The 72,089-nt window shown below is 40.6% G+C and overlaps 1 protein-coding gene and 1 long non-coding RNA gene across 2 annotated transcripts; both read left to right on the top strand.

Moving 5' to 3' along the window:
* The first annotated feature begins 2,254 nt into the window (after nt 1–2,254).
* Nucleotides 2,255–31,777, top strand: SLC25A36 (solute carrier family 25 member 36). The gene is made up of 7 exons (XM_009089233.4): nt 2,255–2,436; nt 11,492–11,662; nt 15,404–15,481; nt 18,093–18,193; nt 25,535–25,601; nt 26,739–27,028; nt 27,761–31,777. Exons 1-7 carry the CDS (start codon nt 2,396–2,398, stop codon nt 27,952–27,954), a joined length of 942 nt encoding a protein of 313 aa, XP_009087481.1. The 5' UTR covers nt 2,255–2,395; the 3' UTR covers nt 27,955–31,777.
* Nucleotides 31,778–60,834: 29,057 nt separating this feature from the next.
* LOC127059909 (uncharacterized) lies at nt 60,835–64,360 on the top strand. Its single transcript, XR_007778260.1, has 3 exons — nt 60,835–60,861; nt 63,372–63,456; nt 64,221–64,360. It is a non-coding gene; the product is annotated as an uncharacterized LOC127059909 (long non-coding RNA).
* The last annotated feature ends 7,729 nt before the right edge of the window (nt 64,361–72,089 follow it).

Below are 72,089 nucleotides of genomic sequence, written 5' to 3' on the forward strand. Positions count from 1 at the left end.
ACACAAAACATTACCTTGTGAAATTTAAAGAAAATATGGCATAGTCTCTGACAAATTCTCAGATTATGAGTGTTGAGTTCTTAGAAATAAAAAAACATGTAAAGGGAAGAACACGAAGTTAGTGGTCACAGTTTTATGAACAGTCTACACTCACTCTTCTAGAAGCTCTTCAAGTATTAGAAAAACTAAAGAAAATTAACATGAACATCTTATTCATACAAGTCTTCATAATGTTGTATTTTTATTTAAAGTACCATTCACAGGCTTCCCCCCCCGTCCAATCAATAAAGAGGTTACCATTGTTTGCAATATTTTAATAAATCGCTTTTCTTTAGGTTACTTCCTGAAATGGCTCCTAGCTCCCTCCAATGGGCCAAAACACACTCTAAAGGGCTCTTCTTGACTATTTCCTTACTGCTGGAATTACTCATTTCAATGTAACCTCAATTGTACATGACTGCACTTTATAGCAAGAACACAAATCTTACTTTCATCAGCTCTCAGCCCCCATGCACAGTGGAGTGGATATCAGAGGTGGGACAGACTTTCATCTTTTCTTTTACAATTAAAACACTCACTATGTACCCAAGGGTCCCACAACCATGGGACACTGAACCAACATGGTGTTCCACACATGAAACAAGGAATTGGGGTCTTATAACTGTAAGGAATGAAACAGGGTGTTAGAGCAGGGTGGGACATGGATTAAAACTGTTAGCAAAACAAAGTGCAAAAATTTCTGGCAAATACTCAAAGAGTAACAGCTGTAAAGGCACCAACACAGAGAAAACTTTTGGCAGACACACAGCAGGCAGTAACAGTTGTTAGCACACACACAGAAAAGCAACACTAATTTTATACAAAATACACAAAACAACACATACAACAATCAAACTGAAAATTCCAAGGCCAAAACCAATAGGAAAAGTCATCAGACTTCTTTCAGGGACTCCAACTCCTTTTTTGGGGGACTTTAACCCCTCTGTATATCTTTAGGGGAGTCCTATGTCACTATAGCATCATAACATACACACCAGAACCAATTTATGTGGTATGATCTGATGGTTATTAGGCAGTTCTTCTGTGCTACGCTTGTGTCTTCCCAATTCAGGGATTGTTGGGGGTCTTTGATGAAGGCTTCCAGGGTCTTCTTCATATCTGAATTTTTCAACTTTGTCCTTGGAGCATGTGCAGTTACGGTGTTCCATGGTCTTTCTGGTCTTCACCAGCCTACATTCTTTGTTTTGTGGCTAACTGGCTTTGCACTTGTCAAATTTTCATTAGTACCATAGTTCTCTATCTCTAAACCTATCCACTCGGCAAATTTTATCTTTTTTTTTGTCTATTCAGCATTAAGCAACTTGTTCACCATGTATTAGCCATTACATTGTATAAAGAGCTATGATTTAGGTTATGTAGATCTGTAAAAAGTCAGGATTTAGGCTATATTGATGTCTTGTAACTCAAGCTATATAAGCACCTTGTAACTTTGATCTAAGTTACACAGGCATCACTTATCCCTCCGTTTTTGAGGAAAACCGAGAATAAAGCCACTCCGTGAGCCAGGAGACTCCCTTCAGAAACACCCAAGGAGCAGTGTTTGGGTGGATCTTCGGGGAGATGGGATGGCTTCCGTAGCTGAGGCGACGACCCAAAATTCAAGAGTAAGACGGAACAAAAAACTAAGGCCACCGCACACCTTCCTAATGCTGCTGGTTTGGGGTGCTGAGGGCACTGGGGCTGTTTTTCATACCCTTTTCCCCACAATTTCTCCATTTGCTCGTTGTCACCTTCGCAGCCCCAGCAGCTGTAACAGGAGGCAGGTTGGAAAGGACCACAGTGGGCATCTGGTCCCACGTCCCTGCTCAGGGAGGGTCATCCCAGAGCTCAGGGAGCAGCACTGTGACACCAGGGACAGTGCCCGCCACAGACTCGCCACACAAGAGGCGCCGCGGCCTCAAAGAGATTCCCCCCCCCCCCGCCGCTCGCCCGATCTTATGAGGCACCGCGCGCGTGACGTCAGACGCCGCAGCCAACGGCGGCCTCTGTTTAATCGGGGGCGAGGATGTTCGTTGCATATTCACGAGGCGAGTCCGGTGCCTGCGCTGATGTTACGCTGCCACAGCCAATAGCAGCCTCTTTTTGCGGGATTCGTGCATATTCATTTATGCATATTCATAGCCACGCAGTTTCGGGGCTGCACCGGCCGCGGCGAGGGGCGGGTCCAGCCCGGCCCCGCTTCTCTCACGGCCCGTGTGCTGCGGAGCCGCGCCGGCAGCGGGAGGCGGAGCCGGCCCGCCCGTATTTATGCTGAGCCCTGCCGGGAGCGGCGCCGTGAGTGTGGGGCGGAAGCGCCCGGCACCTCGTTCCTCTCGTCCGGGTGCAGGTGACGAGGATGAGCCAAAGAGACACCCTGGTGCATCTCTTTGCCGGCGGGTAGGTGAAGCCTCGGGAGCTGCTCCTGCGCTTTCCTGTTCTCCTCCCTAGACTACGGGTCTGGCCCCGCTCCTGTGCCCGCCGCTGGTTGGCCTGGCCTGGAGGTGGCGGCGGCGGTGGCCTGGAACGGCTGCCTGGGCACATCTCGGTAGGGCTGTGGGGGCTGCCCGGCTCCTCCGTGCCCGAGGGGCCGCGGGGAGGAGAGAGCGGGCCGCGCTCTGCTTCCCTCCCCGTGCCCTGAGGCCTTTCCGGGCCCGCTGCTCGCGGTCGGGCCTGGCCGCGGGTGTTGCGTTGTGTCACGGGTGGAACGCGGGCCCTTGGGGAGGCGGGGGTGGAGGCTTCCCGTAAAACCAGCCCCTCTCTCTGATCGCCGTTGCTGGGTTTGTCCCTGGTCTGGCGTTTTCGTGGAGAAGCGCGCAGGGCCCGCCGTGCGTGAGCTCCCCGCTGTAGGGAGCGGCTGCTGGGGCTGGCCTGGCGGCCTCGCGTGCTGGCAGTGCCCCGCTGGGCACGCTCGGCTCAGGGGCCGCTGCATCCGTGCCATGCGTTTTGTCGCTCCAGTGCGTGCTGCGCTTCCCTATGGGGCTTTGGCCCACGCAGCTCTCCAGCCACAAAGGCAGAAGAAGTGGGAGGGGAAAATGTACTCCGAAATAAAGATGTAGCCTTGGTTAGGTTTGAGGTAACTTTTGTACCTTCACAGCTATTAAAGACGTTTCAAAATGTACGGGCTGGATTTCTGAAGCCTATGGTCCTTCCAGGGGCAGGGTGGGAAGAGCACCCAGCCTAAAAGGGAAAGCCGGGGGTCCTTGTGGGTAGTGAGCATGACTGTACAGAAGTGATAGAGGACACACCTTGCATCCCATGAGAGAGCTTGAAGTTGTGATTTCCCTTTGTGCTCCTCACAGACAAAAATGAGTTTACTGCTTCTCAGTAAACTCCTTCTCAGCAAGTCTGAGTGACTTGGATACGTGTCAGTATTTTCTCTGCTTCTGGCACACTTTGAAGTATTGAACACTGGATCCAGTGCCTGTGTGGGGGCTTTTTCATCCCCTTGATTTGTTGTACTTTGTTAAAGAGCAGAGTGGTTATGCAGCAGGAGGCCCAAAATGTAGTAGTGGGTACTATTTTCTGCGGATTTTGCATCCTTCTAAGCATTCAGAAAAGCAATAGCAGACCTCAAGAAAGATCAGGAGCTGCTGCAGAAGGTTCAATAGAGGGTTACAAATACAGTGAGGGGTCTGAAGTACTTGTGTTATGATAGCAGACTGGGGGAGCTGGGTCTGTTTTCTGGTCAAGTCTGGAGAAGAGACTGAGAGAGTATCTCATTAATGCATATGAATATCTCAAAGAAGTTCCAAGAGAATGGTGCCAGACTTTTTTCAGTGGTGCCCAGCGACAAGACAATGAGCAGAGGCCAGAAACGAAAACACAAAAGGAAGAACTTATTTGTACTGAGGGTGGCAGAGCACTGAACAGGCTACCTGGGAAGGCTGTGGGGTTTCCTTCTCTGGAGACACTGCAAACCCACCTGGACATGATCCTGTGTTACCTGCTCTGGGTGACCCTACCTTGGCAGGGACGTTAGACAATATGACCTGCAGAGGTCCCTTCCAGCCCTAAGGATTCTGTGAGTGGTGCTGATTGCAGCCCTTCAGCTTGACAGCTCTGCACAGGGGAGATTACTGAGCAGAATTGTGCATTATGTCAGAAGCAGGTTTGTAAACCTGAAACTTGAGAGCAGATTAGGATTGCTCAGCTCAGTTTGCTCATTCCTATTTATTGCAGAGCAGTCTGGTCGATGGCTAGGTGCTGGCCAGCTGGGTCAGGGGTTATACTGTGAGGAAAAGGCTGAGTGTGAGCCACATGTTTCCTGTAGCCTTAGTTCAGCCGATCTAACACTGTGTATTTGGTCACATTTGACAGTTGAAGCGTTTTTTGGGATCATCTCGTGACTTTGCAAGCATGGTGCCCTGCAGATCACCTGAGTGATCTTTAATCTTCAGTGAAACCTAGAGAAAGGAAGCTTTGTAGCTTTGTTTGCCTTTAAGTTGCACCAGAGCCTGTATGGAAACAGCATGATTATCTCTATCTGCTGGTGCTTTTTTTTTGTCTTCCCCCCTCCCCTGATGTTCAAGTTTATTCTTCACTTCCTGCTTTCTGTAATGAAACTTTGACAGATGACATTGCTGGATTAGTAGCATAAGTGGGACTATCCTGGGATATCCTAGCAAGCTGCCTAGGCTGTAAGGCCTTGTGTATCTTCTCTTTTTCTCCCATTAAGTCAAACAGCAGCTGTTATCACGGTAGGCATTATGTTGGTAGTATGAACTCAGGTGCTCTTATTCTAAACCAAGGATGCAGTTGAACATTCTTCATTATTAAATTAGAAAGTCATGTGATTGAAATGTGGGGTGTAGATGAACATTTTTAGTTTAAGTAATAAGTTATGGCTGTTTATTAGTTGTTAAACTCATTTTAAAAAGTAGTAGAAAACCTTAATATTTTGCTTTATAGAAAAGATATGTTTTGAATGTATTGCCTTGCAACCATACAGTGAAAATTCAGGTGTTGGCTATAAAAATAGTGTTCAGGTTTTCATTATTTATTCTTCATTTCCAGAAAGCTTATGACAGTAATTGTGTATCATACAAACTTCCATCAGAGCAGTGAACTTGTGTGAGTGTTGTTTCCTCAGCAAAAGGAGGGGTTTGGGTTAGGAGGTGGATAGCTGCTTTTCTGACTTCACATTTAGATAGTCTCAGGTTTGCTTCTTTTCTTCACTCTTGGTGTTTCCTGCAGAAATTTGGCTGTTTTCTAATTTAGTGTGTGAGGAAGTATAGGGAGGAGCTTCTTTATTTATCTTGATTCTAGAACTGTCTCAAATTGGTCTGTAATTGTAATCATACTCTGTCTGACAGAGGTTCTCAGCAAATCCCTTCAGAAGCTAAAATGGTTAAGGTACAGAAAATGTATTTAACATAAGGGTTTGAATTCTCAGCAAGATCAGACACTGCTGAAATGTATGAAGGAAAGGTAAGAGACCCTTGGGCTTTTTTTATTTCAGAAGGTTGTTAATAATGTGTAGCAGGTTTTGTGATGATGGGGGCTTTTTTACACCGTTTCAGGAAAGAGTCACTTGAGCCATAACTGAGTTGCCAAGCAACTTCCTCTCTGCCCTAAAACACATTAGTGCCATAACCCTGGATGTATTTCAGAGCAAGTGAGAAGGGGGTTAGTGCCTTTCTGCCCAAACTTGAGGTTATCTTTATATTCATTATAAATATAATGAATATAAAGATACATTTTTGTGTGAAATAAGACAGTGTTTGTTTAAAGCTTGGGATTTGCTCCACGGGGTTACTAAATTGCATCAAAATTGCTGTCAGTACTTGAGAAACTGTGCCACTGGTATTTTTCTCACATTTCTTTCTAAATGCTTTGAGCTGTTTTTACTGAATATAAATGTTATTGTAAATATTGATTTACCCAGTCTCTTAATAAAAGCTACACTGTTCATGTTGATGTTTGTTTTGGATAATGGAACCCAGTGATGCTTGATCCCCTGGTGGTGTTTTTCCTGTTTTCACTTGTAAGTTTCTATGTGGCAGCACATTAGGGGATTTTATTTTTACACTGTTCATTATACACCACAAGTTTGTTTAGTATTTGTAGTGTATTAATGTGAGCTTAACTTATATTTTCTAAGTATCAGCAACGAAACATAATCGGTGAGTAGTGTGATTAAAGGTTTGTGGCTGCTGGTATTCCAGTTGAACAGTATTACACCAGGAAAACCCTGAAAATTCAGGATTGTGTTTCTGAAAGCTGTACTTGCTAAAGCCCTTCTATAGACTCTGAAGGCTGATAATATAAATGTAATATATATTATCAGCTGCAGCTTTGATGTGAAAGTTACTCTGGTTGTTAGACATGTGCATGAAACTTCTGGTAGACTTGGGACCTGAATTTGCAGTAACTGATGAAGAGAGAAAAAGTTCTGTTCTGTTTGTAAGTGGCTTGGATGTTTTTTTTTGGACAGAATTTTGAGCTCAGTTTACGTGCTGTTTCATTTCACAGCCAGTGTTTGCATAGAACTTCCATTTCGTACAGGAAAGATAAGTAGTTGGTAAAATACATGAATTAATGTAGACCCAAGATAACAGGGTCAAGGTTTATCTTTAAGTCTTTGAGGCTGTAGTTACAAATATACTGTGAAAGGTGAATCTGAAACTAGCACTAGACAGCCATGGCTTTTGTTTTCATAAAATGCATCATTATCCCAAGGAATTAAAAAAATGTGCACTGACAGTGTTAGTTCCAAGTCAAGCTACACTGGCATTTGGGATATCAGTCTGCTTTAGAGCACTTTTACTCAGTCCAGTGGCTGAATTTGAGACCCTCATCCGTGCTGCAGCTGTCTCTGTTGGTACTTGCAGGGCTGAAAGGTACCAATAGAAGACACTTAGCTGCTCTGGACAAGGGCAGTGACTCCTTAGCAGAAACCTTAACCTTGAAATAGTAAGAGAAAACTTTCTTGGGTAGCCGTGTCTGGAAGGAGAACCTGGGATATGAGTGCCAAACAGATTTATGTTTTTGAAGCATGTGTGTATTTTTTTCCTTGGACTGTCACACAAATAATGCAGGTGTGTCTGAGGAAAATGGTTGTCAAAGCTATACTTGTTGAACAGTTAGCAGAATTTAAAGCCCAATAGTTCCAGATTTGTTTCTGTTAAACCAGTGAGATGATGGTCTTCTAAATCTCCAGTTGGGATAAAATTAAATGTGTTGTGGATAGTTGGGGTTTCTTTTAGGACATTACCATCTTCCTAGATTCTTTAGTCCAAGAGACGTCAAGTCTTAGTTTTATTGTTTTTGGTTTAGGTTTGTTGTGATCCTGCAGATTTAACTACATCTTGTGATGTCCATGTGTCTTGTTCCACTGAACGTGATGTCTCTTAAATTGTACAAGAAGGCTCAAGTTGAAATTTTAATTCTCTAGCTTGAGTGTATTAATAGTGGGATTTTAGTCTTCCTTTTTTAACTAATGTGTTTATTTTTGTGGATTTATCTACTGATCTCTGAAAGGCTTTTCTGCCTTGCAGATTCCTTGGGGCCTACAGGTGGATTCTAATGGTCAAGGTATTTTTGCTGAAAGTCAGCTTTGCAAGATTTTTTATACTCATGTGGTAAAGTTGAAGAAGGCTTGTAGTAAACATTGATTAGAGGCAAATATCACATTTAGGATAGGTAAGATGAGCAAGTGGTCTTTTGAATAGCATTCACTGGAAACTGCAGTAAGTATTCAGACATAGGAGTGTCTCAGGTCTTGCCATTCTTCCCTTCCCATTTATACTGTGTCAGCAGGAGTGTGTTTGTTCACCTACTTACTCAGGCAGGTGAAATTCATCTAATCCTGGAGAAAAAGTTACACATTAGTAAATGTTCCTATAAGTCATACTTGTTGGGGCCTGGTGCATGCATGACTGGAGAAACTCAAGCCCAGAGTGGTTTTAGGTAGTAGAAATTTATGAAGTAATTTACAAAATCCCACCTGCATAATTGAGACGAACTCTCATATTTTTCAAACTGCTAAAAAAATATTTTTCTGAACTGTTCTAGTTCCTAATTTGTTTTAAACCACAAACTAAAAGTATTCCCCTTAATTTGAACCAGTGAGGAGGAGAGCAGGAAAGGTGGCAGCAATCTGCTGGCAATTTACAGAGCACTTGTTGTAGGCTGGAGCTGGTGGCTGGCTGTTAATGACCTGCCAGGACTAGAGCACAAAAATGTAGCTTTGGTGGTATTCCCAGTAGTGTTTTAAATAAGCAAGGCTGAAAATACGTTTCTAAGTAAAATACACTGTCCTTGATGCTGTAACAGAACAGCTGCTATGCTTCTTAGAAGTTGCTTATTTGTACAGAGTGCATATTTTTAATTGTTTCTCTTCTTTGTTTACCCACAAGCTATGTTTATTGACAGTTTTTCATAAACAGATTTTTGTCAAGCCTTGAGGTGTTTATCTTAAAGGTCAAGTGAAATAGACAAGTCAGGGTAGTTACTGGATTATGCCTTTGTAATTCAAACTTAGAGGATCTTGTGACCATTGAGAAAGTTCTGGTTCCGCAACATATCAAAACATTTCTTTCACTCCTTCAGTTTCCGATGTTGTCTCTGTTATGTGGGGCTTTTTGAGGGCTGGGAATGTGATGTGTTACTTTGACAGAAGTAGAATTTGGGGATTTTGCCAAGACTCTCACATTACAGAGCCACACAGCACTGTGAAACTTCTTAGCTTTCTTCAGCTGTAAGAAGAAATTTGAGATCTTGAAGATTGGGGACAGAGAAGTTTAATTTAAACTGTCAATAGTTAGTGGAAAACGTCGAAAATATTCTTGGGTTCAGTGGAGCCGTCTTAAATTGTTTAAGAAAAGCCTAATCGAAGAAACACAAAAGCAAGAAACTGCCAAGGGTGCTGATTATTTGAAATTACTTGAATGGCAGAATGTGGTGCAGGAAAAGGCTCTTGAAGGGAGGCAGGTGAATCGGCTGCTTCTTTAGGATGCATGTGAGCATCCTCAAGATGTGCTGGCTGCTGTTGTATCAGCTGGCTGTCACTGCCCAGTGCCTGCTGCAGCCAAAACAACAAGCACAGAGTAGCTGTGTATCAGCCCCCCTCCCCAGTAATCCACTGCTGAGTGAAGGGTGTCTGACCATCCACCCTGAGTGGCTGGTAGAATTGCTGCAGTTAGGCATCCCTTGTGATTTGGGCGTGGTGCAGGAGAGCATGCAGGGCATGAGCTCCAGGTCAGTGTTAATCTTCAACTTTAGAAAATGTTTCTGCTCTATTGTAGCGGGGAAGGGGGGGGGTAAGGCTCCAAACTCCAAGCCTTGTTCAAGAATGCAGGTCAAGTTTTTTTGTCCTCATTTCTTCCCTACTTCCATGGCATTCATCTCATTAATATAAATCATACCTTGTGCTTTCTCTTGTCATAACTGTTGATTGAAAGCAAGTTCTTGTGTAACCTGTCCAAAACAAATGCAGAAGAGTTTTCAAGAGAGTAAGCTCAAGGAGAACAGAAATGGAAGGGTTGCAGGAAAGGAAGTAAGCTCTAAAGCCAACTTCCTTCATTGCCTGCAGAGGCATGTTACCATGGAATGGGGTCTGGCTTGAACTGCAGGAAACACAGACAGCTTTCTGTCTCAGAGCTTTAGAGCTTCAATAGCTTCAGGTCAGATTGTTTTGGGAGCTGACCTATGTGTGCTTCTCATGTGCTGTTCATGTTCTTCATGTTACAGGCTCTTACTGTTCCCATCCTTAGCTAAAATAAATATTAGCATATCTACCCTCTTTCTGCAATATTTAATTTTAAAATAAGTCTATATGTAGCTTACTGTTAGAAAGAAGTGAATTGCTCTTTTCCGAGTAGGCTGCTCTAATGTCTGTGTCAGGCTGGAACTGCATGTGTGCAGCACACACTGAAAGACTGTCTTTCATCTTCCTGTGATAAGTTTTTTATAGAGTGGCAAAGAAACTCAATATCTTACCTCAATTAAACCTTGAAAGAGAAAAGTCTAATGTTGGAGCTAGGGACAGGCAGGATCTCTTTAGGCTTAGTAATAGGATACCTCTAGGTCACTGGGTTTAAATGGAGTGTTAAGTGAACGTCAAACTTCTACTTGGCAGCTCTGTTCTCAGTTCTCTTCATACAAACAGATGAGGTTTGTAGGATGCAGTGCTGTATTTTTGGTATGCTCTGTGGTAGAAGAGTAATCAGACTACCCTCCTATGAAAATATATAGGATAACTTGAGTCTTAGCTATTATTCCGAATTTGGACTGAACTCTTCATTTTGGAAAAAATTTAAAATTACTTGAACAGGCTTACAGCTTATTAAAGGGTTTGGGGGTGTTGGTGCTTCTTGCCTTAGGAAAAAAAAATAGCTGATAACTATCTTGTCAGAATCAAGCACTTCCTGTTATGTCTATGTTATTATATATGTTTATTAGGGAAAGCAAATATTGGCCCTTTGACTTTACTACAAATTGTATTTATGTGTTAGTGGATTTCACACTGAGCTGTAGTTAGCATTAATACTTGAACTGAAATCTATGTTTGCTTCTTTGGATCAGATTGTTTGTTTGTTCCTTTTTTAAAGGAGCTAGGTAGTGTCCTGGCCATGGTTTTAAGAAGGATGTTTAGCAACGTTAAGACTACTGATCTCTGAAAAGGTTCAGGAGACTGTCTTGCAACTCAGAATTTGTGGGTTTGCTATTTTTCTCTCCAAGGCTGCAGAGCTAGGACTGTAGATATTAATAACTGAGTTTTGAAGAAGCCCAGGAAGGCTATGAGCAGGGCAGAGTGCTCTGGCTGCACTGTGGTTGAGCAGAAGGGCAGGAACTGCTGTCAGCACAAGTTGTGCATGGCTTGCCTTGGTTTACTCTCAGGAACAAGAGACAGACTGAAGCAAACCGGGTAAGTCTATACCTGCTCAGCCACCTGAGCTCTTGGCTTTGCAGTTTCTGCTCTACAGTTCCTGGTCAGCCTTGCTGAAGTAGGCAGAGCTTGGGAAGCATTTGGACAATCACCAAAATACAGTCAGGCTTTTGAAGATGTGACTAAATTGCAACACCACAGACTTTGCCAGTTTTTACACATAGTCCAGTGTGCATATTGCATAAATCTTTTTTGCCCTTAAGGATTTTTGGCACCTTTTTTGTGGTCAGGAGCACATTAAACATTAAAGAAAAAGGTAAAATTTATCATAAGAAGTTAAACATTGAAGCTACTGAGCTACTTTCCAGAACTGATTTGAACAGTGTGTACTATGCACCTTCACTACGTTTTGTCTGTGTAAATTTTCACTTGAAGTTGTGGGGTTTGCAGACTGACTTAGCAGTTTGCTTGCCTTCAAGGGCACATAACTGTCATTGTTACACATGTTCCCATTGGTTCTTCATTTTTTGCAGTGGGACTGTGTTGACAATAATGTCAATTCTATGTGAATGTATCCTTCAGTTTCTTTTTCTCTTAAAAACACAATCCTGTTTATCTTTGCAGATGTGGAGGAACTGTTGGTGCAATTCTGACATGTCCACTGGAAGTTGTAAAAACACGCCTGCAGTCCTCCTCTGTGACTCTCTACATCTCTGAAGTTCATCTCAACACTCTGAATGGTGCTACTGTCAACCGAGTAACCCGAGTTTCTCCGGGACCTCTCCACTGTCTGAGGTGAGTGTACCTGGCACAAGGGTTTAGGTTCATTTTGGGAAGGAGGAGATCAAAATCTGTCTAATAGATTTCACGTCTGTCATGATGCTACCAGGAGATGATTTTCCATATTTTGCCTTTTAACTGTGTTTCCAATTTTTTGGATGTCCTTCATGCTTGAGTTTGTATGTTGAAGTAGCCAGAGCATGTATACCTTGTACAATTCACAGGTCCAAACTGCATCCCCAAAATTCACTAACACTTAAGTGCCAGACTCCCATTTTCATCCTGAAAAAGCATTAGTGTAAGACTTATTTAAACTGTTTTGTGTCCTAATCATAGAAGTTACTGAATATGGAGGCAATTAAAATTAACTCAGTTTCTTAGTCTCTTTCAGCTTTCACCACCCCCACACAGTTTTTGCCTTTGAATATCTTGTGGTGGATGTGTGATTTGTAATATTCTTTTAGAGCTAGTAAGAAATAGCTAAGGCTGGCTTATGCAGTGATCAGTGTTGTTTGTGTAGTGCCTCACTGAATGGGGGCTGCCTTTCCTCTCCTTGTTTGCAGTGCTTGTGTAGTTCAGGAGGCAGCAGGGAAGTTGTAAGGCTGCAGTAAATGGCTTGTGTGGCCCACATGAAGGGTTCACTTTGCCATGGGAGACTCAGGCTAGCCAGTTCAGGGGAGGGGAGGTACCCTCAGTACTTGGGGGTGAGGGGAGATTTCCTGCAGGAGGGATCTGCTGCTGCTTCTTGCATTAGAAAGTTGTTTGAGTCTTGACAACTTCGATTCTTAATTAATCAGTAAGAAGTAGTTTGAAGAGAGCCCCTTCTGGTTGAAGTCTAGAATTTAAGCTTAATCTGGTGAGAGCATAGGATTTGCTTAAATGGAATCTGTACCCATGTAGCTCCTTGAATGGAAGATCATTCTTATCGTGAAAGTTTGTGTTCAGAGCCTTTTCCTGGGTCTTTTTTCAGGGATTGATGGGTGAACATGTTGGGAACAGGTACGTGGGAAGGAAAGGCTTGGATTGTGACCAGTAAGAAGATCTGCTTGACTTAGTGGCTTCTCTTGATGGAAGTAGAGTGCTTCAGCTTCTTTCTGAATGCTTGGTTGTGGATTTATTTTCCATTTAGGAATATAAATCAATGAACAGCAGGTTGAATAGATGTGTTTTTGTAATGCTTCTCTGCTAGAAGCCTGCTATACTTTAAATGCATCCCTAAAACTGAAAATAACTTGATATTCCCAGGAAGCAAATTCAGACTGAGTTAGAGGTAGCCCATGATGAAATTTATCAGCGGGGCTTGTTTGTTTTGTTAGTTTGTCTTTAACAATTGCCCTCTCACAAGTGCTGTTTATCTGTAATACAAGAGTGTATTTCTTTTGCTGCTTTTGTTCTTTGCTTAGCTGTGTTTTCTTTCAGGCCATTATCAAAGGATTGAAATGCAAAGCCTGGGTTTCAAGTTCTTTAAATACAGTAAATATGAAAAAATCCCAAATGACATGGCAATGGACTGTGATAATAAAAATACGTACCAGGACATAATTACTCTTGGTTAAGGTTAGAGCTGTTTAGTGGGGAAGTAAAACTGGATTCCTTTGTCACTGTCATGCCCTTACTGTCATTAGGTATTTTTTGACTCATAGCTGTCAGACTTGGTCATAGCAAATTCAATGCAGTGCTCAAAGCTCTCATTACTCAGTCTAAAAGCAGAGCGATTCAGACAAATTGTCAGAATTTCAGTGAACTGACTGCTGTAGAATCACTTCTGCATCTTTAGCATCATTGGAGGTGACTTGAAAGGCATCTCTGTCAGGAAACAAACTCAGAAAAACAGGTGACTCTATTCTCTGGCAACAAAAGCCAAATCTTTTTTTCTCAAATATCTGTGTTGCATGTCATATTACATTTTTTCATAATTCGTGTTGCACAGTTTAAACCTGAGGTCTTGCTAATGGAAATCTCACCAGCCTCCCAGTGCAGGCTCTCCATGTGACCTAAGAAAGTCAGTCGAGGCTGTATGGAGCGCTTTCCTACTTTTCCAGCCATGGGTTTGCCCTTAACTGCTTTCAATAAACAAGTGCAGGCCCTGGGATCTGCTCTTTATTGCAAGAAGTTAGTGTCTTATTTTCAGTGCAGCCCCTGGCACTCCTCCAGCTGGTGTCTGAATGCAAAACCGCATCAGTAACTACCTTCATTATAATCTTGTCTGTTGCAACCTCTCTTTAGCTCTTTGCTGCCCTGTCAAATTCTAGGACTGTAGATCCAAAAGAAGCAAACAGACCTGGTACTCTTCATTCCTAAGTTTTGAAGACACTGAGATTCCTGTTGCTTTGAATACATGTCTGGCAATATGTGCATACACATACATATGTAACACATGATGTGGTAGTAGTGGATACAAATCATGTTCATTGGGTTCAGCATTGCAAGGCATAAAAATGCTTTCATGGTGACAGACAGGTCCAAATAATTTGTATTTCCAAGGTGTCTTTGCTTGTGTGTTCAGTATTCCAGTTACTGCTGTGGAGTGATGCTGCCCACATAGTGACATGATAGCTGATTGTTATGGACAAAAAGCTGGGATGTTGCTGGACACATTAAATGTCAGTATTTCTAAATAGCAGTGGTATCTGCAGAGCCACTGGTTTATTTTTGCTTAGTGGAAGCAAAGATAAACTTTTAGTTTGACTTAGCAGCAGAGCAATGGTGAATCAGCACCGTTGAAATCAGGAAGTCAGAATAGGCTTGGAATCTCTTTTAGTGCTATAGATAGCTTTCACTTGTTTGTTCTGATAGTAAATTCCAAACAAAATGGCCATTTATACAAAGTTTTACTGAGTAATTGACTTGTCATTAACCTGCATGGCTCTTTGAAGAAGAAATATACAAAACTATTTGTGTGCATTTACCATTGTTTCTAAATCAGTAAGCACAGAGTTCTCTTCTGTAGCATCTGGGATGTAGTTAATTCTTAACTTTAAATCTGGTTCTAAAGTAATTGCTAGAGCAGTTTCCAGTAATGGGATGCAGATAGTCTGTGTTTCTCCTCCCATGTCCTACCATACTTTTTAAAACATCAATGTGATTAGCATCTAGGTTATGGGGCAGACTGATTTCATTAGAACTGAGTATTTATGCATAGTCTCTTAACTGTGCCAGGCTACCTTGTTGCATAGGTCTTCAGCTCTTGCTAAAATCCCCAACTATGTGGGATCCATATTGTGAAACTGAAGGACTAATAATGCCTTATTTGAAGTACCAGCTCACTGCTTGTACCATTCTTTCCTGTAAATTCCACAAATGTGCAAGGCTGCCCTCCCACTCGAAGTTCACAAACCTTGGGAGCTGAGGGGTGGTGAAAGGAATGTAGTGTAGAATTAGGTATTTTTGCTCCTGAGCCATCTACAACCTACATGAATGGGAACATTGCCATGCTTAATATTTTCTCTCTGATTCAAGGACAATTTCTTTAACTTCCTAACAGACAATTCTGTACATGTGTGTGTTCCTACATATAAATTAAATCTGTATTGAGATCTGAAGTCCTATTTCTGCGTTTAGTTTATGCTTTTCATGGTATTCTGAGCAATAATGGATTTTTTTTAATACTGATTCTAGGAAATTACTGATTTGCTTTGTGGTCTGCACTGTATTATTGCCAGTTACTATGAAAGTTTTTCACATGATGTAGTTCTGGTGGTTAGTGCACTCCTTAATTTTGCTCTGTGTTACAGTAATTGTCTTCTTGTTTTCTAGGATGATCTTGCAAAATGAAGGCCCTCGTTCTCTGTTCAGAGGGCTGGGTCCTAATTTAGTTGGCGTTGCTCCTTCCAGGTAAATACAAACACGCACAATAAATGAAATACATTAAGGGCTTTAATGTGTATTTGAAATAAGTCTTGCATCTACAGCTGTAAATACTTAATTAGCAGCAAGTAACCTTTGGTTCCTGGGGTAACTTTTTGCCTGAGGAACTGAGCCATTTACGTACTCCAGAGCTCCAGCTGTCTCAGCATTTCCTATCCTATGTGCTATTGTGATAGTATTTATTGTTGTGTGCTATCCCTTATGCAGAGTTGTGTCCAGTTAAAAATGAAAATTCTTAAGGAATTGCACACGTAAACTACAAGTTTGGATCTTGGAAAATACAAAGGTAGACTTAGATTTCAGTTAATCCATCATTTTCAGGAAGCAATTATGTGATTGCAGCCTCAAAACACTGGGTTCTGGTGAAGCACAGCCTGGTGCTCCCTTGCAGGAGGAAGCCTGTTCTGAAACTATAAAAAGAGTGAGACACTGGGTAGGAGGAGAGACTTCCCAGCTGTCCCAGGGAAAGCAGATCCAGCAGTGGACTGGGCTCCAAAGGGTACTGGGGGCAGTGCAGGGCCAAGGATGTAAATCTGATCTAGTTGGCACTGGTGTTGTTCTTGTGTGTTGCTCTGCATCAGCACAAATACTCCAGTTCCTCAGCTGGTGCTGGCAGGCAGAGAGACCACATTTTGCCAGTTTGAATGTATCCTTACATAGAGCTTTCAGCTGAAGTTCAGTCCAAATATAGGAGAATACATGGAAAGAGTATAAAACAAAGCTGTGTAAAAGTAATATATTCCTTAGGCCTGGATGAGGATACTGGAAGTTGTTTCCTGTCTTCTTTTTTTTTCTCTTCTGTGTTTAAGAGAAGAGCATTTATGCAGAGTGAATATATTCCACAAAGGTTTTATTCTGTCCTTGACTTAGTGCCCTGCTTTTGTTTATTTGTTTTGTTTGAAGAGAAAACATTTCTATCTCCTGCACCCTCAGTGGGAGATTATCTTAATTTTGCTGGTTTGAAGTATTTGGATGTTTCTGAAAAATATTACTAAATTGAACTTTAGCTCTGATGAGGTAATGTTCTTTAGATCCTCTGCATAAATAAGAAAAATACTTAATGAAAGAATTAGGTTATCTTTATTTTAGCAAATTTTCAAAGGATTTAGGAATATCAGAGGTGCTTTCTGATCACTAACTTAGCACTGCCCTTTGGAAAAGCTGAAGTAAACCCAGTAGTATTTTTGTTCTTGACACTTATGGGATATCAGCACTTCCTAGTCTGGAGAGCCAGTAGATCAGTCTGTTCTACCAAATCTTCAATACTTATACCACTTTAATTGCAATTTTTACCCAGGAATGGGATCCATTGCAAAAGTGACTATCCTCCATGAAGAGCATCCTCAGTTGGAAAAAAAAATATTTCTTTTCAATTAATTATATGTTAAATCTTCTGTTTCCCTTTGGTTCTTCCCCTAGGTGAAATACTTAGCTTGCTAAAATGTCTGCTTGGTGTAGTGTGTAAACCTTATTTATAAGCACATCTTCATTTCCCTCTGGCTGATTCTGTCTTCAGCCAGTACTTCATTTCAATTAAGCATTAGCTAAGTGGATTTAACATCAGCTCTTTGTTTAAATAAGCTGTAGAGAAGCATATTTCATAACACATCCAGTGTACTTAACTGAGTTCGGGTTCCATTTTAGAAATTACACCCATAAAGCAAGCACTTTATCATCTTTGTAATAAAGAAAAACATGTTCACACAGCTAATGAGGTTAATGTTCTGCTTGAGAAAAGTAGCACATTCATTTTTTTCTCTTGCAGAGGGGTGTCTGTAGATTTAAAACACCTCAGTTACAACCTGAAATGTGAGGTTTATATGTGCTTAAAATAAGTTTTTTAGCTTTAATGAGTGAAAACAACCATTTTTTTGTAATATATTGAATTGGGTTGCTGACTTTGTCTAGCTTAGTTTGTTTGGATACCAGCTCACAGACTTGTGTAGCACAAGCTTACAACATTTGTCATGGTGTGTTGAGAGACAAAAATCAGTGTCTATTATAAATACAGAAGTCTGAAAACAAAATGTGAATCACAGCTTCACAGCTGTTTTAGCATTTAAAGTATAAATATAAATATTTATAACATCAAGTTATCAACATGTAAATGTTAAATGCTTAGTAATAAGAATGTTGTTTGTTTCTTTTAAGAAGCTACATGCTTGGTAGTTCTGTTCAGATGGTCCTGCTGCTGAAATGAGTTTAGGTCCATTAGAGAAAGTTTGTTCTGTTATTTATGTTGAAGAATACTAAAACTTTTTCAGTGTTTTTCTTCCCTGGCTGAACTGCCTAGTGTCACAAAAATCACTGCCTTATTTCAAGCTATTTGTCCTTCCACTCACTAATTGGTAACTGGAGCTATTGTGTGGAAAAAAAAAAGTCAGGTGTCATGTTTAGATTCTTTATTTCCATTCCTAGAGTAGTCCCATACTTTGCAAGAGTTAATCTTGAGTAGTTCTTTACTGGGGAAGGGAGTTGTAGCCCAAGATAATCTTCAGTCAGTGAAGTTAATGGTGCTGCTTGTTGAGAATTTTGAAATGTAAAGCATAATATAACTTGGATTTTGTTCTAATTTTAGAGCAATATATTTTGCTGCTTACTCAAATTGCAAGGAAAAGTTGAACAGTATTTTCAATCCAGATTCTACCCAGGTACACATGATTTCAGCTGGTGTGGCAGGTAAGGATCTGTAACTTTTTAGCTTTATCCTGCAGTCATATCTGCAAATGAGAGGTGACAATAAATATGGAAAAAAAACCCCAACAAAACAGAACATGCTCAGTAATTGAATGATGGCTTTTTAGTGGTTATCTGCCTTGGCCTGTCATTAAACAGGCTCTCTGGAGAATATATGCATGAAACTGTACTAAGTGATAAATGACTGTGTGTGTGAACAGTCTTCTCTAGAAAACCTCCATGCCTGCTTTTTCAGTTGAAAATTTATGAAATGAAAAATGTAACCTTTCAAAACAGTAACTTGTCGCTCTGTAAGCTATAAACAGTGTTTGCACTGACTCCTGGTTTAATTCTTCCTAATCAGTTTTTTTACCACCACTCTGCTACAGCTTTGTATATTTTAATTATTTTTGTCTTTCAGAAATGTGCCTGCAGTGATTTGTGTAAATTATATGTAACACTCCCTCCTCCTTTGCTCATATACCAGTCTATGGGAAGTTTGCTCTGCCACTAAAAAGTCAGAGAGCAGATTTTTCATAGTTCTCATGTATTTTCATCTCTGTAAAAATAATTCTTTTTATATCTGCGATGAAACTTTGGTGCGTTTTAACAGCTACAAATATTTGTTGCTTGATCTTGAATATTCTGTGCTTTGGGATCATTAATAAGGGGTAGTTAAAGGCAACTAAGCTGAATTAGGGTCATGGACTTGTGCTGGGAAAATGAAAACTTACATTGGCAGCACTTTATCTGTTGTTGCCTGTTATCTGCCTTACCTGCACAAAAACAAATGATCACTTTTTTTAATAGGCCATGGGCACTTTACAGATGAATTCTGACAATATAATTGTTGAAGTTGCCAAGTCCTGTCAAATGTTATAGCCAGTCTGTAGAATGTGAATACTGGCAATCTGGAATGGACTGATAAAGGTGTGATAACAGAATAAGGAATAGGATTTGTTTTCCATTTAATGCTTGCTAATAATCTGATGCATAGAGATATAATATATAGTGTATAAAATAGAAGTGACATTAGCTTTATACCTAAATGACACTAATGTTCATCTCTGACACATGAAATGCTGTGACAGTTTTTAATCTTTAAGGTGTAAGAAGTGCTCCTTTATTTTGCCCAAGTCAGACAAGCACAATGCAGTGTTGGTTTTTTATTATCTAGAAGAGAGTGGTTTTGTTTGTGGGTGAATAGCATGGGGAATGGGATAGCAGGGGCTTTAATGAAGAGTTCAGCCTAATTGGTTAATTGCATCAAGAAAGATGAAGAGTCTTCAGGTCCTTGTCAAGGGAATAAAACATGCCCTTAATTTGGGGGCAGGGGGAAGTGTGGGGTGCATAAACAGGTCAGTCCTCAATTGAAGGCAACTTGTACATCTCATGCAGTGCTGCAGATAAATGAAGATTCTGAGTGTTCCTTGCCTTTGGAAGTTGCTGCCCTCATTCTGTAAAGCACATTTGTGGAAATGGGCTGTAGTGCCTTTTCCTGGGTGTTTGCAGCCTCAGGCTGTAGTTTGTTATGGAGCTCTGTAGCTGCTTCCCTTCCAGAAGGTTGGTGTTGTGCATTTCTACATGCAGCTGCAGTAAACTGGGGAAATGGATTTGAGCCTTAGTTGCTCTTTGCCTGTAACTTTTGTGTACAAGTTCTAACATGGAACAGCTCTTGGGGCTGTTAACCTTCTCATACTTCCCAGGTTCTGCAGTTGTATTTCTAAATCACAGTCAGTGAAACTGTGCTCAGTGCAGGCTCTCACACTATAGGTCTTGGTACTGCACAGTACATGAATTCTCAGGTTCTTTGACAAACAACATTTCAGTTCTCTCTTCTGGTGTTATTCTGATATATGAAAAGGACTCTGCAGTTAAAATTAACAGTGCTTTCTTGGGAATGTGCTAACCTTGTTTTTGTAATTCTAATATATTTCAGAAAATGCACTTAAACCAGCTATTAACAGTTTTACCTGCAAGGTTTGTATTGCTGTATGATGCAAATCACCTTAAAGAAATGGCAAAATAACAGGGACAAGATCAAATGTGAGCTCTTACTTGGTTGACAGGTTAATACATAGGATCATGACAGTATTTGCTTTGGAACGTAACATTTCAAAGTTAGCAAGGTGGATAAATACTTCAGAATTAGCAAAAAAAATAATCAGTGTTGGTGTTTTTCTTTTTCAGCTGCCATTGGTTTCAGTAAGGAATTAAGTAATTCAGACTTAAATGAGGGTTGTTGTTTTGTTGGTGGTTTTTTTTGGTGGGTTGGTATTTGTTTGGATATGACCTTTCTGTTTCATAAAGTCTAACACCTGATTAGCATGACGTGGGATTTGCACTTACAAAGCTTTTCCTGTGGGTTGCAAAATAGAGTAATGATGTAAATATGTTTTTAAACAACATAATTGTAACATTGTTTTATTAAAGTACTGCAAATAGTGAACTTCAGTCAACTTCAAATTCTGTATATTTGTATAATGTGCTAATACATGTCTCGGGCTAGACTGATGTCATTATTAAATAAGGATGGTTTTGTGCACTTGGTGGTTTTGGGAGCGAAAAGCTGATGTATAGTATTTTAAGCTTTTTTTGTTGTTGTTGTTCGTTGGTTTTAGGCCTGATTCTTCGTTCTAAAAATATATGTTTATGGTTTTAAGGTTCTTCTACTAGGTTTGTTTTATTCTAAGGAGAGTGAAGCATCTACATATTAGTAACTGATGCCTTATGCAAACAGAAATGAATGCTGTCTTCTTGCTGTGCTAGTTTCCACCATATAGAGCACATCCCCTTTTTACCTAAAATATCTGTGTTGACATGAAGAAGTACTCAGCAATCCTTTTTGCTTACTCCTGAGCATAAACATGGTTCTCTTTTTGCAAACTAGGGCAGGGAATGTATCTGAGCTTGGTACAAGACTGCTTGTGTGAAGAGAGTTAATTTCTGGACACTTCCAAGTTAGGCTAAATTCTCAGATTGACTATAAACTCTGCCTTCTCATTGCACTCAACCTCTCTCACCACAAAGAAAAGCTGTAGAGAACTGAATGAGATACTTGATTCCTGTATGGCTTTCTTGTTTGCTTTTTTAATGATTCACAGCCTCAATCAGACAACATGGTTGCAAATCTGCTGCAAAACTACTTTGCCTTGTATGCTTTTGCTGTTTTTTTTTTCTAGAACTTTACTGGCAAACCAACCCAAATGCAGATTTTTTAAATTATTATTTATTTATTTATTTATTTAAAAATAATTGGGACCACTTTACTACTTAGAGATACATTACTTTGTAAGTTTCTAGTGCCATGTACACATTTAATTCATACCAAATAAAATGCATATTAGTTCACTGATCTTAGAAAGTCAGATTTCATAAGGCATCTTTTCTTTCCTAAGACTAGGCTAGCTTTAGTGAATAGTATTTTCAAGGGAGTGGGGAAGGAGGAGGTTTCACTTGTAAATTTTCTATATAGGTAAGTATTTGGAGGTGTAAAATTAAATTGCTGCAAATGAGCAGAAATTTCAGTACTCAGTGCATTTTACACATCTATTTTAATATCTGTGGCCTGTTTTGATTATTTTTCTTTCTTTTTTTCCTAAACTTTTACCTGCAAACAGTTAGATTTCCCAATAACTGACAAATCCTTCCGCTGGGATTCGATTTGTACACTTGTGTCTGATGAGGTCACTGCTTGTTGTTATGATACAGAAAAGCCTGTGTCTATTTTAGGCATTTACTGTACATTTCTCCCGTGAAAAGAGTGAGATCGTGTCATCTCATGCTCCCCCTCCGCAGGTCACTTCCTGCAGCAATATGGACTAACTTAAACCTCGTGAGTACTGAACTGAGCGTCTCTTGCAGCCTCTAGTGTAAGAACCACACCTTGGGTTTGTGATATTATTGAATAAACACCGTAAGGGGAACACACTTCTAGCTTGAACTCAGATGATGTGCATTGTGCAAAGACATCACTTTTCCTTAACTCTGTTTAGAGTGGTTTTTTTTCCTGTGCCATTCAGGGAAAGGTAGGAAATACCTTTCACTGAGAGCTGCTACTCTACTTAGCTCTGGTCAGCTGAAGGCCCCTACTGGGTTAAACAAGGCATTTTGGGAGGTTTTTTCCCCCCAGTATTCCAGAGCTGCCTTTAAAATACTGCAGCTGATATTCTGTGTTGTCACATTTATTTCAAAGACCTCTTTTCTTTTTTCTTTTTTAATATGTGTATATAATCCTTTCTGTCTCTTTCTGTTTACTTTTTTGGTTTGTTTTTATTTTACTACTTTTAAATTTTGATTCATCATTCCATGTTCACATGCGTCTGTATCAATTACATTGGCTTATAGATTAAAAAGCAACAACCCTATCCTTTGAAATATGATGCATAATAGGAATACCTGGGATCTTACCTGTCAGTAGCTGGGATAGCTGAAAAAGTAGATGGAGATAATTCTGTCTGAAGCTGGGATAAAATAAAATAAAACTACAGAAGTTTGTTGTATTGCCAGATTTATCTGTACTTGTCATGAATCTGGGACCTTTCTTGAGGGTGCAACACATTGATAGGCATTGTAAAGTATTATAAAGATCATTAAGCTTTTAAAAAGAAAAAAGGAAACAATTGATGGATCTTCATGGCAGTTGTTGAAAGCCCCAAAGTTTGTTTTAACAAGTATTTTTGCTACAGATTTTCTGTATTTAAAAATCAAAGTTTATCTTCTCAAGGATCCTAAATGGTATGTTTCATGTTTTGGAGTGCTTTCTTTGGTGTCAGCACCACTCAATTCATAATGTCTTCTTCAACTAACTGCATTTGCTACATCAGCTGTAAGAATTGACCTGTAGTCATCTCACCTTGAAACCTGAATTATTGAAGGCCCTTTGATTTGGAAACTTTGGTTTGAACTGTCAGCTTAGGCCTGTGACAGCCATGGGAAAAAAATACTGGCCATGTTGCTGAGTGTCTGATCCTACTGTTGGAGGTGCTGCATCTAAATAATGCTTAGAGTGACCCCAGGAAAGCAGTTTTGAGTAGGGGCTGCATCCTGTGCCAGCCACTTTTCACTGGAAATTTCCAATATACTCTATTCAGCCACTGATGGCACCTATGCACTGCCTGCTCCAGATTCAGGATTTGCAGACACCCTTATTTTGAGTTGAATATGAAGGAGAAAGGCCATGTGTTACAGTCTAAGAGTTGCAAAATTCTTCCTTTAATAGGAATGCAAAAGGATTTTTGCCTTTAAGTTGTAATTAAGAACTAGGAGAGACTCAAGAACTAATTCTGCTTTTTAGAGAAGACTTTCATGGAAGATGTGTTGGTAGGGAAAGTGAGTGATTTTTTTCCCCCACCTTATTTCAAAGCCTTTGTTGCAGTTCTGTGCATTTTCTAGTGCACTTCATGCCACAAAGATTCTGATTGGAAGTCAAACAAAATTAAAACTTTATTAGTCCAGTGTAAAGAAATAAAACCATGCAAGAATGAAGTTTCCTTTCAGTGTAGATGAGCTCAGGCTTAAGCACAACTGGAATCAGTGGAGTTTGTGTGACATGAAGTGACAGGTCAGACAGGTTATGGCTGCTTGAGCTGCAGAGCCTGTTTTGCACATGTGGTGTTTTTAAAACATCTCATGCCTTGTTTTGGCAGAGTCGTTCCCGGTGCTTTGAGTTTTTACATCATTATTTGCCTCCATTAAGTAGAGATACAGAACTCTTGGATTGTTAGGATTTCACTCCATTATGTGAAGGTTATATATGAGCACTGAGATACAGAAAAAATGAGTAGTGAATCAGAAAAAAAAGCCAACTCTAAATCTTTATTATCTACCATAAGAAGTTGCTTAGTTAAGTAGTTTGAGTCTGTTTAAAAATCTGTTTGATCAGAAAATTGAACAGAAGCCTCCAATTTGTTTTCATTCTTCTGGTGTAGAAAACCAGCTCAATCTTAGTAGGTGCCAAATCTGATAGTTTGTTTTTGGAACCTGAATTGAAAACTGTAATGACCTGTTTAAGCTTTGAGGGTGGGCACAGATCAAACCTTAGAACAGTTAAGATCCCCTGGCATTTCTGAGTATTGCAGACTTTTGTGTGCAATGTTAACATAGATTGTGACTGAACAGGAGTAACATGTATGCAACCAGTTCTGCTAAAACTATTTCTCTGAGCTGTTAGTGATCTGATAAAAGAGCTTATCAATAGCCTGTTGCTGGATAAGTACTGTGCCCCAGCCATGCACTGAGCAAGGTAACTCTGTCCTTCCCCACACACCCAGTCCATCCCCTTGCAGGAGGGCAGTGTGTCTTTGTAGTTATAAACCAGCCATGTGTGTCACTTAGAGAGCAAGTGTCTAAATTTATCATCTCTTGCCTGGCCATGTTCCAGCTTGTCCCTTTTCCTATTCTTTCCTGCAAACATGACACCTCATTGATGGTGCATGTGTGGTATTGCAGCTTGAGATGATTTTTTTAATTTTACTTTTTTTCAGAGCTGCCTTTCACTCTGCTTTCTCTCTCTCTCTCCACAGTTGTCCAGGAGTAAGAGTAATTCTTACTTCTTTATTTTTCTTTTTTCCTTTTTTCTTTTTTTGTTTCCTTTTTTCTTTTTCTTCCGTTTTCTTTAGTGGACTGAAAATCAAAGCTTTAACCCTTGGCCCTTATGCAAGCCTGAGTAGTTGCTGTCTGTCTGAATAGTTAGAAGTCATAGTATTTACTTTTAACAATTTAAACACTCATATGCTTATAAAAATATTCCAAGGCCAGGCAACAATCTCTGCTTTGAATACTAAATAAAAGATTAGCACTCAAATATAACTGCTCGTTATAGCTCAGTATTAAAAGGTCTCCTAATTTGCAGTAATAAATGCCTTTTAACTGCACCAAAAGTAGTATTTATTCAGTCTGCATGCTTTTAAACTCGGATTGTATTTCAGGTAACAAAGTAAATTGAGGCAATGTTTTATAGCATCTCAAATTGCTATTGCTGTCTCTGCAATGCATTCTTACTGACTTTTTTGCCCAATTGGCTGATATTGATGTAGTTGGCATTGCTGTTCTGTGGTGTCAAAACAGGGTTGGTATTAGATAGGCAGAGAACTGTACTTAATTTGGCATATTTTATACGGGGCATCTCTTGCTAAGAATCAAACTTATTCAATATTAATGTAAAATTTAAAAACAATTTAAGAGTTTATTGGGTGTATGGATTCACAAAATGGGGACTTCAGCAAAATCAGTATAGTCCGAGTTTTTGCATCCACTGTACCTTAACTGTGTGCATTTGAAACTTAGATGCATCTGTTCTTGTGATATTATCACATCTAATTATGTTATTTTTACATTTTTTAGGCTTTACTGCGATCACAACAACTAATCCCATTTGGTTGGTGAAGACACGATTACAGCTTGATGCAAGGTAAAGTGGCAATAGGGAACCTCACTGCTATGATAACATTGTACTCAAGTTTTGTGAATCTGTTTTCACTCCAAAGTAGAATGTATTCTTAAACATTCAGCATTTCAGATTTGCAAAGTTGATGCTGGTCTCTCTACAAGTTTTACTATCACTTCTCTTTTTAATCTGTTCTGAGACATGCTTGAGGCACTGTAGTAGACTGACAAGAAAATTTGGAATTAATTACAAGGCTAACAATTTCATTAAAATCATGTTCTTCCAACCAAATGCTTACATTTTCATTCAGTAATACATTCTCTTTAACTGTTGAGCTAAACATTCCTGAAATACAGATTCAGTATTATAGCAAATGTTTAGAAAAAGGCTTTAAACATCCTCAGGTACTTATTTTTATTCTGTGACTTGCTCACTCAGACCTCTGCTGGCACAATCCATGTGCCTGCACTTGCAGCTGTAGTGAAGAACATCTCGTGCAGTGTTATCATGGGTTTGCATAGTTGTGTACAGTATTCTAACTGCTTCAGTATGCACAACTCAATTTAGTGAGCAAGCTCAAAATGGGAATAAAACTTCATTTGCCAAATACTGCTTGGAATAAGGATGTCTAATGAGCATTTTCCTTGACATCAGCAGTGGCTTAGTTCAATCAAACAACAGCTCCCAGTTACTCTGGTTGCTGTGCCAGTTGTTTGCTGAGGGCTGTAATGCTGAGGGCTGCTGTTTCAACTCAGCCACTGAATGCTGTGGAGCTCTTTATTGAGGCAACGCTTAGGGCAAATCCATTATGCAAAAGGAAATGGTCATTTTTTTCTCATGAGTTGCTGACATTGATAGTCCATTTGGGAGTCTGTTTCCAAGCAGTTTAGTCCTTTATTGTGTGAGAGTTGGGGAGGCCTAAAGCTGCTCAGCTTTTCAGTGTAATACTTTGTCTTTAGTCACTGTGTGAAGTTTGCTTGGATTCCCTGTAATGCTTTACCTGTGTTTAGTGCTGAAGGCCTTTGAGACTGTGACTTGGAGCCCCTCAGCATCAGTGTTGAGTATTTCCTAAGGCTTCTTGTCACTACAAACCTATTGAATTAATATTCCAGTCTCTCTGATTGCACCAGTTGATACTCTGACTTGTTTTCTCCTTTTTAGGAATCGTGGAGAAAAGCGAATGAGCGCATTTGAGTGTGCCCGCAAAGTTTATCGCTTGGATGGCTTTAGAGGCTTTTACCGGGGAATGTCTGCATCCTACGCAGGCATATCTGAGACTGTTATTCACTTTGTCATTTATGAGAGTATTAAGAAAAAATTACTGGAGTATAAGACTGCTGGTGCCATGGACAATGAGGATGAATCTGTAAAAGAAGCATCGGACTTTGTTCGAATGATGATGGCTGCTGCCACTTCCAAAACGTGTGCAACATCAATAGCATATCCCCATGGTAAGTGGGACATGTGCAGCTGAGACCCTGAGGCAGATCCATCAAAGGGAGTCTTAGTGAGATTTGTAGCCAACTTTGGTTTACTTGCTCAAGAATTTGTCTGAATATCAGATTTAGCAGGTCAACGTGAGTATAGTATTCAGAAATGGAAGTGCTTTACAGTGGATATCCAGCATGGCCTTTTCTTAGGCAATGTTTATTGTGCCAAGGGATTGGCCAGAGTATGGCCCAAGGTACCCAAAGAGGTACTCTTTCATTGCATTTCCATATACTCAGCAATTTTTCATAATGTGCCACCAGGTTCTTGTCTCCCTTCTAGGGATGGAGGCAGTTTGTTTGTCAGTTGGACTTGATCTTCCTGCAAAGTAGTTGCGTATACATTGTTAATGAACTGAGAACTGAATGTATGTCAGCTTCTGAGCTAAAATGTAACCCCGAGCAACAATCCTCTTTTGGATTATAGCTAAGCAAATGAACTTGCCTTGTTTAGTCAAATATCTAATACTAGCTCTCTTCTTACGCTCTCTTCTTATCTAATACTAGCTCTCTTCTTCTTCTTCTTTGCTACTCTCTCTTCCTCTTCCTTTTTTTTAAGGAGGAGTTGTGAGATTGAGAACTTGGGATGGGGTATTTTTGTGTAAAAATCCCTGATCAGTTGCTGGGAAAAATAATAAAAAGTGGTGAATGTAACCACTCAATTTTTCTTTTTTTCCACTGGTTTTCTTTGTACAGAGGTTGTACGAACAAGACTAAGAGAAGAGGGAACAAAATACAGATCTTTCTTCCAGACACTCTCTTTGCTTGTGCGAGAGGAAGGGTATGGCTCCCTTTACCGAGGTCTAACTACACACCTGATCAGACAGATTCCAAACACGGCTATCATGATGTCCACCTATGAAGTTGTAGTCTACTTACTTGATGGATAGCAGTGTGACAAGGTGGAAGAAGGTGGAAGACTGAAAGACTGGAGTGGACCACTGAATGTCAATGCCAATGTGGTGGGCTAAAGGAGCATTGTATCAGGAGCAAGCAGCTGTGGACGAAACAGAAGGTTGATTGTGGGCAACTCTGAATCATTTTGCTGCCTTTATTGTGTGGTCTCATGTCAATGTGACAAATGGGAACTGCCCCTTAGGGAATGCCTTCATACATCTCTTAATTCAGAATTATCCTTTTCTTTTCATCTGTTAAACTAGACAAAGCCATTAAGTAATCTTCAGAGACATGATAGGTGAGGGAGGGGACATGAAATATGTTGTTGGCAATCCTATTACTTTCTCTTAGTGATTGCTCTCAGCTACATCGTTTTTGTTCTGTTTTACTGCACAGTAACCTGTTGGAGGAATGGGCAAGACAGTACTTTCATAGCTTTCTATACCTGAAACTTCCATTTAGTTGCTCTGAAGATTCATAGAGACTGAGGGACTGAGGTAGTGTGGTAAGTGTGTGAAGTTTTCCATGTTGCTACCTCAAGACAAAATATGGTGCAGGGACCCAGAACAGTTATTTCTTCACTACAAAAGTTGATACCTGTTGTAGCTTTCTGGTTTTGATTGTTCATTTTGTTTTTTTTTACCTTGACGTTTGAGCAATGTTGGTTGAGAGAGAGTCTGATTGCTCAACTCTTCAGGTTATGAGTCTGTTAATGTTGGTGTATGTAGGCTTCTGGTCCTGCTGCATCATGCTTTTTCTTTTCTGGAACTTTTCCTAAGTAAGAGAGGCCTATGGAACATTGTCCTGTATCATCAGTTTTCCTTGCCAATGTGTTCAGGTCACTCACACAGCTAAGGAAGTTGCTGAATGCCGCTTCATAGCCTTTTTCAAGATTTGTAATGTGATTAGAAATCTCAATTAGTCCAGCCTCCCGTTTGTGAAGACAGGATTCACTCAGATTCATGCTGCCTAAGCACAGGTTGTATTACCCTTAAATATCTGGCAAATCCTGCCTTGGATTACCAGTGTTTGTATGGGAGTACTGGAGGAGAACACATATCACTGTGGCTAGGATGACCAGAAAGCAGAAACCAGTTGAAGTTGTGATAGATCCTGTCAGTGCAGACAGGCTCTGTGCAGAAGGATGGAGAAATTGTAAATAATATTTTCTTGAAAGCATTCCCCCTCATAAATGCTGTATGACTTCTGTCAGCTTGAGCCTGTGTACTGAGCTATAACCTTGTCCTCCACATTGTCTGATTATTCAGGCATTGGTTTTGTTCTGTAAGCCAATTGCAAATTAATGCCTTGCATTCAGCAGTGAGGCTTAGCTGGTTTATTCTGTCATAATTTACAGATTTTTCCAAAATCATACAACTGGAGTGTCAAGCAGTTTAATGTTACAGGAAGTTACACAGTTTTCCAGACAGATATCTTCTCAGTCTGCATCCACTATCCTGATGAGGAAGATGATATAAGTTGGGGTCAATAGCTTTCTCCATATAAATGCTGCTACACTGGCATGGACAGAACTGTGCTCTCAGCTCTTCCAGTGTGGTACTTCAGTACACTTGAACTGTGCATCATGTGCAATGGCTTTATTTTATGAATGACTTCTTATGCACTTTGTGGCCTTCTTAGGGCTTATGACTTTTCTTCCTCTTACTGATTATCTGGAATCAAACCGTGTTTGAAATATGCAGTTTGGTTTTAAACAAAGCATGTGGTTTGATTTCTGTGTAAGCTGTGCAGGAGTTTATGCTGTAAATCCATAGCATCTCTGTGGCACTGGTTCTGTAGGCTCTCTGTAAAACCTCAAAGCTTGCAGAACAATGTCTGGTTTTTGGTTTTTTTTTTTGTTTGTTTGTTTGTTTGTTTTCCATACAGTGTCAAAGTATTTCAGTATTTAATGTAATTCTCTGTATTAATTGCTCATCCTCTACAAGCCACCCATAGTAAGTACATTTACCTTGCAGTGCTGTATTGACTTCCCTGCTTGGAAAATGTTCCCTTTTTAAAGACTGCATGGTCTGAGGGGTGACCATGGTGAGCTTGATTGTCTCAAAGAAGTGAAAGGAGTGCTTAAATGTGTTTTAAAGTGGGCTTTTTCTAGTGGTCTCCCTAGGAAAAGACTGGAGTATTTATGACTGACCTAAGCCTTGATGTGTGCTTTTGTTCAGATAAATAAATGCAGTAATAGTGACTTACTGTAATTTTTGTAATGTAGAAAGTGGGTCACCCTTCAGGTTATCTAGGTTACTCAGTCATAGCCAAAACTTAAATTGGCAAAGAAGATACTCAGCTTTGGAGTTCATGAACACAGTGAACACTTGGAGTAGCCTAGGCTTAATGAGTTTCTCTCCTCTCTTTGGATACGTTGTCCCTTGGTTCTGTGTTAGTCTCCGGTTCCTGGGTATTCCCTGGGTACTGTGTGTGTGCCTTCTCTGGGTAAGAGCAGAGCCCCTGGAGGTGATAAGTAGGACAGTTAAACAAGGACAGTTGAATATGGGATATAACAGCCAAAAGCAGACAATCAGCTTATTACTCCACCTCTTTAAAGGATGTTCCAGCTTTGTTTTAAACTTCAGGGGTGATCAGTTTGGCTTCTTTTTCATAACCAAACATTACCCAAATATTTCTTGGGATTTTCATTATTTTTAAACTACAAGTACCTCCAAAATTACCTCTGATATATTTCCCAAAGATCTTTAAATTATTTATGTAGTTTTCTTGATATTTATTATAAAAACTCAAGGGAAATAACAAGATGCTTCATTCAATAATATCTTTAACTACAGAGCTGAAAGCAGTTCACTTAAACTTGGTCATCTTGATTTGTGTTTGGATGTCATGTATGTATGTCCCACTTGTGTGTGCTAGACGATAGGACGAGTGAAGAACTCTTCAGTCACGAATCCGTTCCTCATTTCCCGGGCTGTGTTCGGAGCCGAGGTTGGCGCGCAGCGGGGCTGCAGCTGCGCGGTACGGCCGGCAGGTGGCGCGCCCTGCGCGGAGTCACGGCGCGGAGCCGCAAACGGCCCCGGGAGCGGCGTGCGGAGCTCCGTGCTGTCTGCCCCGCTCTCTGCTCTCCCTGCTGGGCACTGCGCTCACGCCAGGGAGCTGTGGAGATGGCTGCTGTTGGAGTGGTTACTGAGACATCGCCTGCCCACTTACCCATCTCGCCCCTGTCTTTGTTTACCTAACGCACTCCGCATCTTCCCTTGTTGATTGAGGTGTTAATGACAGTTTCTGCTAGTCTGTTTTTTGTACATCTGCAACATTCCTCAGACTGCAGCATTGTAAAAGAATGCTTCCAGATACAAGAGTGGAGAGCCTTTATAAATGTTGCTTCCTGTTTAAACTGTTCAGATTTGGAAAACAAGCTGAATGCTGAAGTGTGCCTAGGTAAATGTACTACTTTTTTCAACTTTCTGTCTGTTAAGACTGAGTTATGTAATTTTTTTCAGTTCTTCTATTTAAGAGTCTGCCTACCCTGCATATGTGAACATGACTATGCCCTCAGAGTCATAGCTAAACACTCACAGATGACAGATTGAGAATACTTCAGTACTCATGTGAGGTTTGCTATTCTTGCATACATGTAGTTGGCTGTAAACTATGTGCATTTACTCTGTATTTATATAGTTAACTTTTTGTTTGGATTGCTTTAAACTTCAAAGCAAATTAAAATTATGTGCTTCTATTCAAATGTTGCCTGCTGTGCTAAACTGTACACTGTTTTTAACCTTTGACTTTTTCTATTATTGATACATACCAGTGCCTGCACAGTTGTGATTAAAAATGAAAAATTCATTAGCCCAGTGAATGATTTTATCTTGTACCATTTTATAGTAGCTGAAAATAAGGTGTGCCTATTGTACCTTTAGTGTGGCCTTTTTGGAGGGATTCATGGATCACTTAAACTAGTAGGTGTTGATGCAGATTTGAACACAGTTACCTCTACACAACCAAGTGACCCTGTCTGTCAACTGAGATTCTGGGGCTAGTGACCACAAAACTTGTGCCCATTTGAAGTGCCAGCTAGCACAAGCCACTGCTGACAAAACCAAAGGGCAGTAATTCCTTAAAATGCTCAGAGTTAATTGCATGTGAGGTCATAACCAAGTCCTTGAACTTCACACGTTGTTAGATGTTGTTTTTCTTACAATAGCTCACCAGCTATTGATCTGAAGTCTGTCCTGAGCTTCCTCACTACTCATTCTGCAAATGCATACATGGGGTTTGTTTGGTGAATGCTGCTTTTCCCCCTCAGTGTGTGTTCTGAGTCTTTGCAGCCTCTAATACAGAGGCAGGCTTGATGTCTCTGATTTGATTCTTTCAGCTATTCAAAACTACTTCAAAACTGGCATTAATCAGCACATCTGGGATACCTTTTTTCTTTCAGTAGGTGTTACTGTGAATTGCCCTACCTTTTTCACACTTTCTAGCTCCCAGGCCAGACAGGCTTAGAAGTAATCAGTCTGCTGGAACCAGTACAGGCAACCAGTGTGCTTATCCCGGACCCATCTGAAATTACACCTCTGACTGGCATAGCTGTAATTGTCTGTAATTGATCTTTCACTTTTACCCTGCAAAGGAGGCACTTTGGCAGGGCAGAGCTCAGGGGAAGTCTGTGGGGATGTTTTGAAGCTCATACTGCTTTACAGCCCCTTCTGCTAGAGCAGTTATGTTGAACTTGTCACAGTCAAAAAGGTTGTGTGTAAAGTGAAGGTGAATTTAAAGTGCTAATTGGTTATGACTTGGCATTAATGCAGCAGTGCAGTCTTACAGAGATGCAGCCCAAAAGCATGTGAGGTGTGACAGTGTTGTCTTTCACAAAGGAAAGTCCTTAAATTTGATAATGCACTTACAATAAAATGTACTCCCAAAGACAAACACTCCCCTCATCTTGAGTGTGCTGCTGCCAGCCACTGTGCTCTGTGCTAACTCAGAACATTCTTATCTTCTTGCACAGCTTCTGTAAAAGGCAGGAAATGCCAGGACTGCAGTCCAGTTTTCATGAGCAAATTGATGCAAACAGAATGGTGTCTTGAACTGTGAAAGGCATTTTAGAGCACAGGATCTTCTGTTTGGATAGATGGAATGTTTCAAAGGGTGCTCCTGAGACTGGGCTCACTACTGCAGACACCTCAGTGATGAGGCTGTGTGAAGTTGACTAGAAGCTTTCCAAGACAAGCTCAAGATGGTGAAGTGCTGGTAATTCCAGATAAACCTCTACAAAGGCAATGTTTCCTCCATTATCTGTGTCTGTCTGAAGGCTGGTAGCTTTTCCTAATCCTGTTCTGTAGCAGACACTGGGGATGGGACTGAAGATGTGCATGCTTCCCTCTAAAGAGAAAAGGCCAGTTCTCCTAGGACTGCTCAGTGTTCTCTTCGGATAGACTTTGGCTAAATGAGCACCAGCAAGAGCCTTTTGGATTTGAATGCTGAAGGGAGAGCACACCTCCTGAGAGAAGGTGCTCCCCAGTTTCTGTGTTTATCCTTTAGATAGGAAAAGGAAGTGAATGCTAAAGAAATAACTGTTCTTGCCAAGAAAGCCCAGTAATTGTGAATCTGTTCCCAGAAATGGGTCATTCTTCAAGGAATTCTGTGAGAAGTCACAATGGATTTTCCAAGGTATTCTCTTTCAGTCTGTCCTGGAGTGAGGTCTGCTTGGGGAACAGTTTCCTTCCTCATTCCCTGGAAATAGTTGAAGACAGATCCTGCTGTTAAGGCCTTCACTGACCAGAAATGTTACTTCCTGCAGAAAATCGTTAATGATGTGCAAATTACTTTTTTACCCTCTGGCTGCTAAAGGCAGGCAAGCTGAATTTGTTTCTATGCTGGTAAGTTTTCATTATAGTTCTCAGTTATTTTTATTGTCATTTCTGGAGGTATTTGTTTCCATTCTGTCTCTTCTGGAATGCAGTTAGCAGCAAAAGTTTAGAGTTCTGTTATCCTGCACTGCCACTGTAAATGTTTTTGGCCTTTGCAGTAACTTGCAAGGTGATTTGGGGAACTCCTGCTGGATTCATGCTGGTTATGCTTAGAGACTTGGAAACTTGCTATGAATTACTTGAAACAAGAGTGATCTATTATCACTGACACATTCTCCAGAGAGACTGCTTGAGGGGAAATACTGAAAAATTACATTCAGCTCTGCTTGTGGGGTGGTCCAATATTATTCCCTAATTCATTCAGGCAACAGACAAAGATTTAAAGCGCTTTCTTTGCAATACTAAAAATAAATCATAAAACCAGTATTAAAAATACTGACCTTTCCCCATTAGGGAGAAGAATATCTGCCCTAGTTCCTAATTGTTATAAACCAAGGAGACAACTGCCAAAATTTTATAGCTGGGATGTAAATAGAATATTGCCTGTGGAGCAGGAGCAGCTTAGATCTGTTAAAACCACATACACTTTTGGATACACAGGGCTGAACCAGTTAGAGCCAGCATTCCCCAGAGCTCAGGACAGTCACAACTGAACTTTCTTCCCACCACCTTCTTTCCCAGTGTAAAAGATTGCTGTCTACAGAAATATCCCATCATACCTGATGGCCACTCCAGTGTCCCTGCGCTGCCATAAGGAAACATTCTTGTAATTCTCAGGATCCAAGCTTTTCACTTGGGCTGTCACTTATCTCACCCTTCTCACCCTCCATGGAAAGGTGATCAGCATTAATTTGAGAGGGATGGGATTTTTAGAGATGACAGATATGGAAAGGTGCTGAAAGGTGAGTAAAGGCATGAGAATTCTGACTTACCAGAGAAGACAATACTATATGACCATCCCCTTTCTTCCCAAATAGCTCAAGAAAGATACAGCTTTGTGAACCTGTGAGCTATATTCATCCCTAACTGGGGAAAAACCTGTTATTTAAATGGAGAGTTGGCAACATGTGGTGGCAGTATCTGCCATGCTTCCTATTCCTGAAGAGGAAATAATATTAAAACTGTAAATTCCTCCCTAAAGAAGTATTCAGGCAAGAGACAGCACCTGGGAAAGCAGGGAGTTTCAACTGCTTCTTCAAGTCCCTGGGATGAACAAGGCTCTGAACTGCATTCAGTGTTACACAGTACATTCACATTACTCAAGGATATCCCATCTTTCCAGTTCACATTTTCTGGAAAAGGAGTAGAGGAGCTTTCCCAGCACCTGGTTTCTCCTCAGCCTTATCTCCACCTGCAGCTTGGAGGGGAGATGGAACAAAGCTGCAGCAATTCCCAGGCCTCTTGGGGTACTCCTTCCCTTTTTGCTTGAGCCAGACATAAAAGAAAGAGGACTAAAGGGTGACTTTAAACTGTTTACAGAGTTTCTAGGGGGAGTTTCTGTTGACTTTAAATTACTTGTAATTTAAAGTCAAGGAACAGAACAAGGAACAGAAACTCCCCCTAGTTTGACTCTGCACCTCTTTACTAGATGTGTGTGTGTTTTTCTTTCAGTGGTAGATTTTGATGATAAAAGTGGTAATGGAGAAAACATTATTATCTCACTAAGTACAGCAGTTTTTCTACAAGAAAACTGAAGTGGCATTGCAAAAAAAAGCTTATAACAGAAACATCCACAACATCCTGAGCTGACAGACTAAACAGCATTCTTGGGACTGAGCAAGAAGCCTGGCAGTCTGTGCTAAAGGCACGGTAAGAGTGGAATATCAGCAAAATCACCCTGAAAAATAATAGGTGGGCTATATATAAAAGAAGGATGAAGTTAGGCTGGAAGGGGCCTTAAATTCATCTTGTTCCAGCCCCTCCGCCATGGACAGGACACCACCACTAGACAGTGGTTTTCATACTGACCCTGAGTAACTGACTCTCTTACATGAAATAAAGGAAAAGAAAAAGAATTGAGGTATTAGTCAGCTGAGCTTTGGATAAGGAAAAATGAATTATCAGCTCACTCCACTGCAGAGAACAAACAATTTAGCAGTAGTGTTCTCAAAATGGTGTATTATGCTTAAGTAGGTTTAAAAGTGTTTTCCACGGAAAGGACTGATGAGGTGACCTAATATGAGATGCCTTTAGTCTTCTGTGGAATTATGTTGAGGGAATTTGGATTATGATGAATATTACTACAGTAACCTTGAGGAGTGTTAATCATGAACAACCTGGTCTAGTGGGAGATGTCCCTGCCCATGGCAGAGGGGTTTGGAATGAGATGATCCTTCAGGTATCTTCCAACCCAAACCCTTCTGTGATTCTATGAGCAGGACCTCTGTGCAAGGGACAGATGTGCATCTTTGGAATGTCAGCTGCCTTCTAAGCAGACCTCACTTAATGCAGAATGTTCGAGGTCACTATAAGTGCATGCAAATTAATTTTCTGCAAACTAAGTAAAAAAAAATTATGTAGTCAAACATTCTTGATTTAACTTTCTCTTGGTTTAATTTTTGAAGATTTAGGAGTGTTAGTGGGAATAAAAGCATTTCTACCTGTGATATCTGATTTAACAGAGCTGTAAGTTAGCCTGTTAAGTTGAAGTGTTACCAAGTGGTTCCTTGTGCAAAAGCGGTGTAAGTCCAGGAGGCCCAGAGGGGCCAGTGAAAAGATTTCTGTTTTTGCAAAAGGTCTTTTTGAACTTTTGACTCTGAAACTGGGGGCTTGTTCTTGACCTTGGCATTTCACCCTCTGGACTGAGGGTGATCAAGAATATTGAAAGCAGAGCTATAGAAGAGTACCCATTTTCACTAATGGAAACTGATAGTCTTGCAAGTATGTGAAAATCTGATCCAGTGTACAGTGTGCTTTTTCTGCCAGCCAACCCTCCTATTCACAGTATAAATGACTGCACTTCTCCCTCTGGGCAAAATGGTGAATTTGTTCAGGCCCAAATATGTCTTTTCATTATGCAACTTTACCCCCTTCTATCAAAAGCAGCTTTTTTTCATACAGTAACATGGTTTTCCCCCTGTTTTTCTAGTCGTAAGAATTTCAGTGCAGAAACAGTGGTGTGGTGTTTTGGGAATTGCATGCCAGCTAAAGCAATTCCAGGCATTGTTCTCCCAGCTGTATTTCCACCCCTCCCTGGACCCCCCAGTTCAGCTTTTCCAGGTTAGTGGGAAGTCAAGAATTAACAAAGGTAAAATTACATGAATGCCTGAAAGATTAATTGATGCTGATTATTTCCTTCTTTACAGGGAATGAAATATTTCCTAACATGAACAGAAAGTCTCTAATGTGGTGAAAAGTTTGATACTGCTTGAGAAAGCACTTTGAAGGTTAAAGACAATGTTAATATCTTACAGTCAGAATTATGTGCAGCACAGTAGGGTCACTGACAGTAAACCATGAATGGGTCACAGCACTTACAGAACAGAAGTACCACATAAATTCACATTCATAAATAACATCTGGAGTCCCATAGGCCAGGAAAGGAAGTATATTTGAGCTTTCTCATATTTTCCCTCAGTATGTGAAACATTAGGAGAATTATTTCTTATTTAAGGTGACTAAGTGTAAAGGGATGTAGATATAAATTACTGCATCAAGCTCTTGGGGCTGGATTGTAACATTTTGTTGAGCTTATGATGACTGAGGTTCATTCTGTATTTGGAGTTTCTGATAATGTCAATCAGAAATCTTGACCCATGCTGTTTATGATGTATTTGGCACCTAACAGGAGGTGGTAGAATTAACAAATCAAGTGAACAATCTACTGTACTTCCTACAGAGTCCAGTTGCAGAGCTCTGTCTGAAATGTCACCAACCACCAGAGATTAGGGTGTAAGACACTAGAAAGAGGTGTGGTTTTATGTCACTAGTCAATATAAAAACATTATTCAGAGTGGGAATTCTAACAAAAAAACAAAGCCATGACCTAGGTCTTGAATAGTCTGGAAAAAGCTTGAATATATCAGTGTGTAGAGATGCTAATGCTTTTCTTCACAGACTGATAAACATTTGGAAATGGATATGAGTTGAAAGAGAGAGATCACACTTCTAGTAAAGTTTCATTGATGGTGTTTTCTGTACAGGATGATATTAAGGATAATTTTTGTGGTTGATAAACCTAGTCAATTCTAGTAAGTCAGTAAGTTGTTTATGATATGAGGGTATCTAATACCTTGTTGTGCTGTGGCACTGCTGTTAAGCTAGATCATAATGCATCTCCCAAGGATTTATAAAACTTGAAGAAATGGGACCTTAATGTTCAGAATTAGTATTGCTACTGAGAAACTGTAATTTTGCTGGTGGTTTACAGCTCACAGAGGCCTACACAGTAGGATCTTAAAGACCCATTGGAAAAAGAGAAGTAATTTTTTCCAGTTCAGAACTATCCTTGCCCAGCTCCCTAGAAGGGCCCTGCCACTGAGCCAGCCTGCTGTACACCTGTATGATTACTGTTCTGTGACTTCTGTGCAGGGCCAGAGTAGCAACCAAAGCACCTACAGGCACATAAGAAATTAGTCCCCTCTTACTTAGCAATGTAGGGCCAAACAGGGATTCTTGTGTGGTTAAATCCAGGTCCTTGTGGGAGCTTGTGGCCTAAACCATTCATAACTCTACCAGGCTGCATCTTTAAACTAATTAGGTTACTTGTTCCACTGGGAGGTTGCCTCAAAACCTGGCTTTCTTGTGTTGAAACTGCTCTAATTTACTGTCCTAGCAGAACTCCCTGGAAATTGATATCACCAGTGACAGTAAATGCCAACAGCCCTCTAAAGAGTCACTTCTCATAGGCACTTCATATTGGAGAGAGTTTCCTTGAATTCCCTTTTCTGCTGGCTTGCTTTTGCTTTTGAGTAGCATCTTGCGTATGGAAAAGTGCCCTGGGTTGCCTTGGTCTTGGATTTGTGTAGTAAAAGTGCTGTCTTATTTTTATTTTAAAACAGTTCATCATATTTGTACAAACAAGCTGAATAATCAGCCAGCTATTGTGTCTTACAGTTAGCAAATAGCACAGCTGGCCCAGCTTCTGTGCACCCCAGCAATTAGTTCAGACTGACTCTCTTGGATTGTTTTTGCTGTATCTTGGATCTCAATTGCTGGTTTGCAGCACTGACTCACACACTCTGTACAAAGTTTTTCTATGGCTTTATAGACACTAAATTTCCTTTTGGTTATACATGAAATTATGATGCCATTGATAAATTTTTGCTTGAAATATTTTTGCTTGCATCCCTCTGTGGGCCTGATTCTGCCCTCAAATGACAAATCTTTCTCATTTGATGCCATCCTGCCAGCCTACTACTGCTCTTCCAGCAGCACAGTGTAAGGCTGTCCTGAAAAAAACATTCCAGTGGTTTTTAGCTCTCCTTCATTGCTGCACACCTACCACTGCTCCTGTAAGTCTGGGGAACTGCTGTCCTGATGTTTCTGCATTGTGTGTGTCTGACCTTCAAGCCTACAGAGTCCTTCAGTGGAGGGGGTGTTTAAAGTCATGGGAGAGTCAACACTTCCATTCCTGGCTCTGCAGCTGTGCACAGCCACCAGTAAATCATGTTCCCCTCTCAGTGGGAATTAGCCATGCACTGACAGGCTGGGGATATAAATAACCACGTGTGTGGAACTTGAGGTGCATTCAATTGATCTGTCTGATAATAAAATAATTCACTGGCAGCTGGTCTGTATTACAAATTTCATCGCTGTTGCTGAAAAAGCTGAGTTGTTATCCTCCCTTTTTTTTTTCTGAGAAAGTTTTCCACTTCTCATTATTTCCTGCTGGGAACTATATAATTCATAAAACAGGTGACTGCACAGTACTGATTGAGGCTAATGCCAACAGAAGGAGTCTTGAGAGGGGTGGGGAGAGGGGGGGAAGCTCTTCCTGTGGGGGGAGAAAGCTGTTCCTTAGAGAGTTAAATCACTGATTCTTATTTAAAAAAAAAAAAAAAAACTGTCTTCTTTTGCACTACTCTCAATGCCAAAGAGAAATAGATTTACAGGTATTTTAGTGAACCACAAAAAGCTGTCTCTTACTTTTCCCATTGACAGAAATAGCTTTCTGCTAATTTCAGAAAGGCCTTCTCTGGACACTGTACTTAGAGTGGTTTCCTGGATTCCTCCAGATGAGACTTTGTTTCATTCAAAAGGGATTATACATCTTGGGCTCAGAGAGCCTTTAAATTAGAGCTGCCTAAGTGTAACTTAATTTATGCCAGCATTCCCTGTCCTTCAGGCTGTTATCTTGTGCCCTCATGCAAGGTATTTTCACCCAACCAAGTGCAACTCCTAACACAAGCCTTGCATAAGTGAAGCCATTAAACTGACAAGACCAAATGGGGAAAATATTATAGGTGCACAGCAGTCAAATTATAAACTTAAATGAGCCAAATTATAATTAATTTTTCTTTCTATGATTAGAATTTTGTTTTGATTGTTTGGGGAATTGGGGAATCCTGTGAAGCTGAGGTAAATCCTTTGATGTCTAACAGTTTATGAATATTTTCATCCTGATATCTGATTGCTACACTCATGCTTTGAGATTATTTTCTTCATGAAGTGTAGTTAGTTTATCATTTGAAATCATACAAAACTCAAGTTATTAGCATTCTGTGACTGTAGTGCTGGACTGCTTTCAGTAAAGACTTTTCTTTGTCATTATTCAGTTGAGATCCTGCAAAAGAAAACCTTTTGCATTTTTGCCCCTATTCTGAGACAAAGACAGAGGGATATTTTGATATAACCAGGAATTGCTTCAGGGTCTGGGATAAGTGGGCACGTTGGAAATAATCTTTGTTTTCTCAACACAGAACATTTCAGAACTGGATTGGCTTTTGTCTGAAGCAATGCACTGTCATCAGCTCTCTGCACATTTCCCTGCTCTGCTGCTCTAGGTCAGACACTTTCAAGAACAGCTCCTATGCAGGAAGATTAACTGGGATGTGGCTGAAGAGTCTGAGAGTGAGAAATAATTTGATAGGCATTGTGCCTGGTATGGATCCAGGACAACACCATGGGATGGGCTTGCAGGGAGGAAGAAGAGGAGCAGCTGAATGGATGAATATTCAGACTATTTATAGGCTTCCTTCCAAATCTTGTTTGGAAGGCTGGCTTGCTTCTTTAATCTTAGTGAAGCTACCAGATCAGCTGTACTACTTATAAGGATTTTTATTCATAGAGACTTTTGGTTTGTTGCTGCAAAATGTGAAGAACTATCACCACAATGCAGAATGAAAAGCAGGCTTGTTCAAATCACCACACAAAACCTCAATGGTCCTGAAATGAAAATAGAAGCAGACCCAGAGAACAAGTATAAAAAAAAAGTATAAATTTTGTTGCATCAAGTATACTGTTCTGAAGGGGAGCTGTGAATTCAGCTTTGAATATTTTCTTGTCATAGGGGTTGCTGTGATCTTCACAGTAGTGAAGGGGAAGGAGCTGTAGAGAACAGAACCTTCTTTTCCTTGCATGAGTATCTGAAGCTCTCCACTTTTCAGACAGGGAGGTTGTGTTTGACCATCCTGCACCCAGTTCTGACTGCCTTGCAAGGACTGTTCCTGGAGCTGCCCATTCCCCTGCTCTGTGCATCAATAAAACTGTAATTGTGCCTCTTCCTGGGCCAGGTTGAAGAGTTTCCTTTTCAGCATGGTCCATCTGTTGTCACCATTCTCTTTTGGAGGAAGTTTCCTCTTGGATGTGGTGCTGTACACATCTCAATGATGCTGCTTTTCCATTGGAATAATCAGAACTATGTTTTTTTTTATTTAACTGATCATTTTGTCAGGAAAGCATCAGAATATGCTTATATGTGGTATCTTGCTGCAGAAAAAGCCAGAGATGGGACAAGCAGCTGGGGAGGGGACTGGAGTGACTGTATGTCCATGGTCTGGGCACCTGGACACACCTGCAAGTGGGTATTTCTTAAAGTTGTGCTGCTCATGTTAAAGTTTCTTTTTCATACATAAATATTAGTTAAATACTTGGTTCCCATTGAAAGTCATCCTGAAAGTCAGGACTTGGGTGTTTAACTCCTATTTGTGTCTTTTGAAAGCCTCCATTTTTATCTTGCCAGTATGCAACAGCATTCCAGTGGGCCCAGCTAATTTTGAGGTACTCAACATAAGAAAAAAAATTATAATGTGAAAATGCTGTTAAATTTTACAAACCTGCTTTGCAATGCAAAACTCATTCACGGCAAAGAAGTTGAATCAAAGGCTCACCACTGCCAACTAATTATTTAATGTTCTCCAGCTAATGTTGTTATGCTGCCAAAAATGTGTTTCCATCTTCTTCTTTCCTCATTAGAGGAGGATAAGCTATAAATTATTTTTCTGCTTGAGTTGTTTGATTTGGACTAAATTTTCTTTTGAGAAACTACAAGCCTGCTCTCTCTGCTCACCAGCAAACTTGGAAAAAATGGCACATCATCTCTTTGTTGCTGAAGCTAGAAGCAAATACATTTAATTGGGTTTTATCACACTTTTCAAACAAAATATATTAAAAATCTTTATACAAGAATCCAGAGACCAAAATGAATGTGTGACTGCTTGTTTCTACAAGGCTTTGAATATAATGGTACAAAATAAGGTGGTAGTTGGTTGCTTGTCAAAGACTTGAGAGATTTGCCTTCAGTTTGCTGTTGTTGTAAACAATTAGGTGCTGTAAGATTGCTGACAAGTAGCTTTAAAAAAGGCTTTTCTTAGCACACACCCGAAAACAAACCGAGGTGTAGTTCAGAAGTGCTCAGGGTAAAGCAGGGAGTTTAACACCTGAACACAGATGCCCCTCAGTATCAATGACAGCTGGTGGCTTTGCTGCCCACCAGGACTAAACAAACACTGGCACTCTGTCCGTGTCAGTCAGGGGCTGCTGATGAGAGTGCAGGCAGGATCCCCTGGATTTGATCCTAATGTAAATTCACACCACATATGTGTCCCCTTGTTGCAATATCCAAAGGTAAGTATTTTCTAGTACAAGTTTATTTTTTGGACACCTTGTAGCTGTCCCAGCTGAAGCTAGGAATTCATCAGCTCTTGCAAACAGCATAATTCAGTCTGGTTCAGAGACTGGGAAAGAAAGAAAACCCAGGATGTTACTGCTGTGATTTAGTGAATAGTGCTGTCCTTCTGTTTCAGGGCCACACTGTGCCTCCCTCAAAAGGGACAGAGAATTGGTTGGATTACATTCCATAGAGACCTGCTTTCCCTCACTCCCACCCAGTTACTTGTGCTCTTGAGGTCTCAGTGGGATCTGTGGCTGACAGGTACCCCATGAGGCACCAGCCAGCTGTGCTGTGCAAGAATTCCAGAGCCCCCTGCAGACCAAATTCCCAGCTTTAACTATCACTGCAAACAGAATCTGTCCTCTCAGTCTTGCTCCAGGTTCTGACCAGCCCTATGTTAACCTTGTCAGATTCCTGGAGATGACAGGTGAGGAGAACTCACCTGTAAGGTGATTTGGTTTACAGGCTTCCTGTGCACCAGGGCACAGCAGAGCAATGGTTGGAAACAAGGGCAAACATTGGGAAAAACAGGAGCATTTTCATCCAAACAGGTAGTGATCCCTTACATACCCTTAGTGCAGAGACAGCTGGCAATGGTCAACTGGAAGTAGTACTGCCCTTTAGCTAAAGCAAACCTGAATTTATTGAAATAGAGCTGTTCCTAGGAATAGGAAGCATTTGTATTTGTTTTAAGAAGTAAAGCCAGCAGGAGACTTCTTTGGGTTAAGAGTTAAAGTCTGAGATCTTCAAACCGAGGTCTCATGACAAGGCATTTCTAAAAATGTGCAAATAATCAGTCAGATTTTTGGCAGAGCTTTTGCTTATATCTCCATAGTGAGCCTGACAGTTTTAGTGCATGGAACTGGTCAGTCAAAGAAGCAATTGAGGAATTAAACTATTGTAGCTGCAGATATCTCAAATCTGTCATAGCTGGATTCTTTTTAGCTAAATTCAGCATAAAACACTATGGAAGTAAATGGCTTTAATGCCACTGGAGGAAATGGAACTAAGAAAAGACAGGTTGAGGTCTTAGTGAGAGTGGTTAAAGAATCTGAAGCAGAAGCTGGCAAAGCTGTATTAGAAGCTTGGACCTATTTCTCTGTATTTTATCAGCTCTAGTTCAGGAAATGGATGTGCGGGACTTCGAACGCTTGAATTTCGTTTGGGGAGGAAAGGGAGGCGGGGGAAGCCCAGCGCCCCTGCCGGCCGTGCCCGGAACTGCACCGAAGGGGAAGAGGCCGCGGGGGCTGGGGCTGGGGCTGGGGCTGGGGCTGGTTGGTGTCAGTGCCGGAGCTGCCGGGGTTTGTTTGCCTTGCTATACATACCGGTAAAGAACTGCTAGTCCTATCCTCATATCTTTGCCTGAGAGCCCTTTAATTTCTAAATTATAATAATTCAGAGCGAGGGTGTTTACATTTTCCATTCCAAGGGAGGCTCCTGCCTTCCTTAGCAGACACCTGTCTTTCAAACCAAGACAAAATTCCAGTCTTGATAAAGGCAAGAGTAGGGGTGGTTGGTTTTTAGTTGGAGGTTTTTTTTGGGGGGGGGGTCTTTTTTTTCTTTTTTTCAGTTGGGTAAACTCTATTTTTTGGATTCACTGCTATTTTCTGGTTTCTGAATGCGCAATGTTTTCAGTGTTTGACCTCACACTGTGTACAATTTGTAAATCGGGTTTCTAAGTGTCCTTGGCCTTCAATGTGGATGCTCTATTTGAGTTTGTTGTAGTACAAAAGGGAGGAAGATTCTGCAGACATTCAGATGGCAAGTTAACTTTTACAGAAAACTTTTTCTCTACAACATGGGCAGCCTTAAAGACCATACACAGCACCTGCCTCAAAACTCAGACCTCAGAACTCTGGTGTTCTGACAGTGATTGAGGTGGTCTGTGCCTGAGCCTGTTGAGTTCTGGCTCTTTAGGGGCATCACAAATGAAATCACAGCACCCAGGAGAGGCCTTGTGTTGAGTAGCCTGAGTACAATCCTAAATCATAGAATCCTCCTGGCAGCATGGCACAGAGCTGGAGTCTTGATCTCTTGTTCTCCGAGTCTCCATATCTGTTCATCTTCTCAGCTGAGACTACACAGGCTTTTTAATAGAGAAAAACCACAGAAAATATTCAAAGTGGTGCAAATGTTACTCTGCTTTCAGAGATTGCTGAGTTTTCCATGTGCCTATTTGCCATCTTTAACCATGGCCCTGCAGGCACTTAGGGATGACTGTGTAGCTGGGAGGGACTGAGCAATGCCTTAATCCAGACATCCAGACTTCTTCCAGCTGGGCTCCTGGCACTCACAGATGCAGTGCAAGTTCTGATCTTGATGAAGCTCATGGGAGTTGAGGTGACTTGCAGGACTGAGGAACTGGGCTCCTGGGTTTTTTATCTTCCATCCATTTTACTACATAGCTGTGTCCCATATGCCTGCCTCCCAGCTGCACGTGAGGGACTTTGGAAATCTTTTGTTTCTTCCCAGCTGAGAATCAAGTAAGGGGTGGGGGGAGAGAAATACTGAGTTAGTCTTTATTCAATTCTTGCATTTGTTTGCAGTAGCTCAGAAAACAGATTTGTGGAGTTTGTTGCTGGTCTTACTTTTCATTTACAAGGGCGCACTGGATAGAAGCAGCTTATTTTAAAATGCATTAAGTAAGACATGCTTTAAAAAGAAGTTCAGAAATCATTGCAGAGATGACTAAAGATTTTATTTTGTAAACTGTATGCTTTATTTTAAAATGCTGCCAAGTATTGATTATGGTCTTAAAAAAATCCAAAGTACAGAGAACCTAAGTCAGCGACAGGATATTAATAGACACATTATCTGGTAAAAATAACAACTAATGTTTTGAGACAGGGCATTTTCCTGTTAGTTCACCAAATGCCCTATAAGCAATAAATTAAACTCATCTCTTCCATTGCCTTGCCTTTCTGGTTTCCCTAGTGCAGCCTGGGAAGAGAATGAAAGGCAGAAATAGCTGTAGGGTTTGTACCAAATCCCTTTGTGCCTTTGCCACCTTTTGTTTCAAATTCCTGCTGTAGTATTTGATAGAGATGAGTCTGCCTGCAGGTAAATAATAGCCCCTGCTGTACTTAAAGGTATCCTCTGGCTGGGCATTAGTGAGCAGGGGAGGGCTGAACTGTGCCACTGCAGGCAGCTTCCAGATGTTCCCTTATACAGCCTGCACTGGAGGAAGCTGTCCTGCTGGGACCTCCCAGTCAATCTGTTCCACTGCAGTTGCTTACATGTAGAAATGTTTAATGTGATTTCCAGCTCTCCTTGGATGTGTACTGCCAGGTAGATCCTACAGGGAGACAGTGTCATGGACACAGAGATCTGGTGGGAAACCACATTCCTTCCAAAGGGCATTTTGTTCTCTGGGCTCCTACTCTGCCCTTCCTTTGGGCAGCCTCGCTGTCTGGGAGCTGTTCCCTTGTGGCAGGGAGAGGTGGAAGATCTGGTACATCTGGATGCACTGAAGCACAGTCACTTGACAGATAACACATTTGAGGTTTTACTTAATGCAGTTGGAAGTATAATTCAAAACTGGCATGAGCCAAGTTTAGGATGGAGGCACAGACTGAAGTCTCAAGGTCAAGAGTAGAGTGAGTCTATTTAAGGTCTGTGAAAATTTCCAAATAGCTTTTTCCTTGCTGATAACACAAATTGTGCTACTTTAAGACTATACAGACTGTGCAAACTGTTTGACAATATTGCAATGGATCATGATGAAAGAGGATTATGCTAAAACTGAGGATATATGTTATCTAATTAACATTATATATATATATATTTTATTCCATGGATCTCTAGTTATTGATAAGTTTGGCACTATTTTCAAATTACCTCTACCAATCTGTTTCTCTCCCTGTTAGCTAATTCCTGTCAAATTTCTCTGAGGCAACAGTAAAAATTATGGTCAAACAAGTTTCTTCCTAGTAGACAGTGTCTGGGGAAAAGATCTCCATGAAGTGTCCTTGTCAAGGGGAACACCACAGGGTGAGTTTGCACCTGACTGGGCATCTGAAAAGCCACTAGGGACTGAGTTCTTTGGCAAAGCTTCAGTTAAAGCTCTCAGATGTGGAAATGCAGCAAACCTGAGTAGTCCTGCTGCTCACAGAGCAAACTGGCATCACTGAGTTGTAACTGGTCACACTGCATGTTATGTCTGTAGGTTGCTTAAGGCCTTGAGACTTCCTACTGCAGTAGCCATCCCATGGAACTGAAAGTCTCAGTAACTAAATGGCTGATTAGGATACAGCTGTTGGCACCATGACTATAAATGTCTTTCACCAGAAGAAAATTTGTTTTCCAAGTTTGTAGCTTATTGGATTTGATGGTAACTTGATTCCTCCTAAACTGCTTTGTGAACCCTTAGTCAGAAAAGCAGCTGATATTCTGAATTTCTGCCCATCTTCATTGCATTAGATGAGGGGAAATTTCCCTAAATGTCCATCAGGTTTAACAATGACTAATCTTCAGTAACAGCTGGAATAATGCAGAAAGCACTTGTTATGCTAAAATCTGCAAACATATGGCAAGTACAGTTCCTTGCTTCTGTTTCTACAGTTGAAAATGAGAAAGATTTTGCAATGTCATGGAAACAAAATTGCTGTGCTAATCTGGAAAGAGCAGCCCTGCACAGCTTTTCAAGGAGAAAAGAAGAAACCTGATGTTTGTGAATGGCTAAGTCTCTCATGTACCAGTTTTGGATTGGCAATTTAGTGCTTCTGCATCTCTTCCCCTCATATTCACATACAAGCCAATGTTCCAACAAAAACAGCCTGCTGCACTGCTCGCCTTTCAGAGGAGAAATTCAAACATATTTGTTTGCATGTTTTCATTCATATTCTAGAATAGGCTTACTATTAAGAAAATCACCCTGTGTAGTAATACAGTACCATAGCAATCCTTCCAGAAATGCATACTGGTATTTCTTTGGGGTCCAGTTTCCTAGTTGAACAAGTTTATCTCTGCTGCATGAGGGAGAGACCAATTTGTTCTCAGATTTCCTCAATGACAGCACATCATGGATGGCTTAGCAACTATCAGGGTTTTAAGCTGGGGTCATTAAAGCATCAGACAAGCTTTTCATACATATTTCCTGTTTGTGTGTCACACCCCAGGAAGGTGACTGTGAATAGAGGTCAGTGGCACATAATGAACAGTGCTGTAAGAACTAGTTCATCATGGCTGTATTTGTGCCAAGCCGGATTCCAATTTCTCTTTTCTGATTCACTTGCAATTTATGTGCAAATTCTCATCTTCTCCCTGGATTTGTGCTAAAACAAAGGGGAGAATGTTTTCCTCCTACCTACAGATCATGGCCAGGAGGTTTATATGCACCACTCACACTGGGTGTGGGCTCAGTGCTCTACTTTTATATAGAGATAATGGGGGAAAAAAAGAAATGTCAAAACTTCGTTGGTGAAAAAGGCATTTCTAGCAATATATAGTAAGATGGACTCAAACCAGGGAATAATTACTATTTTCTCTTTCTGCAATTGGTATCATTTGTGCCATGGCAGTGGCTGTGGTCCCATTTGGTTGGTCACTGAAATAATAGCCTCCTGAAAATCTCAGTCCTGCAACGTTTGTAACTCTCTTCCCACTTTCTCCTAAAATGATTTGTAAAATCTGCCAGTTGATAAAGTTTCTCTTAAGTCAAACATGTTTTAAGTGGGAGAAATATTAATGCTATTAACAGTATTCCTGTTTTGTGACATAAAGGAATATTTAAAACTGTGTAACAATATTTTTCAGCTCAAATACATCTCCATCCTCTTATGGCCCTGTAAAGTATCCCACTTGCACATGAGAATCCTAAGTAAAGAAAACCTGAGTGTACAATAAGAGAAGTGATTGCTCCCTTGAGAATTTGAGTGTCAGGTCTTAGTGAAGTGACAAAATCTGGGTACTATTGTAGATATCTGAGAGGATATGCTTTGTTATCCAGTGTAACATCCACAGACAAATTAGTCTGCACCTCAGAATCCCTCCCTTTCATTTTCTGGAGTTCTGCTTTGCTCAAATGCTGTCAGACAGCCCCTACTGTCAGATGGCACCATAGACAAGTAGAACAAACAGAAAATAATGTCATTACATAATGTCTCTGCTCTTTCCCTCATCTTAGAAAGTGACTTTGCCTCTGCATCAGACTGGAGTGTTTGCATCTCCCATCTCCCTTGAAGAAATAAATAGGTCAGTTTTCTGCAACAGGGTGGAAAGAGACAGCCATATCCATGGTGCTGCCACAGGCATGTGATTACTTATAAAATATGATTATTAACCATGTAATCATGTGTTCTCTACTATATTTTTCCTGGGGTGGTGCTGTTCAGTAGTCTGTTGAAAATGTGCCTGAGACAGCCTAGAGAAATGCACTGAGCAAGGATCCCTGCCTGGTGATTCAGTCCTTTCCAGTTTCCTGAAGGTCACCTCCAGCTGCCTGCCTGTTCACGCTTCAGTTTCTCCTAGTTCCATTTCAGTGCTCTGTGCAATAACAGGTTGCAAAATTCAGTTTCTTAAATTGGCACCCTTAAAAAGCCCTGCTCTGGAAATCTAAACATTTTAAGGATTACGTGAATCCAACTCATCTCCACAGAGGCCTGGAAACCTGACATTACTGGGCTCTTTAAAAGTATTTTGTTACATAATTTAAGGAAATTCAGTTAAAGCAAAACCCTACATCTGTTTCTTGGAATAATTTTCACATATCTAGAATCAGAGTTTAAACTATCTTTTGAGTTATTGATTTAATAGATATTACTTAATATATTTTATTGTAGTAGTAAGTCCTTCTATTACCAAGTTAGTATTTCCCAAGGAAAATCTGGCAAGTGGCAAGTAAAAAGTGAATTGCTGCCCACAGCTGATAGTTTAATAGTGGAAATGCTATTTAATTTCATTATTATTCAAATTTATGTTCCATTTTCTCAATTAGCATATAAATACTATAAATCTCTTCTATGGAAAAAGCCTTATTGTGGAATATTTGTAATGATTATAAATAGCTGGGTAAGGCAAAATCTTGGATAACACATAGCAGTGAACACAAATACGACTAAACAGGGTTATGGTACAATGAGCAATGTTTGTCTTCTCCAACTTAATTCCTGTGGAAGAATTTTTGGATCCTTATGTAAGTATCAAAATCTTTCCTTCTTAAATGTACTCATGTAAAGGAGTAATCACTTTACTCATGTAAAGGAGTAATCATTTTCTTTCATGTGTAATTTTTTTTGAGATGGTTTGCACACCTGTTCTGTAACAGAAGCCTTTTTTTGAGGATAAGTTCAAGCTTCTCTTTTTTGCATCTTTAAAAATTGGTGCTAAAAGGATGCTATTCCTGTAGCCACCTTTTGCCCAGTGTAGGTATAAATTAGTAATGCAGCTGAAGAAAATATGCTAAATCATTCTGCTTTCTCACTAGAGCAAGGACATATATTCAGCAACATGGATGTTTATAAATGAGCACCATTTTAGATCAATGAAAGGGAAGTGACAAAGCCAGTGACTGGCTAAGAAAAATCTGTTTTCATCCCCATTTTGAGTGTGTAGAATGAAGTGCCAACATGTTCAGTTACAGCAGTACAAGAAGGTAGCTTCTAGTGGTTTTAGGCATAAATTAACACCCTAACCTTTTTTCCATTTTTAGTAGACAGCCAGAATAGGCAAAGGACTATCAGTTTCATTTCCTCCCCCAAAAATACTCAGCCTAAGAAAGGATCTATTGATACCATGTGTAACTTCAGACAAGGAGGAATCAACACCTTCTGCAAAGTATAGTGCAGTGCTGTGACCTGAGAGCAAATCCACCCTGGAGCATGTCAGGAGTTGTACTGCAGCAATGGGAATTTGAGCCTTGAGTAGAGATGAAAACTTGTAGGCTCAGGTAGAGCCCAACCCTTTGTTTCTGCAGGTGAAACAAATGATGCTTTGCATCCAAAAGGAAAAGTTGTGACTTGTAGCATTCACTGTTCTGGTTGAGCTGGTCAGTGCTTTCCTAACAGGTGGTGGGAACCACCCAAATTTCAGTAGGAGCCCCAGTTGCACAGGTGAATCATCCCAGTAACAAGACAAATTCTCTCTCTGCCATCTCTTTAGACTTCTGCATCAGCTACCAACCTTGCTTATGTTGTTTTTCAAACTGACACTGACTCTCAGGCTCTGAGAGTGAGAATCCTCCAAGAGCTTATCACTTTCCTCCAAGAGCTTATTAGTTTGTTCCCACACCCTTCCACTGGCAGAACTGAGGAAGTGGGTATTGGGGCTGATTTCTTTTGGCTGATAGGAAAGTTTGTCAGTTTTTTCTCACATAGCATTTATGGGAGTTGCTATTTGAACAGCTCTGAATTTGACAGCATCTGCTTCACGACTGCTACTGCCCTGTCTGGTTTTAAAGGAAGAATTAATATTTCACCAGCAACTGAGAATTAGATGTTGTTCATTCACACATGCACACTGCTTAACCATCCAGGGCATAGTGTCACTGGGTTCCTGCCAGGTAATTGTATGAAAATGTTTGAATATTTTGAACTGTGGTTTCTTCTTCCTTGGATGCTTTCATAATCAGACAAATGACTCAGAATGACCATTCTACCTGCTTAACCTAATTAAGCATCAGTCATCTCATTTTCATGATTCTAATTATTGAGGGGTTTATAATTATAACTCTTACATTTCTGCATAAATTTTTAACATGGAATTGGACAATTACCTAGGCAATCTAGTAGAGCAAATACATCTTTTTAACCTCTTTCTGAAACAAAACCACAAAAAAAAATATTTGTGATTCCACTTTTGCAGCCCAGCACAGTCATGTTTTGTCCTGGTCTCTCAACTGAGTTAGCAGCATTATATCCTTGCATTACAGAAACTTTTGGCAAGAACTGTAGTGGGACATGCTTTAAGTTGCTTTGTCTGGTTGGGAGTTCAAGCAAAGCCAGCAGACATCATGTTAATGTAGGAATTTAATGGGCTTATGACATTTCCCTGCTTGGTGTGTCTGGGCTGCCCTGCAAGCTGACAGGGTTTGTACTGGAGTAGAGGGAAGCAAATGCTGTGCTTCCTCTGGCTCTTGCAGAGTGCAGAGTGTGGGAATCGTTAGGGATGTGTGAGATCAGATGAGGTGCTGCTCTCAGAGGTGTGAAACTTCTGTCGTTCCCAAAGCACTTACACTGTTCAGGCAAAGACACCACAGCCCATTCAGACATTCCGCCTGCTTTTTAACCACCTGAATTTGGAAGGAGAGCTAATTAAAGATGTACAAAGCTTTATCTCCAACTTTATTATAATCGCAACAGTGACTTAATTCTTCAGGTGAAATCCACAATGGAAGTGATGAAAACATGCATTTCAAATGAGAGCTCAAGATAAAAAGCAGGAGAGATCTTCCCTAGGCAAATTAACCTACCTACCCAGCTACTGTGTGCTGGAAAAATTATTTTTAGCATGCCTGTGACACGTTTGATAATTACTTTTTTTTCAATAATCAAAGGCTGTATTTAACAAAACAGAGATGAAACGAGTTCAGCATGAAGGGAGAGATGCGTGTAATCATCTTTATCTGCTCATGTTGATGCTGTGGGAATGCACTGCCTCAGAATCTACAGCTACATGCTGAAAGAGGAGCAGAAATAATTACCTGCACTGAGTGCTTGCTAATAATAAATATATAACTGTAATATATAATAATGTAACTATATATAAATATATAACTACCATAAATGTGAAAGTCGCTTGTGAAGGACTTGGTCCCAAGAGGTGCTTGGTGGCTGCAGAGCCAGAACAATGGCGTGGAAGTGTGGCTACCTGCTTTGCCAGCCAGCTTCTCCTCCTTTTCCACACAGCCATCACCTAACACTGAGATACCGTGGAATTTCCTGCTGCTGTGGGGTGCCCCTGTTGGGCAGTTCAGCGTGGATTGGCCTCAGAACCTGCAGGGTGAGGTCTGTAAGAGGAGAATTGTTAGCAACTCCAGCACTGGGGAAGGAGGTTCTGCACTAAGCTAACATTTTCTCTTTTTTAGTCTCTTTCTGATCATCTCTACTGCCTGAGAAAGGAAAAATCTATAGTTTTATTAGCTGCACTGAAGAAATTGAGTGACGGGGCTTTTCTCACAACTGACTGCTGATTTAGAAAAGAAGTTATTGCTGGGTTAGGATTATTTTCTTCTGCTGTGATGAGATTAGAAAAAGTTGAAGTCAGCACCTAGTGTGGGACAGTCATGAATACAGATGATCTACAATAAGAATGAAATCCAGCATTTCATTCACCCTTTGAGCAGCAGCTCAGTTTCTGTGCTCACTTCCTCATTAAGAAATTTCCCTTCAAAGAACCATCATTAAATTATGTTTCTCTGCTTCTCAGGATGTTGTGCACTCCCTAACTAAGCACTTGCACAGTAGGAAAGAAATCATTAATTTTGAGCTTTTCAGTTCTCTACATTGACTTGCAAGAGGAAAAAAATATTGGAATGACTCCTTTCAGGTCTGAAAAGAGATGAGATATCTACTTACAATATACCTGGACAGCATCTCCCCCACCATGAACATCTATGGTGTTTTCCTAACGTTTATCACAAACTTTAGCAAAGTTTTAATGTGCTTAGTTTAGTGGATTTCACTTAAAAAGTAAATGTAGTTACTTAAACTGTATTTTGAAATATCTGAAGAGTTTGGGAAGGCACTGGAGTCCAGTATATTCCCTACATTGTGTTAAAATTCAGTGCTTTCACAGAAGGTATTAGTTAGAATTATTTAAAGGCTGCATTTACATTTACAAGTCAAGCATCAGCCAGATGAAAATTTATAATTGGAATCTGATTTTCTAAAATTAAACATAATTGGAGCCAAACAGCTCCTTGTGCAGCATCACATGGGTACCCTCAGTAGCATACAGCTGCCTGTGCTGGTCCAAGCTGATGAAACCTCATAGCTGAACTGCTGGAGGATGGTAGAGAAGGCAAAATTAATAGTTAAACATTTTATATTTAACATTCATAGAATGGCCTGGATTGGAAGGGACCTCAGATCATCTTGTTCCAACCTCCCTGCCATAAGCAGGGATACCTTTTACTGGACCAGATTGCTTCAAGCCCCATGCAACCTGAATTTAAATTTCCAGGGATGGGGCATCCCCACTGTCTCCAGACAACCTGTGCCTGTGTCTCACCACTCTCACAGTAAAGAATTTTTTCCTATTATCTAATCTATCTATTTTTTTTTCCTATTATCTAATCCAGTCATTCACAAGCTGTTTAAAATCTCTACTACTATCTTACTCATTTCAGTTTAATTTTAACTTCATGCTCATTGTCTGAATGGTTCTCTTCACTGGGGGGCAATGTAAGTTAGTTCATTCTGTTACTCTCTGAAGAATCAACTGGGAAAACTTCACCAGAGGCATGAGGTACTTTATTAACTCTGCATTTGAGCAAATTAATTTTCTCAACCTTGTTTCCTGAGAACAGGCAATTGTGCTGCAGAGATCCTATTGCTGTTACTGCACCATAATCCAAACATTGCTCTGGTGTGCTCTTCCCAACCTACAGATTTGTCACTGGACCATTATGTTATGCTCCACTGTTTTTTCTAATTATACTATATATCCCTCTTCTCACAGCTTCCATCCCATCTAAACAATACATTTTAATAATTTGATGGAACATTATTTCATAGCTTCTTCATAAATTCCTATTGCCAGTATTAGTTCATCACACAAAGTCAGTCCAAAGTTATATATTTCAGCTTTGATAAGTAGTTCTGCTTTTCTTAGTTCTCCAGAAGACATACTGCTGGGCTTACTATTATGGTATATGGAAATCAAAGAGTACAATACATGTGAGTGTGACAAGCTAAATTTCTGCTTATTACATTAACACTGGGCTATAGTGTTGGAGTTTGGTTGCTGTTTATTCATGGTAATAATCCACTTTTTCCTCAGCAGCTGGAGCATACCTAATACCAATTACAGTTTTTACCTGGTATCAGACTGCTTTGAAATCCCTGCTGTTATGTTTACTCTTCAATATTTATATCTGGGATTTGAGGAAAATAAAACATATATGTCAAGAAAGGAGAGAAAGAGGAAAATACACCTGTTGAGTTAGAGGGCTCAGTTGTTTCTGGTGTGAATTGAAGAATTGCAAAGTGGTATTTAGTTAACCTAATTGCTCTCCATCAGTTTTAATGTGCAGTTTACTCCAGCTAAACATGAACCACTTGGTGTGAAAAGCAATTAAGAAGTGAAATGATATACCCTAAACCCTCAGGTTCAGGCCATTTTATTAAAACCCATTGATGATTCCCACACAGACTTTACTTTCAGGTAATCTAGTTTACAAGCTATTTGAAAACTCATCGTCAGTTTATACCTGATTATTCCACATCTGAGCAATATCACTTTGCTATTTTCAGATTTGGCTTCATTTATGATTGTTATGTAGTGACATGAAGATAATTAAACCACTCTCCTCAACAGGATCTGTTTCAAATTTCCCAGGGAAGCATCAGTATGAGCCTGTTGTGTTACACTGTACAGGAGAAACCTAACCCTGCCCTCATTTAAAAAAAAAAAGGTAATTTTGCTTGGAGGAAGACAATATATTATCAAAGGAATCAAATTAGATATCTTGCATTCTCTTAATTTCTCAGAAGTTTGGAGTGGGGGAACTCAGTAATTCTGCCTCCATCAACAGCCCCAAAGTGCTCTCAGGCATCAGATATGAAAAGAAAAAATCCCCTCAGCACAAAAGCCACTGAAGGGTTTAATTAAGTTTGCCAAACCTGTTCAGTTCGGGAGTTTGGTTAACACTGGAGTTCAGTGTCCTGGCACTGTAGATGCCTTCCCTGAGTGTGCACAGGCTTGCAGCTTGTGCCGGGCTGGTGTGGTTTAACCCAGCATGGGTTTGCGGGCATTATTCACTGCTCCCACCTCCTCCTCCGGGGTGTGGCTGAAGGACAGTCACTCCCTCCGTAGAAACCTCTTCCAATGCAAACCCAGCCTAGCCTGAAATCGTCCTACCAGCGGCACATAAGCTGTGCTTTTGTTGAGCCCTCCCACTCCCTTCTCCCCTGTTCACACATCTTGCAGCTTCACTACTGGGCGAGCGCACAAAATGTTTTTTGTGGAAGGACACAGAAGGAGCCAAACCATTTTCCATACACAGCTAGCACATTGAAGTTTCTTATCTCATAGATGAAGAAATAGATTTGGCCTCAGGCAAGATGCCCTGGGCACCATGTCCTGTAATGAGATAGTGAACAGAACATTTTCAGCTCCTCTCTTGAGGTGAATTTACAGATGGTCCACTCCTGACTCTATTTTCAGTAATTTATTCTTGCACCCGAATCAGCAAATTAAAAAATGAGTTCTCTTCCAGCTGATATTTGCATATTCCTTAAACATTCCACTGAACTATTTCACAACATTTTTTATGATGCTCACTGGCAGCTCAAGATGTGCCTATCTCATGGTAATCTAAACTGGCAGAGCTGTACCTTGGACTTGAAAGGGCCCCACTATTCTTCCCCATTGCTGCATTTTGGCAGTGGCAGAAGGGGCTGAACTTCCAACAGGCACTCTACCATTGCAGACTGCCTCCCCTACAGTTCCAAATTCCTTTCAAATATTTCCATATTCAGCAGCAGCAAAATTATCTTCATGAGCCTACCTGCATAATAGCAGTGCTTACAGGTCCTGGTATGTCATATTCTGATTTATATTCATGGGTTTGACAGTAAGGTTTGCTTTATATTCCATTCAAAGACTTCATTAATATGAAATTAGCACAAAATGCAGTCAAATAATAGGAATAATATAAACTGATAGACTGTCTTTTTAAATTCTGACTTGAACCCCTCTGGTGAAGTCAACATTTTCTAGAAAATAGCTTTATTGAATACACTGGATTATATTATACAATCCTGATTTTTAAGGACATCTGTAATAGCTGGAAGATTAATTCAGTAAAATGACAAAATACATTATACTGGTATTTTATCATTTTGGCAAACTGTGTAAAAGACTGCCTTTTTTTAGGTGCAGTGTACAAACACATTGATTGGGTGAGCACTCCAAGGTGAGATGTGTAATCATGAGGTAGTTGCTAAATCAAAGAAAAATAGCATAGTAATAGAACTTCATTTGTTCACACAAATGCTTATTGATTAATTTTTGTTTCCTCATTTTGGTTCAATACACATTTTGTGAAAAAGTCAACTGCTGGTGACAAGAGAGCAAATATGATTTGGCAGTGAATTACTTTGGCACCAGATAGCAAATATGGTACTTAACAGAGTTCAGAAAACAACTTTAGATATGATATAGAATAAGGTTGGAGCTATATGGCTGAATATTAAAACAGTATTCCTTAAAATTCACCAGAGGTTCAATTTTTCTCTAAGTTCCTAAGTCCCTGAAGGTTTTACAACCCTGACCCCGTCTTCTAGAAGTTTCAAAAGTTATTACTCAGTGAAAAAAATAGTATAATAAAAATATTTGCAAACCTTAACAGAAAGCAGTTCTACTTGTTTGGCTCTTAAGAGAACTAATGGAATAGACAGCAGTATATATCCTCACATACCTCATTTTCCCCGAGAGCTGAAATCAAAACCCCAGCTGTCAGCATCAAATGTCTCTACAGAGCCAGGGAGAAGCAGTTTCCACATTTTAATTGTGTATTTCCATGCTACGGCACACAATCACTGATTCATTTCACCAATCATTAACACGGAAAAGATTCCCATCTCAGGGATCTGCTTTGGCTGTGCAGGTAAAGTAGGGCTGTGATGAGCTACCCTGTGCCACTCCTCCCTTCCCTGGCTCAGCAGGAGTGCTGGAGACAAGGAGGATGTAGCCCCACACTTCATGAAGCACACACAGCTCTCAGCAGGTGTAGATTCCTTGTGCTTGTGAAAACAGAACAGTTTTAATACGGTTTAGAACACAAGCTCTGAGTGTTTATTAAAAAATCAGGTCTAACTAATGCAGATTCTTAATAGAAGTATATAACATAAGATCCATATACTTCCCTTCAGTGTGCATTGAACTTCCTGCGTGATAGCTGGTAACTTTTTGATTTGTGTATTACTTGTTTATTTCTTACAGCTGAGAAGGCAAGTTATGAAGCAGACAGATGTTCACAACTCGCATTTATAAGCTTAGAAATTTCTTTCCAGATGCCAAGCCATTCCATACTCCCAGATACCTATTCCAATACCTCTGACCTGTCTGTTTCCATGTGTCAGACGACTGCCTCTCCACGGTGATCTACAGCAAACTATTCCGTAAAACTCTGCTGTCCACAACCGAAAACTTTACACGTTTCCACAGAAATTTGTAGAAGTATTAAGTGTCACCTCACGCTATTTTCTGTAAGAAGGGCTACCTTCAACAAGAACAGCCGAGCGAAGAAGGCATCACGTTTGGGCTGGAGCGGTGCCGGTTCGGGAGCGGTGAGAGCTCCAACGGCACAGCAGCAGCAGCAGCAGCAGCAGCAGCACCGGCACCGCCTCGCCCCGGGCTGTGCCCGCCGTTCCCCGGGGGTTGAGCGGCCGCGGAGCCGTTCTCTCCGCGGGCCGGGCTCCCCTCAGCGCGCCGGGGCAACGCCTGGGATCAGCGGGCGCCTCTCCAGCACGGGCTCACCCGGGATCCTGGGCCGGACCCCCTCGCCCCGCGGGGTGCGGGGAGCCGGCCCGGCGCTGCTGCCCGCGGTCGGTGAGTACCTCCCGCCGGCTGGGGCGGCCGTGGGGCTGCGGGGCGCTCCCTGAGGGGAGGCGGCCGCGGCTCCGCGCCTGCCCTGCCCCTGGCGGCACCGCGGGGTGCCCAGGCAGTGAGGGGGGCTCAGCACACCATATAGTCCGTGCCCGACCCGCCCGGCGATGAGGGGGGCACAGCACAGCCCGACCCGCCCGGTAGTGAGGGGGGCACAGCACGGCCCGATCCCGGCGGTGATGGGGGCACAGCACAGCCCGACCCGCCCGGTAGTGAGGGGGGCACAGCACACCGCAGCCCGTGCCCGACCCGCCCGGCAGCGAGGGGGGCACAGCACAGCCCGATCCCGGCGGTGAGGGGGGCACAGCACAGCACAACCCGTGCCCGACCGGCCGGCGACGCCCGCTGTACGGCGAGGGCAGCCGCCCCCCCTTAGGCCCCTTCAGGCACCACCGCCCCGGGGCGGCCCCAGCCGGCTCCTCCCTCCCCGGCGATTCGCTGCTCCCTCCCAGCGTCTCGGACGCTCCTGTGCCGAAGCCGTCTCACCCGCTGTGAGCTGAGTGCACTGGATGCTGCCTATTTAACCACCTTTGGTTTAAACTGCGCTTCGGCAGCGTTATCGGACGTATTTTCATGCTGTTTTGCCTTGCTGTTTTTCACCTATTAAGTAAGGCAATGTGCCATACCCGCGGCGCGGGGGAGGATCAGCGGTGCCCGGGTGGCAGTGGGCTCTGGAGGCGGTGATGCTCCTGCTGGAGCGCTGTGGAGGCAGCAGCATCACGCAGGAGCCCGGCACCGCTCCGGGAAGCGATGAGCGCTCGCTGGGCTACTCCAACACCGCTAATGAGGAGGAGGCAGTGCGGCTTTGCCCCGCAGTGTCACGGGTGACCTCCTTTCAAAGGTCTATCAGCGATAGCGTCTCCCCGGGACGCTGTTTTAGCATTCATTCACGCTCGTGAATGAATATTAAAATACGGATTTGTCGCCGCCCCTTTTTTCCCGCAGCGCGGCGGGCGCTGCTGATGTCACATCGCACAGCTTGGCGCTTCGTTCAGCACGCCGAAGGGATGTAATAACATTAATAATTTTCTTCAGTCTGTTCTCTCTGCTGGTTTTGAGCGCCCGTCAATGAAACTTACACTTACACTTTTGCATTGTTTTTGAGGACACAGAACCCAAAGGGCTTTAAGGAGAATATTCAGGATTAAAAGGGAACATTTGTTTCCGCCATGTTGCAGATACATTTTATTGAGTAATCCTGATTTTCATTTTCCTTTTGCCATTATTCCCATACCTACGAGATCACAGAGGATCTGAAAAAAGCAGAGAGCTGCAGGTGGAGTCCCTGGTCTTGCATTAACTGCCCCAAGAGCCCAGGTGACTGTTGAACTGTCACAGATTTTGTGGTGCAAAGAAATAAATCCTTTGGATTTTTACCTTTCTGCTTCCCCGTGGGTAGGAGGCTGTGTGCTCCTTGTAATGAGGGGTTAATGGTGGCACCAGTGGTGTCTCCACTTACTGCATAGAGAGATTTCACCCTGAGTATATTAAAAAATACATATGCCTTCCTATTCCGTGGCAGATGAGAAACTTATGTATTTAAGCACCTCTTTTAATAAATTAAAATTAGGCTTTTCATTAATAATGCCTTAAAATAGTTTGGATGCCTCTGTACCATTGGGACTAAGAGGCTGGTGTCACTGAAGACTTACTCAGACTTATGCTCACATCTGCATCTGACGTTAGTGGCATTTAATCCTTATTTAATTCTGGAAGGCTTTAGGAGTTAAATGCTCTCACAGACGAATTTGTGGCAAAGCTTGATTTTTGGGTCACATTTGTGTTTTGATTCTGAATTTGTCAAATGAAAAGCAGTTTTCATCGGTCTTTATAGTGGCAGCAGGACCAAATCTGGAGAGGAGAGAGCTGGACAAGGAGGTTCTTATAGATTTTGACCCATATTCATGCCAATGACTGTTTACTGAAGAGAAAAAGCAGTGCAGAAATAGGCAGGAATTCTGTTGCTGCGCTGTTATTTTTGATCATTTTCACTTAAGCAATTTTGTAGCTGTGCAATATATTTTTAAAAAGTCTGCAGGCTACTGTTTTGCAGTGCTGTTTTCTTGCTCTTTTTAGCATGTGAGGCTATAAGGTCTACTTTCTTGCTGCCTTCATTTCATAAGGATAGGTAGTGAATTTCCTAAACCAACACTAATTTATTTTCCAGATGCAAGCCTGGGACTGATGTTTTCTAAATGTTAACTGGCCCTAGAAGAATTAGAGCTGCATGATCAAAGTATCAGGTTAGTTGTCATCAGCTCTCTTTTTCACAAAAATTCACTTTTTTCTATTACCATTTTGCTTGTCCTTGTGCTCATGTCCCTTGGTTTATAAATTTATGTTTATTATGTAGGCTTGGCTTATTGTATGAATTTATCAACTCCCGGTAAAATAAACTCATACATTAAAGCAGTGTAAAGCTAAACATTTCATCTTTCTAGCAGAATTAAATATGTGATTCTGACTTTGAACCTTCATGTGTTATCAATTTCTAAAATATCAGTGCTATGTCCATTTATCTTTGGAACTTCCTCAGCATCAGGACACTTAATGACTGATTTTAGACCAACACATTTTCTTAATCTCCACAGACAAACTTTACAAGCAGTTCTGAGTGCTTGTTTCAGATGCTGAAGTGAGGGAGTGAGAGGTCTCTCCTCCAGTTCAGAACTTGCTTCTGGGAGAGTAATTTCTTAATGGCATGCATCCATTGAAGGGTTTTAGATTATTTACCCAAATTACCTAATTTGCTCCTAATTAGCTGAAATTAAAGTGCTGTCCCTTCGTTTTGTGTTAATTTTAAAAGTGCAAAGTACTTGAATTCCAAATGAGTGCAACCACACTGGGGTTTAACCAGCTCACTGGCTTTGACCAATCAAAAGTGTTGTAAGTTTGTGCTGTAGACAAATTTACAGATTCTGATGGAGAAAATTGGAGTAATTTGTAAAATTACTGATAAAGCTCCTGGTAACTTCCCCAAAAGTCTCCATCTCCAAATTGATCACATGTTAAGCAGCCCTTAAGGCAGAATTCCATAGGCAATAGTAAGTGTGAAGGGCAATTGATTTTATATGGAACAGGGATAATATAACTCAGCTTTCAGTGCAAATATTCCAATTAGTGTGGTTTTGCTTCCTGAGTTAAATATTGCTTGTGTTCAAGGCCCTGATTTTGAATAGTTTCCTGGACACAGTAAAATACAGGGTTCTCATTTCTTTTTTATTTGGGTTGTTCTTATTTATTTGTGTTCTATTTATTTGTGTCCCATATGAAGTATGTCCTTCCAGTAAAGTTACTCCAGATTTTCTTTTAAGTGAATTCTGATGAGAATTCCTCTCTCAGATCCCTTTTCTGAAAGGCAGGCTCTGATGAAATATGCACAGACCTAACAGTGTCAGTGAGAAAAGTTAAATGTGGATGTGCTGCAGCACAAACACAAAGATTACAGCAGACATTGCCTAAATTATTTTGGAGACCTGTTCTGGTACACTCCAGTAGCTGTCTAGTGTTAGTTGAGTGTTTTTGACTTTTTGGCCTCCTAAACCCAAAGATGCAATTTCTTATTAAGAATCTCCTATTCTCTATTTATTAAACTGCTCTTAAAACTCTGCTGAGACATGGTCTGGTCACAGACTGCTGGTGAATAATCAGCTTTATAGTCTGCAAATCCATTTTAAACATCTGCTGAACAATGTAAATGTGAAACTTATAGCCAAATATGCCCTAGATGCTTCCCTTCTGTCCTAGAAGGAAGCCAGCATTTTAAAGTCTTTCAGCTTTGAGACAAAGGAACAAAATCACTTTATTGCACTAGAGTTGTATGTTATTTTAGCAAATAGGATGAGTTCCTGAAAGACCAATTAACCTTCATATAAATGGATTGTGCTGTGTTGCATAGTGCCCTTTGAAAGCTCTATTGAAGTTTGCTGATGCTTACAGTGGCTGCTCACAAGGATAATTAGATGTTAAAATTATGATCCTTGGATACCCAAGAGGCTATAAGGCATTCTCAAGGGATCAAGGCTCTAGAGAAGGGAAGGTGATAACCTGAAATCTGAAGGGGAGGTAGAGCAGTCCTTATAAAATACCATTCATTTTTACTTTGTTGACTGAGAATAATATCCAGTTTAGGAATAGTTGACTGCTTCCTGACAGGTAAATCACACTTTTAAATGGTGGTTAATAAGTCATAGGTTGTTTCTTTGTACATAAGTTCTTCTCCTAGGAGAATGAAGGGTATAAGCAATCCCATGTCAATCCTGCTAACAAGCCTCACTGCTGCTTAGCCAGCCTGCCTTAGTCAGTGCCTGTTTCTTCTCTCTTGCATAAATAACATGGATAAGTTTTACCTTCCTTTAGGAACTATTATAGAATTTTTGATACATGCATACCTGTATGTTTGCTTGGGGCCCAGAGAATTGGAGTGGAAATAGATGGGATAAGGGATGGGCTGTTGTCTGTTCACACTGGGAACCTGATCAGCAGTTCAAAAATGCAGTCCAGGGAGGCTGGGTTTAGTACTGTGGGGCAGAGGTTCCTGCAACAGCAGATCCTGCACAAATTTTGTTTATCCAAAATACTGCATTAATTTAATTACAGCTTGAATGATGTTTACTTCTGCTTATAAAGTCAAATAACATGTTATTGACTCTTCCTGGGTAATTTCATGGCTTCTTCTTCCTTTCCCATGTCTCACCTGGACAGCTGAAAGAGGTTTAACATTTTACATTGTTATTTGTTCCATGGACAGCAGAGGTGATTCTTGCAGAAGAAAATGAGCTGTGTGCATTCTCATCACAGAGAAATACGAGTCCCGTTTCTTCTGACTTCTCATACAAGTAGGTGTTTGGGGTTGGTGTTCTTAATACAAAATCACTGGATGCAATTTTCTGTTTTGATAATAAATGGAAGAGAGCAAGCTCTTTGGGAATTGTCAGGTTACAGGTGCTTTTTTTCAACACCATTCTGCCTACTTAAGGCTATGTGAGCAAGTGGAGCTTGCCCAAGAGCTCGTTCTGATGTCAGTGGTCTGCATGTGCAACTTTCAGCCTGTAAATATTTCTTGAATTTTTTATGCTCTATTTTGCTACTGAAGTGTATTTTGTGTGGACATTTAATTAGATACGGAAATCACCTATATATCCTTTTATACATACAGATGTGTTTGGTGTGTGCACATAGAGTGCACCAAGCTATTACTCAGTGTAAATAAAGCTACTAAAATGTTCACTGTAAAGTGTAAGAGATGTAAGAATTATGAGTTAATATTTACAGATCAAGATATGTGAAGGTTTTGGGGGTCAAACAAATTATCTCCTGATGCATTCAGATGATTGCAGTGTGTTTATTTACTCTAGAAATGTCTGAATGTTCAGACTTAAAAGATTTTGGAGAGCGGAATAAAGCAAAAGTTAATGAAAATAAAACATTTGCTTCTGAAAACTGCACATCATGAAATATTCATAGTTGTTCTACAGACAAGATGTATTTTATAGAGAGAAGTAAATAATTTTGTTTAAGAATTGGAGGTTGATCTGTGCTGATTAACACTTGTATGTAATTGTTTGACATAATCAGAAGTTATATTATTTTGGGATAGCAGATACTTATGGTTTTGACTGAAAGCATTGATTCCTGAAGATGAGGGTGCCCTGCCAGCATTCATGGGGTCTCTGCTGCTGACTACATTGAGAATTGGAAAAATACATTACTGTTCCATTTCTTTTACAACTACTTTCACGGTGAGAAACATTTGCTACTTTAAATGCTCTGAATATACTCAGCATCCTGTTCTGATTTTGGCTCTGCTTATTGCTACCACTTATTAAAATTATTTTTAGTAGGATTAGTTGTCATGTTTCAAAAATAAGTAATTATCTTTAATTTTGGTTTTTTTCTGGAAAGATTGCCCAACTTCAGGTGCACTGCTACTTTAGACTGCTGTTAAATAGAGCCATTAGTCTCACCTGACTTCTTTCCTTCTTTTCCTGTGAGCTCAATTAGAGATTGTCAGTGCTGAAGGAAATGCTCTTGGTGGTGGAGTAGTATAGAGGGAAGTGTTAGCACCTGCTCTTAAAGGAGTTCCTGATTTCTTCCTGCTGCACAAACCCCACGTGATTTTAGAGAAGACCTTAATCTGTACCAAAGTTATCTTAATCCCAGTTCTTTGAAATTCAACTCAGTGGGTGTTAGGCTGGAATATTGTATCACTTCAGATGATGAAATTCTTTGTTGCACCTTGTGTGGTTGCTTAGTGATGTCATTTTTTCCCCTCTCATTTAGTCTAGATTGTCAGCAAACTACGCTGTAATAAAAATGCTCTAGGAATGCATTTATTTTGCTTCTCTAAAGGAAATTGCAGTACAGCTAATTTGCAAATGAATATATTCAGAAATTCTTCTGTTCAAATCTTGTAGTATTGATCTCACAAGCCAAGTCTTTGTTCAAGGTATTCTTTTGAACCAGGAGGAAAAGTGAAGAGGCCGTAATTGCAGCTGAGATGATCTGTGGTTAATTTGAAACACTTTCAAAAGCGCCTTAAAAGGCTTCTGAAAATCAAGGTGAGTTGGAGATAAAGTACCAAAGTTGCTTATGAAAATAGCATTTAGGAACCTGAAACATCTGGAATGCAGACTTCTAAATGTGCTTCTCTTACCTTCAAAACGGATTTGGCACAGAGCTGTAGACACAGAATTAATTTTCCAAGCTGTGAACTCTAAAATAATTTCCACCTAGAAAACTTATAAAATATAAACTGTGTTATCGTTATGCCTTTCTTTGTTTTTGGCTACCTGAGGTGTGATCATGGGTGCATTCAGAGTTGCCAGAGTTCAGGGGCCTGTGGGGATTGTGCAGCAGAAGAGATAAAGAAGGGAGTGCATTGTTTTGTCATGTCCTTTTCTTCTTCACTAAGCTTCCTTTTAGTCCTGCCTTCTGATAAGTATCTTAAATGGAACAATCCTAATGAAAGGACTGAGCCTCAGGTGCCAGAGGTTCTCATGGCTGCTGCTGAGCCTGTTAGGCTGTTTTGGGGAAGTTCCTTTTGTTAGGCTGGAAGACATAAGGAGCCCAGTCTCCAGTAAAACTGCAGTCCATCCAGTTAAATTCATTCGACAGAAGTTAGGAAATCAAATAAATAGTAAACTTAAACTCCCCGTGGCCCAGCACTGAAAAAAATACTCAGTTATTTGGTTTTAATGAGTATCAAACTTGAAATATTTTATCAGATAAACAATAATGCTTGTTCTTAGCAAAACAAGCATGTGTTTATTGGAAATTAGGATGTACTTGAAGCTAAGGCTAGCTCTGCTTGGGAATGTTATTCTGGCAAATTTTTAGTCACTGTAAATGCTCCCTGTGATAGAAGGGAAAGCAGTGCATGTGGTTAGCTCTTGTTACATTCAGATGCACTTTAAAAATCACTGTTATTTTCATGGAAGTATAAACTTTTATAATCCCTATAGACCATCATTTATTTTAATTAAACAGATGTGTTGTTAATGCTTTGCTGTGAATGTGCTGATAGTGTAACAGCAATAGCCATGGTAAATTCTGTGTATCTGTGTGTGTTAGGGCAGAAAATCTGCTCAGAATGTGTTCCCTGTGTTCTATTACTTCCTTCTCCTTGGTTATCTCCCTCAGATTATTCCAATTTTTAAATGTTCCCTTTTTTAACCACTTTTTCCCAAAAGTATCTGTTGTCTTAGATAGCATAGGTTCTATCATCATCATAGTACGAGGATTTCATATTATCAGAGCTTCATGCCTTCTTGATACAGGCAGCTCCTCTACACACTGACTTCTCCAGGTCCTCACAGTAATCTGACACTCCTCACTCCTCTTTCCTTACTCTTATATAGCACTGGTTCTTATTGATTGCAGGTGTGGCCTGTTAAGATCAGGCCCACCTCCAATCTTCAGCGACTGACCCAGCTGCAACTCATTGGGTTTGCAAGATCATCCTCTACAAGTATCCTGTACACTTCCTGCATGTCTGCATTGTATCAATCCAGTTCATCTGTTGACTTTGAAGAATAGGGGGTGAGGGGACCTCACTCAGAGTTTTAGAAAGCAAATGCTGATTTCAGCCTTTTCTTTTTAGTGCGCTAATGATACTTTCTGCCAGTCCTGGTTGGTTTCTTCTCTGGGCCTGTTTTTGTCACTTTTTAAAATTTCATGGGGAGTTTGAGGTTATCCCAAGTTCTTGGGGGAAGACTCCAGGATGTGTGTACTCAGCTGAGTGTGTACTTTTCCAATGGTACAATCTGGCCTCAAATATTATGGGCTTTACAAAATCACTTGTATAACATTTATGCACCAAAATATATTTTTGACTTGCAGACTTGCCCATCAAATCTCCTCTTTTTCATTCTAAATCATGTGAAAACTAGCCAGAATTCTTCAGTTGCTATATCAGCATCCTTTCTGCCTTGCTTAGTGGATATACAGGACAGACTTCAAGAATTTCCATGTTCTGTTAATTCACTTTAAACTTAAGTATTTCAATGTTCAACTCAGCATAGAAAGCCATTAGTTGACTTAAGCAAATACATCCATAAGGATGAAGTTTTCCTTAATATTAAGTTGTTACACAGAAAAGTCACTAAGCTCATCTAGGTCCCTCAAGTAAACCAGACTAAAATGTGAATATTTTTTACTTTGAAGCTGTCACTTCCATTTATGAAGGGACTCAAGATATCTTTGTTTCACAGCAAGCAGGCAGAGATAGTGACCTGCCCTTAGGTGCTAGCTGAAGTTCTTGGCTGTATTTGTATTAAATTAGTCATGAGTGTGCAATAATTTGCTTTATGCTCACTAAAATAGGTGCATCCAAGGTGCCACTACAAACATCATTAAGATGTGAAATACCCATTTTGTCTTTTCTCTGTTTGTTGAATTTACTTATAGGTGGGCAGAAATACACAGGGTAAGTGGTAAAATATTAGAAATAATTATGTGGCCAATCCAAAATCAGGTTTTTGCACAACCGTAATAAAGCCCTGCAAGCCCAGGGGGTTGACAGCTATTGATCCTGACTTTTATAAGTAACTCAATTTTGTCTCTTACATTGAGGACTTGAAATTTTATCCACAATTATTTCCAGGTCCAAACATCACTTATCCAGAAATATTTTTTTTTTGTTGTTGAAGAGCTGCACTTTGATATATAGGCTTTATTTCAGCCCTACTGAAATCAATAGGACCTTTTTCTGGTGGCCTCAGTAAGTATTGGACTGGGCCCATAATTCATACTTGCAAATAATTTTGGCCACAAAACTGTATCTGTAGAAATGGAGGCAATTCTTCAAAACCAGGCTAACTTCTGCTTGTGGTGGTTTTTTTGCAAGGGAATTTCAGAAACTGGTTGTGGTTTTTCCTTTATCCTCTGGGGTTATCAGAAGCACAGTCATTTTCAGGCATTGTTGGGTCAGGGTGACAAGATTTATGGTTGCTTCCTCGAAAGGAAAGCTCTCTCTAGAGTTAAGAGGAGTTCCGCTCCATTGTGCCTGCTGTGATGTGTCACAAGGAGAGAAACTGCTCCTTTAGGGTAGATGTGTTTTCTAGCTGTAACTTGGGCTTTCTGTTTGCAAACCTGTCAGTCCACAAAGCAATTGATTCTCTCAACTGAGAGCACTGTGACAGGCTCAGATGTGATCAAAGGTAAGAGGGAAAGGGCTTCTGCTTGTAACAGAAACAATGTGGATTTTGTTCTCTGAATTCTCTCTCCACAAATTCAACCATGAAACTGTATGGATGTCAGTTGCAGGTTTAGCTGACAGACACCAAATATCTGCAGAAACAGAAGAAAAGCCTCAATGTGCAGATTAAAATGTTTGCAAGACAAAAATCCAGTGTGTTTCTAATAGATTATTTACCTCAGATGAACTAGAAACTGATTGACAACTTGAAGTCATACTCCAGAAAATATTTGAAGTACTTCTTTTTTTCAAGTAGAACTTTATTTAGAAATACTTTATTTAGAAACATGCTCTGGTAGAAATTGCAAGATTTATAAACAACCTTTAATCAAAGGATACAGGATCAGTTAAAAGAGACAAAGGGATTGATATTGCCTACATGCTGGAGTAGAAGGAATTGCAGTTGGACAAGATATCCCTTCTTTGTACAATACTGTGGGCCTGGGTCTGAAAGGCAGCATCATGGCTGTAGCATTAGGACTGATTCTTTCCAGTAACTTTTATGACTTTGATAGTTCAGGAGGACTTCACAGTGAAATGTTTATCCTCTAGAATGGACTGTGAATAGCTTCTTCAAAAACTGTTAAAAAATTACATTGCAAGTTACTGGGAGGAACTTTAAAAAGCAGAAATGCCTGCAGTTTTCTTTGCTGCTTGCTTGCATTAATTCCAGCCATGTCAGAGAAGCAGCACTGCCTTCCTCTGCAGAGAATAAATAACTCTGTCTGTGATAGGATTTCTGGAGATTTATTTTCTCTGCAAATACTCTGTGTTCATGAGCGTGTAACTGGATTGACTTTCACCATACTTGGTGTTTGTAAGTTGATTTGTAATTAATACTGGCAAGCCTGAAGATGTGGTCCTTTGTACCTTGGTTGATGCAAATCACATTCTTTGCCTTGTGGGAGGTTTTTGTGTGTTTTCATATTGCTCTTTGCTTGTTCACAGCTGTGAAGGATATAACCTTGGAAGTAGTCCAGTGCTCGTTTACATAATGACATGATGTGGTTTTCGTCCAACTCATGTAGGTGGAGAAGTCAATACCTATTAATGATTTAGTCTATGGCTTGTCCTGCCTCAGTTTTCAAAGATCACTTAATCTATGGTGCTATGTTTAGTTGTAATTAGGATGATGAATATATAATTTTAATTATTACTATTTTTTTTCTGGGAATGTCACTCTTCAATGTAGGTAGCAATGCCAGTATATTTAAACATTATTCACAGGGGAGGCATCAATTAAAGATGGCTTCTAACCTAACCAAGATGCAGAAGAAGAAAACCAGGACAGCCCTTTTAGATGGAAAAGGTTGGTCCATGACATCCAGCTCTAACTCTGTCAGGGAATTTAACAGAGTTTGCCAGATAAAAATTATTTAAATCTTGCATGTTGTAGAGTTAAATGTTATTAAGAATCTACATTTCAAACCAAAATGCTATGCCCACTTCAAGTACATCTTCAAATATATGCTGGCAAAATAGTGACACTGTATTTGCCTGTCTTGAAATGCCTTTAGTGGACTCATCACTGAGGCCAAAGTAGGGAAGTGAAGGGAGATAACAGTGGTGTGCAGACATAGAGGAAAATCCATCATGTCCCATAACTTGGTGCTGTCTGGACTCTGCTTGTCTGGAAGCCCCAGGGCTGGGTCTGCATAGCTCCCTTTTGGGGTTTGGTTTAGGATTGTCCTCACAGCTTTGTGTGTTCAGGCAGGGCAGGGTAGCAAAGGGCACAGTGGGGAGCTGTCTTACCAAGTCCTGGGAAAAGTTTTGCAGATACAAGAAACCAGAGACATAAGGTCCAGTGATAACTCCAGACCATTTTGACTTCTTTGGTTCTCAATTGTATCTTTTTGAATTGGGCTGCAAAAATGTAAAAGGTCTGGTTAAGCAGTCCCAGTTCAGAGCAACATTTTGGTGGCTTGGGGGTTTTGGCTTTTTTTGGTTCATTGGGGCTTTTTTCCACAGACTGGCTTAAGGAAATTTTAGAAAAATAATTAGAAGTCTATCAGCCAGTTTGGTTAAAACAAACACAAAATGGATGAAGCATTTGAACTGTGGAATTGATCTCTGCAGGCAGTTCTTACAGTGTGTGCTTTCAAGAGAAATATGCTGTCAAATGTGGGCTATGCTGTAGTTTATGGAGGGAACCTGCACTCAGCATTTAAGCATGTTTTTCTCTTTTTTTCCCCCTTGTTTCTAATGAGAAATTAATGCAGCACAGCTTTTTCTATTTCTTACTGTGCACAGTTAGTCTGTAGAGGGTATGTGTACCAGGCTGCCTTCCTGGGGCAGAACTAATCCAATCATTTGTGAGTTTATCAGATTTTCTTTCTTGCTGTTCAGGCCAGGTGTAATCTCGTGCACCTATTTTTTTTAATTCTTCTCTAGAATAAATGCTAGCTAAGGTAATGGCCAAAAATTTAATTACCTTTTATTTTGGGATTTTTTTTCCTTCTAGATGTGTGTAGTGTCACTTTACATCAGACTTCCCCTCTTTTAGGAACTGCACGATGATGCATCTGTTCATACTTTGTGCAGAAAATGATCACTGACTGCTTGTCTTTTGCAATGGCATTTACTGTATTGATTGTGTTTGGCACACTGGTGGGCTTTGGTCATAGAGAAAGATTTGTGTTGTGTATTCCAATGGAAATGCTCTTCTCTTGTATCATACTATTGTCTGCTTACTCTGCCAAGGATTTAATTACTCATTTCCTTACTCTGCTTTTATTCTGAAATCAATGTAAAACTTGGGCCAGAACGGGGGTAGAAACATCAGCGCTCTAGCGTTGAAGAAACACTGAGAGGGGCACAATTGCTCTTTGGGAAGTTTGCATTCCTCTCAAGCCATTCTCTCCTGAATGGGCTGTGCTGCTGCTCACTGTCTGGACCAGTAGTTTGACCACAAAAAAAAAAAAAAAAAAAAAAAAAAGATACTGACAGCAAGAGAAGTATTGGACTGTTGGGAGGCAGGAATGATACCTTGGGGATCACTGTTGGGACTGATTGATAAAGCTGTCCTGTGACTTCCCTGTAAGGAGAAGCTGGCATGCCAGTAAAACTTCTAGAAGACATTAAATCAGGATAACTGTGCACCAGTGTCAAGCTGTACATGTACAGAAGTTAGAATATGGACAAATGGTAACAAAAGCCTACAAAACACATAAAACATGAAAATATTGCCTGTTGAGTCTGGAAGTCCTGTTTGTCTCTTCCCCTGCCATATCTGAAGCAATTGGAAAACTTTAATGGAACAGACCACAATATGTCAACTTTGCTGGAAGAAAAATGCCAGTATCAGAAAGGGTTTCATTTTTACATACTGAATGTGAATGTTTTGTTACAGAACTTTCTTGGAGAGCTGTGGTGGGCCAGGGAAGGGGAGTTTTCAACTCTCTTATCTGTGCATGCAGAAGCACTGGATAACATGGTAATTCCATTAGCCAAGCTACCTGTTGGCAGTCCAGCTGATTTTGCTGGAGAGAGGAAGTGTATGCACTGTGCTGGCTTCAGGGCTGTACCTAAAAATAGTTCATGGCTGTGATTACCTAGGCACAATCAAGCAGAACAAAAAGCTAGAATTGCCATACTGGCAAAATTATTCTGCAAAGAGGTGCCATTGCTTGGTTTAGGAAATAAATTTTAGGTGGCTTGATTCTCTACTATTTTTAAAGAAGTTTACATAATGAGCTATGGTCTCAAATGAAAATCTTGATTTTGCTGGCTCAAACAGACTGATACTTTCAGAAGCTGATCCGGCATTTTGGCAGT

This window comes from Serinus canaria, chromosome 9 (genome assembly GCF_022539315.1).
Source record: "Serinus canaria isolate serCan28SL12 chromosome 9, serCan2020, whole genome shotgun sequence".
Taxonomy (NCBI): domain Eukaryota; kingdom Metazoa; phylum Chordata; class Aves; order Passeriformes; family Fringillidae; genus Serinus; species Serinus canaria.

Coding starts and splice junctions, on each gene's coding strand:
- SLC25A36 (XM_009089233.4), top strand. CDS start 2,396: ATGAGCCAAAGAGACACCCTGGTGCATCTCTTTGCCGGCGG. Junction 11,663..15,403: donor GGACCTCTCCACTGTCTGAG/GTGAGTGTACCT, acceptor CTTGTTTTCTAG/GATGATCTTGCAAAATGAAG. Junction 25,602..26,738: donor CGATTACAGCTTGATGCAAG/GTAAAGTGGCAA, acceptor TCTCCTTTTTAG/GAATCGTGGAGAAAAGCGAA.